Raw genomic sequence first — 72089 nt, forward strand, 5'->3', positions numbered from 1 at the left:
TCTTGTCACAGATACAAATTCACCCTTTCCAGAATAGATTCGCTGTTTCTATCTTTCTAACAAAAACCTCTCCTTGAGATTTGCTCTTCTGCTACTTTGAACAGGTTTCTGAGATCTGCAGCACTTTAAAGCATGAGCTCCAGCTTGTGCAGAATTTTGTCCTGCTGGGCAACAAAAGTTCCCTTGATACTTACATTTCCTGGATGGTTTGCATACTCATTTCTAATCCAATCTTTTAAACCCAGCTGTGTTTCACAACTCTCATCAGGGAAATTCTCTCCTCCTAGGAACTACCTAGGTTTTCACTTCAATTAAGCTAATTGACAACAACCTAATTTCCTCTTGTTAGCTGGAAGTGCAAACATTTTATAAGTAGATCCAGAATTTTATAACAAAAGTTCTAGTGACAAAAATATTTTGTCACTAAGCACCCGAAGCAGAGATGGAATTTCAGTGCTGACAAAACTTGAAGTGAAATGTTAATATGTGTCTGTATGAACCCTGCTTCTCCCCTTCTCTAGAAGAGTTTATTTCAAAGGTCCCTTCTCCCTCTCTCAGAGGCCCATTAACAGTCCATACTTCACCCATCTGTAAGCACATTTCTCCGGGGTCTTACTCCTTGCTGTGATCACCTCTATCACATCTCACTATCATAGTTCCCTGATTTTAATGAGCTACTGGTAGCCTTGGAAGCTGCTTGGCTTAAGGAGACCCAGTAAGTCCTTATACACATCACTCAGGGACTCTTTTGTGTGTGTCTATGTCTATGTCTTTGTCTATGTCTATGTATTTATTTGTTTTTGCAGAAGGCTCTGTAATTCCTTTCCTTCTTGCTCTTTCTCTCCATCTTCTCCTCCCTTAAGTTCAGAAACATATGGGCCTTGGAGATCTGCTGCTACTAGATTTGAATGTCATGGTCTCTAGGGTTACATACAGCAAAACACACAGCATGTTCAGTAACCTACATAGTTTAATGAGGATGCTGCTTGGGAGCTAGCAGGAAAGATGCTACAGATGCTGGATGACACAAAAAGATCAATGAGAGGTCAGGAGAAAGCAAGAGAAGTAGGTCAAAATACAGATGTCCCATGACTCTTGGAGGAATCACAATGCTGAATGTTTACTGCTGACCTGGAAGAGCAGGTGAATAACGAGGTGAATAAAGAGGTGGAATAGTCACGGAGAATGCAAAATTATGTAGGCCAATCTAATCACGGAAATCTAACTGAGGAAATGAAGAATTTCAGAAGGATTTAACACAGCTAATAAAATGGAAAGCAATAGCAAAAGAGTCTCACTGAAGACAAATGCAAACTTGTGCACAAAAGAAATAAAAATAAAAACTAATCATACTCAGAAATGGGTTTTGACTTCAAACACTCAGGGAACATGCTTTCAGTTGATTCATTTGTATGCAGCAGTGTAGACATATGCAAGGCTGTATTAAGAAAATAATTCTTATAATTTATAAAAACTGCTATAAAAATTGGAATACTGTTCTCAGTTATTTCATTTTATGTCTAAAGGTCACAGCTATAATCTATAGAACATCAAAAAAATAGAAACAAGAAAAGACTCATAAGGGAGAAGTGATAACTAGTAGTTGGAAAAGGAGAATGGCTTGACACTTACAGGAAACAAGTCATACAGACCAGGCAGATATTGTTACCCACCTCTCCACATAACCCAGAGATGAAATAGAAGTTACAGACTGACGACTTGAAAGAGAGCTACTGAACTTCAGAAGTGCCGCGATCAGGAGGCAAGGGCAGTTACAGATTTCATTACATCTGAAAATGAGATACTAAGGTTTAGGTCCACAACGCACATTTTGTCCATCTCCTATAGACAAATAGGTAAACGTTATCCCATAACAGAAGAAAGTTTGGAATTTGGTAATCTGTGTTGCAAGCTCATTAAAACAACAAAGTGAAGAGCAGGCTTGATTCTACCTTGAGTATCCCAAATGCAGGAAGCGGAGTAGCACAGCGGAAGCGTTCTGGGCCCACAACCCAGAGGTCAATGGATTGACACCATCCTCTGCTAAGGCCCCTTCCCCCCCCAGGTCCCTCTCCCAGAGTGGTGGGGGGCTCTCACTTTGGACAATTCTACCAGCACTCCCCACAGTGCTGTGCTCCAGGACCCTGGCCAGGGGTGGGGGTGGCTCTTTCTGCTCCTCAGCCCCTTGCCTGTGCTGCTCATGCACCTTCTCTTTATCAGGGTAGAGGAATAGCGTAGTGGTTATCACATCTGCTTCACATGCTGAAAGTCCTGCATTCAAGCCCCAGAGGAACCTTGAACCAGGAAGTCTTTGGGAGGTTGGACTAGATGACCTCCAGAGGTCCTTTCCAACCTTACTGATCCTCTGAAGCCATTTTCTGGTGATTTTTCATCTTCATTTTTCTCCTGCATCATTTCCAAATTTGAAATTTAAGCCTAATGTAAGAATGAAAGTTCCTTTCATTCTTAATTTTATCTTACTTAAATGATGCTGTATCTTATTATCATATGAATATTTTCCTATGTAAATTTAAATATTTTTGCCAATCCTTTTGAAGGTCTGAGAAAAAGTGAAAGAAATAGTCTTTCAATGAGTGATCATTGTTTCAAGGCCCTTTATCTACTAAGTTCTTTCTATATATCTGATTTCAGTTGCATTATTCTAGTAATTTTTTCAAGGAGAATTACCTACCTACTCAGATATAGTACCTATCAGTGCATACACGTATAGACATGTAAATCTGTCTCATCAGAGCCATATCAGCTTCTGAGTTATGACCTTGCATCAGTGCAGTGAAGGGGAGGAAAAGGAAAGATAGAAAATTCTGAAACTTTTTGTGGAATTTCTATTGGGGAATCTTTTAAGTCTGATGTATATTTCTTATTCTCCTAGGCAGCACTTGCATTTGTTCATTGCTTGAAAATATTTAGTTTTCAGTTCTTTTTGATTTATCTTTTTGTATTAGAAGTATTTCCATAAACTGTAGGTGGTAGGATTACCTATTTACTATTTTATGCCAAGTAGCCTTCTTCTCTAATGAAATACTGTGTAGCATGGCAAATACACTTCTGTCATTTTTAAGACACCTGTGCTAGGTGTAGGATTCTGAAGCACAGTTTTTTAACTATACACATGTACTAGATACATTAAAAAGGCATTAAAACATCAAACACATGGAAGATGGGAAAAGGTCGTGTTTATATCAGCTATTCAATGTTTACATAATAAAAATTCACTCATTAGTATCTGTGAAACATTTAGATTCAGTGATGAAAAGCCCCTGAGAATACTAATTGTCTCTTCAGAGCAATATGCAATAAATACCCAGGGGTTCAGATGCTAAAGAGCTAAACAAGAAGAAACAAATATCTGGTATCATTTCATTAAGTACCTACTATCTATTCTATTCACTGACTAAGACTGAGAAATAGCAGCAAAGGATAATGTAATTAAAATCTATCATAGATGCAGCAGGTCATGAGTCAGACTTCATCTTTTGTGGGAAATTTCAGAATGCTGAAAATAGCTGTTCATTTTAAAACTATCTGAATACTCAAATTTCCAGTGAATGAGAAAATTGAGAGACAAGCAAAGGCTTTAAATATATTTGGAAATACATTGACTCCAAGAACCTGAATGCAAAGGGGACCCCTGGATGTCTCATAGCTTGGGAGCTGGAGCTGTTAGGTTTCTGCTTGCACAGTAGAAATCCCATTAGCTCCAGTTTAAGCCAAAGCTTTGGGGAATATGTGTTTGTGTGGGAGAAAAGAGGGGCTTCATGGTTTCCTGAAGAACAGAGACTGAAACCCTGAGGCTGGCATGAAGAAATGAAGAAATTACAGACATATGAAGATCTGAGTACCTAATCACTGAGACAATTCCCACTGTACAGTAGTCAGGGATTTTTGATTCCAGACTCTTTGAAGCCTGTCAGAGAAGAGGGCCAGAGACCTTTCTAACTATAGTTTCACTTAATTTCATTCAGTTTGATAGTGTTGTATAAACCATGTCAGTTTTGAAAAATCAGCAGTTTCTGATACTACCCTGTTAATTATATCCTGGAAAATTACCAACCCTCTCTAATCATATCGCATGTGCACCTAGAGATTGTTGTACAAACAACCCCAAAGGCACTTCCTAAATTCAGAGCACTTAATCTTAATGCTCTTTTACAGTGACTTTAGATTTTTTGTTTGTGTGTGCAGATGTTTGTGCTTTTAGTTTCCTTTCTTAAAAAAACAACCTGAAAAAAGATCTCCCCTGCCTTTCTTTCAACCTATTCAGGTTGAACCATCTTCCTTATTTCCCCTCCTGATTTATCATCCTAATTATGCTTTCATCTTCCAGCCGGTTCCATTCTGTGCCCCTTGAGTGATTTATCTCAGTTTGGTTAGTCCTCCCTTCAACACTCTCTTCCAGTTTGCACATATACATGTTCTTTTCCTTCTTGTTACTGGTTCACCGTTCCCGGCTGCTTGACCAGACTGGTAACAGACTTTTGTGCAATGGTGAAAAACAATGATGGTGTTAGTTACTTACTGAGTTAGAGTCCTGACTGAAATGCAAGCACAGACCCCATTCTCTCTCTCTCCCTCTCTCTCTCTCTCTCTCTTTTTTTAAGGATTCTATTTGTTTTCTGGTATTAATTTACTTGTAAATTAACTTGTAAATTTACATTAAAGTTTTCTCAGAAATCATCACTTAAAAATATAGTAGCCCACTAAAACAACAATGAGTTTAACCTCAAGCTAATGAGCAGTTAATATCACTATCCAGTCTTCTGAGAAAAACAGAGTATGAAAGAGTGAGTTTTAGACTGCCGGAAAATGGAAATGAACATTTTATTTTTTTGCTCTGAAGACTGTTACGAGATTTTTAATTAGCACAAACTCTGGATCCCAGAGTTCTGCATTTATTGAGAAAAGGTTGTCTCCTAGCACCTCACTGGGATATTTGTTCAACAGAGACTCAGAATTTGCTGAATGCCAGACACTCATTCCTGAGGCATAGGAGTTTTCTTTGGACTTCTTCCAGTCACATAACAAACTAGCTATTCTTCATTTACACTTTGTGCTGAGATTGCAGCTTAGGGCTGAATCCTTAGTGTGCAAGCAATTCTATCAACGTGAAGTTTTGTGAGACTGGATAAAGATCCAGATGAAGCTCTGGATAAAACTAGTCTCCTTCAAAACACGTGCATTTTCAGAGTTTTTTTGAGGAGCCTGCTCTTTGTACCATCACTATCTTTCTATATACAGCTAGAAAGGATGGATGAAATTGCAATAATAAGTCATTTAGTAAATAAGTAATTATGCTACTTTTACTTTACTGTAAATGCTATCCTTGCAAGCCAACTTTTCTCAAAGAGTAAAATATTGTTACTTGGGATGGGGTGTGTGTGGTGGGGGAGTTTAACAGAACTGAGCTGTTTATGTTTAATCCAGAGACTAATAATAGATATAACATTAATACAAAAAAACAGGTTGTAGATAAAAATGTTATTTTCTTTTTAACCCTAAAGGCGAGTTACTTTGTGTAGCTCAAAATATGACTGAAGGGTACTTTCTTATTGAATTACTGCATTTTTTTCACTCATGTTTGTTTTTACCCTGACTTCTTGTTATGTCTATGCAGCTCAAAATGCCTTCTAGCACAACAAGGTTTCATATACACTGACGTATTAGACATCAATACAAACTGTTGCAATCCAGTAACGATTTCAACTGAAAGTCAGAATTTAAGAATTTCTGAGACACAACAGCTTTTTAAACAGTCTGTTAGATTCAGTGTGACAGCTCCTGATATCTTTCAGTGAAAAGTCAGTCATATAGATATTAACCACCTTCAGGATTTCCAGGAGTTTGACTTGGACCACAGCAGTCTTGTCCAGCCAACCCCCAACTGCCTGGAGCTCAGGTTAGAGCCAAGACTGGGGCATGACAAAGTGAAGAATCGGAGTAATCAAAAGTCCTACCACTGCAAGGTCTGGATTACAGGTGTACTTACAAGTTGAGAACAAGCAGGAAGATGATCCACGCTGAAGGATAAGGTGGGAGCATGCTCCAAAACCAATGAAACTAGAGAGATTAGGGAGATATTGAGATCAAAAGGAGGAGGACATCCTGCAACAGCATCAAGGATAGCAACAAAAAATCAGCTTGGGCAGACAGCAAACATTTTCGGAAGGAATTACCAGACCTCAGAAACAAGACTTTGGAAGGGTAACGAGGAGGTCAGCTTTTGGTTCTTGTGTAGTCAGAGGCCATTTAATATCTGACGCATTTAGGAGAATCCAAATACACTGGTTTGTGCTCCTGTATTTATACACACAACAGGACTGACTGCATGAACTGAGCACTATGGGGTTACAGCTGACATACTGATTTGGTAACATTTAATAAAGACATGATTAGACACAAGCTGTAGCAATCTACAAAAGAAAAACTCATTGCTCTACCTTGCTTAATACTCTAACAGACAAAAGAAATACTTCTATCACTTCCCCAGTTTTAGTATGCACAATTTTTAAGTGTCCAGACTCAGGAAACAATAAATGGCTAAAATGGCCATTTATACCAATGAGACTAGAAGTTGGGCATGATCTATAGCCCACCAAAAGTGACAAATACCTCCATATCAGGCCACTTGTATCTAAATAACTTCAGGAAGTACCTCCATGTGGCTACATACTAATTTAAAATGCACAGTGCTTAAATGTAGACGAGCTGCATTGGAACCATGGACTGCTCACAAGATCGGTGACAAAAGAGGATAGGTTTAAAGAGGTGCCATCTCTGATATTGGTTAACGCTCACTTGAGAAGATTTCTAGTGCCTGCGTCTAGAACAGAGCTCTGGTTCAATTTTTCAAGTCCAGCTGGTGGTGGTTCTGTCAACAGGCTTTATTCTAATATACATAACCATTTCCTGTTAATTCACATTTCTCATTTCTTCTATCTTCTAGTGAAGATAATTTTTTATTCAATCACTTGACAAACACTGATAATAAAATAAATGTGAGTATTTTCAGACTTTGGAAATGTGTATTTTATTTTAATGTCCAGCTAGCTTGTAGATTCTTGAAGTTTTTTTAAAATCATCATGTCAGAATATGTATGAACAATTGGATTTCTATGCCTAGATAACACTTTTAGGGGATTAGGTAGATTCTTCTTATATTTTTTTCTTTGCAACCCAAGACATCTGGAGGTCTTTATCACTGAAACTTTTATTTCCATTTTTCTCACATTAGTCTCAGACACTTTTTATGATTAATGTCTTACTTTAACATTAGTTATTGAAAAATGTAAGTATTTTAAAATAATAAGCTATTAAAAATGATAAATCATGTTGGTTTCAGAATAGTAAAGAGAAAGTATACCACAACTGGCACTGAATTTATAAGAGTAATCTTCTGATGTACTTAAAGCCTTAACTTTTGTTATATTCTTTTGGAGCTGTTAAAATTAAGCATCAAGCTGGAAGTACTGAATAACTTCTATAAAATACATGAAATAATAGACAATTAGTGGATCACAATTTCAGAGTGAGAAACAGGGTGATAACACAGTCATAAAAAACTACATTTTGAATCTCCTTAACTTTTATTCAAAGTTGGCCTCCTAATGAAAATTTTTAGATGCTAACTTTTTAATTTTAATTTTATAGGTTTTTTTTTTCCTTTTTTCTGTGTTTTTTTTTTCCTTCTATAATGCAGGTAGGTCCTTGTGCCCAATTAAGTGTGTGAGTAATTCGATGCCGGTACCAGAACCTCTTCAGAAGTTTCTCTGAGAGAGTTTCAATTTCAGTTGAGAGCACACACAGCTCATCACTGCTCAGTATCAAATTCATTATTCATTTTATCTTTATTTTTAACAAAATTTCTCCGCCAGATGATGAAAATAACACAGAATGGTAATCAGAGTCTGACTGATATCTCAGTACAATAACTCGAAGATCTCATCCTAGTGACAAAAAGTCTCAGAAGTAGAAAGTCTAATAAAACCCTTTTTAATATCTCTAAAATAACAAGAACAAAATTCTGTTAAAAGCACTTTTTTGTGGAAATACTGACATTGCGTACAGATATTTCTGAACATCAGTTAATAACTTTTTTTCAGATATGTCATTGCCTTTTTCCTAGAAACTGCCAAGTTCCTTTGGATCCTTTCCAGTTCTTTTTGACCTGCAGGGTGAGGAGTACAGAGCACACAGAGCAGTTTTTATAGCATAGTAGCAGAGGGAATAAATGCTGATATTGGCTGGATGAATGCCATAGAGATAGACACAAAGGCTCCTTGAAATTTTGTATGTATACATAGTTTCCAAGACTGTTTGTACAATGGGATAACATCCAGGAGATGCATATAAATAAGGATTTGTACAGATTTTACAATTTTAAGTGCTTACCTAGTAATACTGAATATGTTTAATGACTCAGATCAGAGTAGAGCAGAGGAAGATGACCAAAGTCGGGGATGAACACAGCCCCGAAGTGAAGAGGAGAGCTGAAAAGCCAAAAGGCCACTTGTTGGGAGAGGGAGGAGTAACTATTAACTCTCTGCTTCCATAAAAAACCTAGTCCTTGAGTCTGGAAAAACAAACTAAACAAGTTTCTTTGAGGAGGAAAATTATTGAGAAAGGTTGGAATGTCTTATAGCAGCATCTAAAGTCAGCTAAAGGCAAGTTTTTGTCACTCTGAATGAGAGAAGGAAATACATGAGTAATACTAGTCTTCAGTAGGCAACTTATGCAGCTATATGAGAGTCCACCATGACATAGTCCCAGTTACTATCTCTTCCCGTAACTTCCTGCCTGGTCTTGGTCACGTCATTTTTTTATTCCTTCTATGTCATCAGTGCAAATGTAGTCCCAATTCACATTAGAGTATCCAGCACTGATATAGAAGAGAAGTCAAGTACTGCTGTTTGGTAAGGATATGTTTTGGATTTAATCATATTACAGAAAAATGGCCTTTAGGTGAGATGTAACTGATCATTCTTTACATCAGAAGGCATGACAGAAGCTATGGCTAGAGCCCTACTGATTGTAATCGTAAAGAAAAATGTTGTTCAGGTAGAGAAAGAATTGCTACTCACCTGCTGCAACCTCTGCTATGTATAATAACAAAGTTCCAGGCAACAGATTACATCAGGAAACACTGCTGCTGAAGGCTAACGGAAAACCTTATGAATCTGCATTTTCATGTTTGTGCTTATCAGATCACCTGAATTTAAATTCTTAAGGATGACTTTAGAAACAAGGTAGACATGCATCTTCCAGAAATTATTTAGGTTTAGCCATCCTACCTGCTCAGGGATCATAAGTTGAATGTATTAGTTAATATTTGAAATCCCTTCCAGACCTATTTTCTAAAGATTTTCTGATTTTTTTTCAGTGGTATGCAGTTCAAATGCTGAGGAAGACATACACCTAAGCTCATTGGAGGCTTCCATAAAGATAAAAATGCACTGGCAGCCACAGGGATACGGCAGTGTGATACTGCTCCAGAATAACTTTTTCACAACAAAGCAGTCTCCCTCATAAACAGCACTATGTAATGATATCCAGTCTGTCGAACTGCATGCAGAATGAATGGGATTCCTCATGACATTAATACAAGCATACAAAGTAAAAAAGAAAGTGAGGATGAAGTCCCAGTGGATTGCAAGGATGTAAAGGAATCCTAATGGAAGGTGGAAATTGATGGCTCTGAAAATCTCCAGTCAGGAGAGCAGTGAATTACAAAATAACTACCCTGTCATGCCAAAAAGTTCAGTACTCCACAGAACAGACTGATAACCTCCACAGTCACAGGCTCCACTCTCGTTTTGAAGAACATAATAAAAACATGTACTTAGTTGTCATGGATATTTATGTTAGATGGCAAGAGAGTGCACATGACAAACACTTCTGCTGCTCAAGGCTTGTCTGTGCACAATAAATCACAAAATGTATGACTTTTTTCACTGCAGCACTATATGTGGACACTTATATTCCAAAATCCAAATGTTCCTGCGTGACCTCCTTCTCCAGTTAATGGAAGAGCCCTGAATTTATACAATATATTTATTTCAAATGTATACTTTATACATTTCAAGTAATCGTTCTCTCTTCATTTAAGAACTCCAGAAGGTTCCTAGGAGAATTTAGCAAAACAGTTGCTCATTACTTGTCTATTGCTTACCAGATATATAGTGTTATATAGTATTATAAATACTTTATTCAGGTGACCATAGTTGCCATGCCTTCTGAAACATCACTTAGAAATGACATTTGTCTTGCTTTGCAAAAAAACTGAACGAAAAACTGTGCAAAACTACTGAATCACAGTGGCAGAATGCCCAACACAAGGAAGCTGAGTGAAAAATTACACAAAGATAAGAGCAAGATAGGGAACTGATAATATGTGCTTTCAGGAAGGTTATGGTATGAGTGACGTACTTGAAAGGAAGTTAAAGAGCAGATAGTGAAGACAGAAGTCAAGCTAAATGAAATGAAAGAGAAAAAATGCATGAAAGCGTTAGTGAAAATGAAATATTAACAGGAGAACAAGTAAAATTACTTTCTCTGTTGGAAAATTCCTTCCAGGTCCTTTACACTAGGGCTTAAAGACCTTGCTGCTGGCATGAATAAAGAAGCTAACTCTTTTCTAGCTGTCTCAAATTCATTGCTAATGCAGCAGTGTATATGCAACAACACTGCTCGTCTGAAAAATGCCTTTTATATAACAATCTGCCATCCAACGTAGGAGGATAAATGATGTCAAATGACTGTTCATATAACCCAACTAGCAAGCTCCAAGATGTTCAGATGAAAACCACAAGAAACAGTCTACAAAAACTGATTTGAACATGGGATCCATCCTCTAACTACAAATAGCAAGCACATTTATAAGAAAACAGTGCATTACAGACACTTCTCATATATACAAAAAAAAAAAAAAACAGGGAACATCTGCTAAATAAATTTTTGCTACTCAGTTGTAGAAGTGATGAAGATGAGATCTACAAGGCTACAGACTTTTTTCAAGGCTGGAGAGAAACACAGATGATGTTGAGCAGGAAGTTTTCCTGTTCTGCAAGCTGACAAGGTCATCAATATCAAATTTCAAATGTCTTAGCATGAAACTATTTTTACTGAGCTAATATATTTTTAATAAGACCTGCATCAGTGCAATGGTCCATGGATTATATGTCTTCCCATCTGCCAAAATCTGAATATGGGTCAAAACATAGCATTGGAAATGTAAGAAAAATGAAACAGCAAGGATTTTTAAGTTACAGAAGGCTTATCTCAGTAGCCTGAACATGACTTTCTCTGCTTTTGGAGATGTTCTCACATTTCCCGTCCAACATGTCAATGACAAGAGAAAAACAGGAAGCGAAGATAGAAGTAAACAGTTTAAATGTTCCCTGTTTGCATTCTCCCTGAGGGATAACTTGAAATCTATCCTCTTAAGATAGGCAGAAAAAAGATTCACTCCTCAGAAGAGTCTTTTTAATGGATTTTAATGGATTCACTAGACAGAATAGATTCTGCTTCTGCTCTGGCCAAGGGACCTCCTAGCAAGATCTCCTAATTTATGCAGACCTGTCCTCCTTGGGTGGAGGCAACACAGAGTCCATCCTGAGTCATCCAGTACAACTGCTGATTTTCCATATTGTTTAAGGGAAGAAAGAATCTGGAGGCATTTGATTCACTTTTCCAATGTGGCAATCTCTGGTTGGGCAGGATGAAGGGTGAAGAAGAGAGATGGGAAAAGTAAAATACCAGGAAAGCAATTAGGGTTTATTCCAAGCCTGGAAGCCAAAAAGGCTAACACTTCCCTGGTCCTGTCAAGTGTCCTTGTTTCTCCCCTACCTGCTGGACTGTCTGCTACCTAACCTAACATATTCTTTGGAGGAAGCAGGGCCATCCTTCCTTCTGAACAGAGCTAGTGGTATGAGTGCTTCGTAGAGCTCTTTGAGGGACACAAATGACAACCAGAGCCAGAACTAGGGTGAGTCTTTATGACTACAGGTAAATTAATTAAGAAAAGAAGAGAAGGATTATGCGAGAGGCAGGAAAGCCTGTTATTTCTCTCTCAGCAGGCTGTCAACCAAAATGAGAAACAACAACAGGTTTGAAGCAGAACGTTATGGGAAATGTTGTGTTTCACCCTGGCCTCTTACAAGGCCTCCTAACCTCACGTATGCTGCTTTCAAGCAAACAAGAAATGTTTTCCCTTTTCTTTTTCAAATTATGATGCATCAGAGACAACTTTTAGTTAAATACGGTGCTCCGCATCCTTAGAATCACACTTATTTCAGCTGCAAATTGAGGATAGACTTACATGTAGATTCATTAAGATTTTTTCCCTCATGTAATTCAAACTGGATCAGTTCTACAGAAGTTCACATACAGTTTACACCAATCGTTGAGTAAGGTCCTTTCAAAACTCCTCACTACGTATCACATACATAAATATTTTAAACACACACACACACACACACACACACTTTTTCTGCCACCCTCTCATCTGCATCCCAGGACTTTGTAGTGGATATGAAAAAGCTTTGCAACAGCAGCTGGCTGAACTGACAGCATTATAGATAGAAAGCAGCCATGAAAGCTTGTCAGTAGTAGTATTTAGTGCAAAGCCTCAGTGTCAAGGGTATGAGACTAAGAGATCCTGGCGCCTATGCAGCTGTCAACCTTCAAACGTGAAAATGTAGATTTCAATTCTAAGACATAAGCACCAAGCTAGGAAACATTATTCCATTGCATAATAAAATCTATACTTGCTATATTTAGAAGCATCAGTGATTGTAATGCTTGGAGAATAATGATTTATAAACCACAGTCAACATATATACTAGTTCAGATTTTGATTTTAAGACATAAGCACCCAACTAGAAGATTATATTATTCATATACGTAATAAAATAGCTTCTCTGTTTAGAGAATGCTGCTAATGGCAGTGAGACACAGAATGATGTGAGTTTGTTCTTGTAGAGAAGGCATTTCTCAGTGCTTCTGAAAACATGCTTTGATCACATATAAACTCATCAGCTATGCTCTTTTTCTTGGGTCTGTTCTGAACATGTTCTTATTTTCCTTTTCTTTATCTTCTTAGAGAAAGTGAATTCCACGTCCATACAGTCCTGGCTCTTATTGTTCCTTGAGCTCATTCTTAGTAAGTGTATTATTAAGTTAATAAGGTTTAACGTTGATCCTTTTTCTGAACAAATCAAGCTACGTGCTCAATTTTCTCTGTTTTATGCTTACTCAAAAACCTCAGCACTATAAATTAATGTATTATCTCTTTGACACACCCCTCTAGCATTTATGATATGAAAAGTAGCAACCCTGACCAAGAAATAAGCATCTCCAGTTCCTTTCCATCTAGACTTTTCTTTTCTTTCTTTTTTTTTAAGTCAGCAAAGAAAAATAGGATCATTAAGTTATATTTTCTTACCCCTGCAATAAGCATTTATATGGATAATATCTATGAATTCTAATGGGAATGACATATTGTGCAGAATGACATCACAATTCAAAAAAACATATCCAACAGAGAGTCTGCTCAGAAGATTGACTAATTTGTGTTGAATAAATACATTAAAAAGTGGTGCAGAATGAAAGCTTTTCAGCCTTAGAAATATTTTTTAGCAAGAAACCTTTTTTAGTTCACCATATAAAATATCTAAATAATGCAGAACTTTTATTATAAACATTAAGTAAATTTGCTTATGTTTTAAATAATGGTTCAAAAAAAAAGCTGGAAATTCGTCTTTTCCTTGAATAAATATTGTCTACTTCAGACTGCCTTTATGATTCTTCATTTGGGGATAGTTTGGGGCTAATTGGGGGTAGTTCTTCATTTGAAAGATTTTCCTTTAAGCACCATTTCTATTATCAGCTGCTACCTGCTATTTTGTTAATCTAAGCATTTTGTTAGGAGGGGTGAGGCAAAAAAAAGAAAAAGAACAAAGTAAATATTGCTCTTCAAAGGAAGATGAGTAAACATTCCAGAAGAGATTAAAATGGACAAGAAGGGAAGAAGAAATAATGGCAATTTAAACTCTTAGTAAAACCTGAAAGTTGGTTTGAATATATAGTTAACATAGATGTACAGCTTACAATAACGAAGGTATAAAACTTCACCATTCTCATGAGGGTTCAAATCCTCCTATGTCAGAGAAGACCCTGTCTATAACAAATAGGAGAAGCTAAGAAGATATTTTTCTGGAGTATGCTATTCTATCACTGACTGTTGTTGGATTTCTCTCAAATTCCTCTGTGGTGTGTCAGAGTGACATGCAGTACACAGGACTAGGTGGGCCACTAGCTGTCCTTGTACAATAAAAATACCTACTTTTCTAGGTACTACGGAGCTGGTCTGATCAGCACAAATGGAATGAAAATGAAGAATAGGAAATATTGTTTTGTAGTGAAAAGATGGAAACATTTCAAGGGTTATTGCTGAAGGGCTTTTTTCTTTCCAAAATTAGAAAGTAAATCTATGCAAGAAATATAAGGCATTTAATTCCCACCAAGTTCAACAGAACCTGTGATGTGGGAGCTGATGCTTCTCTCAAAATGTCGAGATTACTGACATTTCCCACTGCGTTTCTAATTCAGCAGGTGTTATGACTTCACCCAAAGGCATGACTGCTCTTGTGAGGACAAATCTACATAGCTCAACACCCTACCTCAGCCCTCTGGTGGATGCCAAATGAGCAAAATAGTTGCACAATAAGAATATACTTATTCCTCTTCAGAATATTTTCTCAATGTCCAGTGATTTCTGACTTAGAAAATTCCTAAGCCAAAAAACTAAATTTGTATTTATTGCCTCTGTGCTTTTCCTTCTATTAATTTGTCTAGTTGCTTTATCCACAGATTCATGTGGCAAGTTGTTCCACAGCTATCCAGGGTGAATTTGTATTTTCTTTTGCGTGCCTGGGACCTAGTATCTACTAGTTTTGCTACAGAAATAAGGGACAAGGCAATGCTCTGGGAGTGGAAAACCTCAAAACAGTACCGACTTATGTACAGTATTTCTATTGCTCAAAATCTCCTTTTTCCAAAAAATCCACCTCTTGGGCATATTGGTTTTCTATGGCTTTAGGAATGAAGTAGCTGAAGTAAATGGACATGTTTCTGGTGTTCTGGTAAAAATACACCTTTACTTCAAGGAATATATGAAGAGAATGATACAGAAATAATACAGTATATCAATAATTAGAAACAGTAAGAAAGTATCTATATGAATTATTTTGAACTGAGTCAAAAGTATTAGAGAGGGAAGGAATTGAGACAGAATATTTTCAAGCTTCATATTTGTTCCTCCACAATACACTCTTTTTCAGGAACTTGAAGGATCATTTCCCTCCATCAGTCATCTTTCTGATTTTGGTCACTTCTATCAGACCAGTGAGCACTCCTTTTCTATAACCCTCTAGATCCTCCTATTAGATAACCCATTGCTCCATGCCATCATGAGCATGAATTACCTCCAGGTTATCTCAACCTTGTTCCAACTTTGAGTACCCGAAATAATAGACAGTCACCAAGGTGATTCACCTGTAGTTAAACCTCTCTTATTGCCCCTCAGAAGTTTAACCTGCTACGGAGATTAAAAACCAGCTTAGTAGGCAGTTAGGCACCCATTCAGAGTGAAGACTGTAGTCTGACAGTGATATGTGAAGAGTCCCAAATAACATCTAAGACAATTTTCTAGATGAAGATTTTGAAAATCATCACAAGGAGTAAGCACTTAGGTATTTTCTGAGCACTGCATTGACCTCTGTATTTGCTCCTGATCTCTGTATCTCTGTAGTATCTCCTGTATTTCAGAAGCAAGAAAAGCTGTCAAAGCAGTATATAAACAAGGCACAATTTGCATTGACTTAAGTAAGAGAATTGTTTCTAATGATCTTTTAATTCAATGTTTATTTCATAATATGTGAAAGTAATATGAAAGAGAATTCAGGCATACTGCTGAAGTACGAAAAGGCTTCTGAGACTTACTGAAAATAAAATAAAACGAAAGCATGCCGCTGCTAAGTTTATGAATAGACTGCTGAGCTAAAAAAAATAAATAGTATTAAGAATGTCTGGGCTTGTGAGTATGAGGAATGAGAGGATTTGTTCAACAGCTCAGCAGAGATTATCTGAACCAAAGAAGTAAAATAAAATATGACAGCATACCTGGTAAGCAAAATAAGGTTGCATTTTTGGGCATGTCTTCTAAAACCTATAATCTGTGTTGACCATCTGCCAAATGTGGTTCATTCACTTTCTCCTCCTCTCCTGGAGTGTCTTCCTTAGACAGAGTTTCCTTTTAAGTTTATGTATTATTATATGCCAATATTAGCGGTCAACAGTTTCAGGAGTGACCACAATATAAATAGGACAAGAGGGATAAGTCTTTCTTTCCTCGTGCAGATCTTACATGATGGAAGTAGCATGCAATTTGTACAGGAAAGATCCAGCAGAAGTAGGACTACCTGGGACATCAGATTGCCTTCAGGACAAACCTAGTGTTTGTTGTCCAACTGCAATATAAGTGAATGGATAGATTTTTTTTTTCACCTTTCCAAAACGATCTGAACCTTTAGTGAAGGGAACTAATGTTCTTCTAGAATGGTCATGGAATGGAAGAGCTTGAGATTAAAGTTTAGTAGACTGGAAATGAGTAAGTAAATTGTCCTCCATAACAGCCTTTCAGCACTAAACCTCAGGAAAGTAAAAACTGTATTTGAAAAGAGACTAATAAGTGCATCTTGAAAACCTCCTGCTTTACCTTCTATGGCATGGTCAAAGGGAGAAATATAACTGTAAAAATTACTAGATCCAAAGTATATCTGAAGTAAACTGGAGGGAATGAGAATCTCTGTAGTACCTTCAATAAATAATAGGGCCGTTCATAGCTGTGATTTTGAAATTAACCCAAAAATGCAAGTAAGTCAGTGAACAAGAACAGAAGATGTAGTAAACGGAAGGTACACTCTGATGTAAGGGCTCATTTCAATATAAAAAGCTAAATGTTAGTGATAATATCCTCATTTACGGTATGAGAGCTAGCTCTGGACCAGCTATCACAAGTTATTTCTAATATTCAGTCAAGGCTTGTCTACAAGATACAAAATGTGAAGAGAAAAAGACTGCAGAGAATATTGCCTCATGAGAAACAGAGCTGCCTCGTGTAATCACTCCGCACCGAATAGCCCACAATGACTTCATCAAAGCAAACAACTGGCTTTTACTTCACTTCAGTTCATTGCTTCCTTCATTAGGAGAATTCATCAATCAGTCAGCATTTTGGATGGATGTCTCCATTCCTTTGAGTCTTTAGTATTATAGTGGTGTTCCATCTTTCTCCTGAATGATTTGGAACTATAAATCAGGGCATACACCCTAATTTGAAGGGCATCCAGGGCTAGTAGTCTGCACAGAGAAGGGCCTTTGAGATAGTAGTAGCTGAATTTGCACATCTGAAAGAAATCCTAATATAGATGGGTACGTATTTAATTCATACACCCCAGCAGTAAAATAACTATCTAGCTACGCAAGGCTAAAAGTTAGCATTAGAGCAACACCTTCTGATGCTTATCAGGCTGGAAAAATATAGTAATTTACTGAGAAACATGGACAAAGTCAGTCCTGCCTTGCAAAGTGAAATTTTTTCTGGGGCATTATATGCACTTAAAATTTAATTTTATATGCCCTCTACATTTGCTTTGCCATTAATGCTATCATGAAATGAAATTCAGGCATATTTGAAGTTAAAACAGTACTAATGATAGTTAAAAGTGCTGTGAGACATATTCATTACACAGAGATGTCTCATTGCTGCAGGTAGTTTTATATTAGGTTTGCACTGACAGAAATGAGTTGCTAAGGCTTTCAGTAATATAAAAAAAAAGTGGCTTACTCAGATTTATACTGAAGGAAAAAGAAATCCTTGCTAAAGTTTCTTCGTAGAATGCATACTTCACTGAAGTTTTTTACTGGAGATAAGTGCCTTCCTAAAACATGTACTGATTAAAATTGACATGTATTGACAAAGTAAACTTATTTGTGGTTTGATCAAAGCCATTTAACGCTCCAATCCTCATAAATGCAGCTCCATAATTTCAATTTTTCCTTTTGTTTAATCTATCACAGACAAATTGCAAATACACAGCATGGGAGAGGATAGGACACAAGGAACTGTTGTTAGGAGGGACAGAGCAGCCAGAAAAGAAGCCAGTCTTAGCAGAATTATCACTTCAAGCACATAGTTCTGTTGCTTTGATATCTGATTTTGTAAAAGCTTCATAGCCTGTGTTTATAATGGTGATAATGCATCTGTAGCTTTTCATATCCTTTTACATCACAAGATGGTATAAGACAACAGGAATTGAGAAGCCTTCTCTTAAATAATTTTTGAGTTCTTTAATGGTCTATTCTTTCTCTGGGTTTCAGAAGCCACCATCACCCTGCTATAATATTAATGGTGAAAAGGTTGCATTGGTGAAAAACACTGGGTCCTTACATGTTCTATAGAGTTTACCAGAACATTTATTGGATTCTTTACCTGAGCCACTTGTCTTTGCTTCACTTGTGAACGCTTATGTGAGATATCTCTTAGACTTTAGGGACTGTCAGTGAGCTCATCATTTGCCTTCCCTTAATACCCATGTAGAGCAAGACACACTTTTAAAGTTATTCATCTGACCTAGGTAGGACATCCACTTTTAGAGGAGGTGAATTTCACTGCAAAATGTCTCTCAGTGGAGAGATAAGGCCTATATAGGAATTCTGGGATAACTAGCTTAGATGTGGATAGATATACTGTACAAATCTACACGTGTTAAGATGAAGCTCACCTTTTTTGTTCAGGGTACATAAGAATAAAAAATTAACTAGGAGTCATTAACGCTTCTGTTTCCCATCCATGTCCATATTCATAGTGAGAAGCCTCAATATCCCTTCAAGGTATGGATCATCATAATAAAAATAATTTATATAATAATTTATTTCACAAGTAGATAATGCTTTCTTTGCTCTTCTCTAGGCTTTCCAAGAGTCAAAAGGTTTAACACAACCCATGCTCATTCAATCTATACTAGAAGTTTCTCTGATGAAAAATTCAAAGTCTTTTCCTAACATCAGTTTGATTTATGATACATCCATATAGCAAAAATGCAACGAAAATAATACAAGATAGTAAGCTAATGTGCCAAAAGTGTGCATAAAAGCAGAGAAGAAGCAGTTTCCAAGATAACCTTCCATACTGAAACCAGTCTACTATACCCTCTTATGCTCATTTTTGTTATAAAGAAGTTCATTGTTGCATCCTTATGTGTGCACTTTGGCAGTGCCAGAGCTTCTTAATGGTGTAACCTCATTTTTGATGATATCAGTAATACAGCAGTATAGAAACAGGATATGCATGGCATTTTTCTAATTAATATTTTTGTTTTTCACCTCATGCTCCTAGTAATAGGTCAACAATTATTTAAAGAATAAAGGGATGTTATTATTTAAGTTTAAGGATGATCAATGTCAAGCTAAAATCTGAAAAGAAAATTTATATTTTTTACCCAAATGATCATATAGACTTTGAGCTTCAATGCACTTCAATCAGTCTAGAAAAGGACTTTCAAAAACAAAATCCACTGAAATAAGTTTTATTCAAAAGCTCAACATCATTTACTTATTTTTACTGTATTTCCACGTCGATCTGACATATCAATGTGTTCATATGGAGTAAATGCTTCTTAAAGATTAGAGCAGTTTATTCACTGCTGATTCCAATGTGCAATCTTTTTTTTAATTCACCTCAACAATTACCTTACAAACAGGAGCAGCTTTGTTTATGTTTAATTATTCTAGAAACTGAAATATATATTTTTGTAGACTCATCACAGAATTTTTCCTTCTCCAGAGTAATCTTAAGGTTTTTTTCTGATGCTAGAAATTCTCTTGATGAAGTCTCTATGAGTCTTAGCCTCATAAATAGTCTTTCAGTAGTAAATAATATTCTCTTTGCTTTATTATTATTTTTTTAGGGAAAGATATATTCAGTATTCATAGTGAAATGGGAAATTCCCTTGTGTATTATTCTGAAATTATAGATGTCTCTGAGGCTAAAGAGAGAGATAAAGACTGAAGATAGGATACTAACTGAAGAAAATGTAGTCCTGAGGCAATGCAGGGCAAGCGCTTAGGTGTGCTGCACAGAAAGTGTGAGTGCTTATAGGAGCATGAAGAAAGGTGTTGAAGGCATTTAGTATAGCACACATCCATGCCAAATGACCAAAAGCTAGAGGCATGTTGAAAAGCTGGGGTCCAGTGACTTCCGCCTACAGGTGGGGAAGGTTGGTGATGCTAAGCCTGTAGGAAACAATAGTCAGACAAAAACATTAAATTTTGAAACTTTTCCAGAGCATAGAGCAATTGCTGGAATTTGCTTTTGATGACAGGCTGGAAAGAATGTCAACAGGGCCTCATAAACATGAACATATTGTAAAGGAAAAAAAAAAAGAAAAGAAAAGATGAAAATACAGGGAATGTCTCTTATCTTTAAAGTAAAGATTTCACAGCAAAGAACTGCAGATCAAGATCCTGTTCAATTTACTAGTGCTTCCTGAGATAAAAATGATGTTGTGCAATTGCCAAAATAACCAACCAGGTATGTAACATTCTTTATTTTTGTTGTGAGACTGTATGTCTGCTAACATAGGAAATTCAATTACTCATTTAGTGTTCCCATAATTAGAGCTGAGAAGTAAGGGTTTCTTTGTACCAAATACTGTTAACAACATCAGAAAGCTCATACATTCTGTTAACATATCAAATAAAAGACAATCTAAGAGGGTAACATATTGTCACCTTCTTATATTCTTATATTCTTATATTCTTATATTCTTATTACTTTGTGTGTGCATAGTCAATTTATAGTGTTTCTGCAATGTGTTTTTGGGTGCATAGCTAACAGAAGGAATATTTGAAAATTACGAATCTAACAATTCTACCAACTGCCCAGTTCTGTAAACTCTTTCCCATGTGAATCGTCATTCTGGATCCAAGGAGATAAAAAAGACTATTCCTATGAATATATGGTAAAAAAAAAAAAAAAGACTATTCCTATGAATATGTGGTTTCACAATTTGTTGTAATAGTATTTTCATCTATGCAATAAATGTATTATTTGGTGTTTTCTTAAACAGCCTTGTGACTTCTTTGTTTCCTGCTTTGCAATACACTCAAGTATTGATTTATTCAGAAGAACAGCAGTCAATGAGACTCTACAGATTTTTTTTTTTTTGAAAATAGTAGCATCTCTGAAACAGACACTTCACACATTTCTTTGACATGAGGCACTGAGCCATTGGGGATGCTAGCATGTGAGTTGCCTTTGGAGAGTCCAAAGGAATGTGTGAAACTAAATAATAAAAATGTGAGCTCAGAAAATACTTGTTTTGCTAGCAGGTCTGAACCCCAGCTCAGCCATCAGCTCAGGAGTGCTTTCATATTTGGGAAAATGTTTTTTTAAAAACATTTTTAAAGAGAATGAAAAATCCTGGGAAAGAAAGGAGAAGTAGAAAGAAGGAGAGAAAGAGTGAGAGCTCTTGTCCTTGAAATAATGTGATTTGTCAGGATTATAATCATGTATACTCTGCACTGGTGAAGACAGAGTTAGGGGATACTTTCACAGCTCAAAAGTGGAAAAAAAAATTCCAAGATCAGTCTGCATTTATGAAAGTTGATAAAAAGACAAATAAAATCTGCTGGTAGCTCACAGCACATTGAAAGGGGGAAGAATTAGCTTTTTTTGCACTTTTCTCTTTTGAAGGCAATTCTATCTAGAACTTCTACAGAGAAGAAGCATCTGGATTTCCTTTTCTGGGTGTCACATGGCAGAAGTTGCAATTAAAAGTGAAAGAACAAATTTCCTCGATTTCTCTACCCTTAGAAATTTAAGTATTTCTTTTTGTTTTTCTTTTTATTTGTTTGTTTGGATTTTTTTTTGCATTAGTTCATGTTTTTTTCCTTTACCCTTTTCCTTCTGTAGCTCCATAGCAACTCAGTAATAACCATCTCTTATTTCGCAAGCTAAGTAGAGACAAACTCATGGCACAGCTGGCAAAATAGCTTAAAAATTTGATCCTACTGCAACCAAAAGATATAGCAAGCAGCAAAGAAGATTGCTTTCATGGGGCTTGCCTTTAGTAAGCACTATTTCACAGGGGTGTTTGAGGTCTATAAGTTGTAAATGGGATATGTACTTTACGGTCCTCCTTTTGAGCACAGCTGATAGTTAACTCTGAAGTATAAACAAGAGAAGGGCTGACTTAGGCAAAGCAGTTTAAAAAGCCTCTCATTATCACTAAGTGCTTTCTATTCCCTTTCAAAAGGAGCTCTTTCTGGGCTTGCATATGCTATACATCCCCAGAAGGTTGGAAGATCAGAGAGAGGCTTCTCAATATGTTCAAATGCCACCTCATTGTTCTTCAGACCATTCCATCCATATTTGAATACAAAGCATGGCCAGAGGTTAATTACTGCATCCTATCAGCGATTCATCTTTAAATTCTTCTGAAGAAGGGTCCGTTTGTATAGATCAATTGTATATCCCATGTTTCTCCCACCAGTGTGCCATAATGTGTTTCGGTTTATTCTTTAGTCTAGGAATCTACAATAAGCTACTGTTTTCCCATTTACCTATGACATTTCATCAGTTGAAAACGCCTCTATCGGAGCTTTTTTCCTGAGAGCAATACCACATGGTGTGTCCCATGCACAGAAATCAACATTTAAAAGCCCTTGCTTCATTATTTTGCCTTATTTCCTGTCCTGATTGAGCAAGAAGGGCAAAGGGCAGGGAGCCTGAAAGCATGCGATTATGGCAGACCTCGAACTGCAGCAATGAAGAAGCTGTTCGGAGAACATTACTAAAGAATGAATATTTATGATTTCTTATCCCATAACCTATTTCAAAGTATAAAACCCATAGCACAATAATGCTCAGGGCCTGGCAAAACCCACAAAGCAATAAAATCATTTATTCTGTGAAAGGGGAGATTTGTGAGAAGGTAATTGAAGGCATATTTTGACCATGTCTTTGATATTGCCTCTGACTTAACTCTAAATCTAATAGCTGTACTATGTCTGCAACTATCTCTGTGGTAAAGAACCAACCAAGCTGGGTGGATGTAGATAAGAGCAGAATCTATCCTATAATGGGAAGTTTGGGAAATAAATTCATTTCTTGGGAGAAAGAAGAATATAGAATATCACCTTTACGTTTTCATCAATACTCTCTTGAATTCTAGGTAAGAATAGTTTAGTTTACCAAAAAAAGAGATTAAAAAAAAAATTGAACGTTTCCATTTTGGTAAAAGTCCCAAGAACTTATATTTCAATGATCTTTTTGTTGCAAAGTGTTCCTTTTCATCCCTAGGGCCACTTTTCATGTAGGCATTAGGTAATAATCATTCACAGCAGTCCTTGGCAAGGAGAACTATTCAGAATTCCTGTCCTGGTTGGTAACCACTTCCTTCATGAATATACTGGTTTCAGGGGCTGCTTACTCTAGAGAGATTGTTGTGCATCCTGCTCTGAAATGTCAAGCTCTCTCCCTACAACTCCAAGTATGGTACCACAATACATGTGGCCTTTTTTGGATGCCATGTTCAAGTGCTTTATAGCATTCACCTTTCCTAGGTGTAAAAATTAAGGAATTGCTCCTCATCTAGCCCAGAGCTAGTACTGCTGCAATGGTCTATAAGCCAGTCATACTATGTTCACAAAACTCATCTTCGCTGCTTTTTCCCTAAATTGATAATCCACTATGGAACTGCTAGAGAGCCCTTAACATCACTCTTCCAACTGGGGTAGCTACCTTGTGCTGTTTCTTGTCCTCCCAGGTGCAAAAGCCAAGGCAGAGACGAGTCATAGTCTTTGAAGATTTAGGGAGGAGACTTGGAGGACATCCCTTCTCTAAGCACCCGTATACATCGAGGATGACACCGCACGTTTGAATCTTGGCAGCCTGAAGTTTTGCTCTTTGTGCTTGGAAGATTTATTTCACCGACGTTCTTCTAGGAAAGAGAGGGAGGAATGTACTGACTAGCAAATCTAAGATTGGTAACAGTCTGCTTTCTCCACTTTTTCAGATGAATCAGCTTTTATCTCTGAGTCTTTGTGTGTGAGAGACAGTGTGTGTGTGCACATGCACGCATCTGTGATTGAAAAATGTGCTTCCAAAACACAGACAAGGAGATACATAGGGAACGTACACACTTCTTTATTTTCAGAAGTAGAAATAACTTCTAGATTAATATTCTTTCTCTTCTTTGCCGCACTGCATGACAACACTGCATGTTGTCCTGGCTCTGCTCCTCACCACCCATGAACCAAGAGATTAAATTCATTGGCTTTGGTCTCCCAATGAATCTGTATGAGTTATCAGGCAGCTCCAGCTACCCCTTCTGCATTATTTTTCATTGTAGCTTTGGCTTGCTAGCTCAACAGTAAATCTTCAGTTGATTTCTCCCCACATCCCCTCTTTGCTTGCAGCGTAAGACAGGAGGAACCTCCAGCCCCATCAAACAGAAACTACTTTCAATTTGAAAAATGGTCAAGGCATGAGCACCCTTGTAGACTCTGAGGTGTTGTATTGTAGTGGTGACTGGCTCGGCCAGGATACCAGTAAGACATTGCAGATTTCTGGCTTGCTCATGCAGGTGAAAAGAAAATAGATGGTTCTAACAAAAAGTCTGTTTTATTGATCTTCCTTGACAGTAATTAACTGTGAAATGTCTCAGATTCCTGTAATAATGTCCATTAATTCTGTTTGCAGTTACAGATAGACACATCTCCCCTACATTTCAAAGATCAGAAATTCCAGAACAATAAAGATGTTTCTTGCACATTTCAAAAAAGATCTCAATGCATTTTTGGAAAAACATTTCAAACAGTTAAACCCACTTATATCCAAAGTGAATTAAAACATGGTTCGAAACCAGACCATTTTATGTAGATATGCCCCAGTTCTCAAAATGCTGCGGTCATCCCCACATGGATGTCACAGCATCTTGGATCAGTTTTGTTTGTGCACAACACTGTCCTGAGGCATTCATAAAAATGAAATTTACTCACAGGTATACCTCTCTAAATCAAATTTCTATGGTATCTCAGATCAATACCCCAGTGAAAAAGAAGTAACCTTTGCTGGCTACACCTAGCTAAAAATATGCAGAGAGCAATACAGGAAAGGTCACTTTCTAGTTGTCATAACTACTTATGAAACAACAGCTGTTGAGGGACCATCATCACTGGGTTAGATTTAGCTCAGTTGGTTAGAGTGGTGCTGCTAACGCCAAGGTTGCAGGTTCTGTCCCCATAGCTTGGTTGGACAAGACGATCTCCAGAGGTCCCTTCCAACTTTACCATTCTATGATCTATGATCACCATATTACAGTGGCCAAACACATTTACTGCAGAAATCCCTGGTAAAGTCTGTATGAGTATTTGGAGCATTACCTGATAGGTTTATTACAGTCTCTACTGTGTCAATGCTAAAAAAATGTGCTACTTGACAGAGATTTTATAAAGCTTTTTAGGAAATGAAAATGCCTAACCCAGTCACTAAATGGAAAGTTTAGTCATGAAGTCATTCAAGCATGAATACTAGTCATATAAGACCTCTGAAAATGTGTATTTGCTATATATAATTCCTGGCAGCAAGAAGAACGCCCTTCTGTACGGGTGCCTTCATTTATTTGGAGTGGTGGGCATGACCTCCTTCAGAGGCTCAGCTTGTCCTTCAAAATATACTTAAACAGAAGCAAACAGCCCCAGTAGAAAATAGCTGTGCTTCAAGGTAGTAGAGCTATGGAAGTAACAAACTCTTCTGGCTTTTAAATATTTCATTGGAAATAAAAATGACTCAGAAGATCTAATCCTTTATACTGTAATGTCCAGCTCCTAAATCTCCTTCTCCCTTTGCCATAGGAAATCTTTTCTAAATAGAATCAGTCAAGAAATAAAACTGTTCCTGTCTCTGGAGACATTCCATTTCATAGTATCTGGCAGATGAAGAAAGAGTTCAAGGAGAACAGCAACCTCTTGTAGGAGCCTTTACCAGTTCCAGACACATCTCTAAATTCACAATGCCTTCTACAGTGTCAAGAAAAGAGATTTCTGCCTGCAATCTCCTCCTTTGGCAACAAAGGTCAAAAGAAAGATGCCCAGAAGTTTAGCTAGTGCTGCCTGTATTTTTTTATTTAAATTCTTTCCTGGTTCAGAGAGTATATATATCTTTCATAAACCTACATATTTTAGCAGAAAGTGATGGTCATATACATAAGATTGTTTTGATTTATCAGTCTGCATTAAGATGGCATAAGATGACATGAGGATAAAAACAACTAGTAATTTAACAAACAACCCAGAGCGTGCGTTCTAAATTGTTCACTTGTAGGGTTTTGTGAAAGTGATGGCTAGCACTATCTTCTTGCATTATGGATGTTATATTATATAGACTAAATGTTCACAGATTCAGAGAGTAAAGCGTCACTTTTTAAAATTCTTATCACAGTTAAGCAAATATAAACATCACTATGCAGTATATTTGCATATGTTAACAGCAAATAGCTTGGATCTAGTAGTTAAGCTTAGGTCATAACAAAAAGTTACAGGCATATCTCACATACAGCTCTTTTCTGAAGAGTCATTTGCAAAATCAGTTGAAACTAATCTACGTCTGCACCAGCATTTGAAAGGAGTAGATCCACCTTCTAGGTACCAGCTCTTTGTTCCTACATCCTCCTCTGTGCAGGCTCTAATACATAAATGGGTATGAGATGAGCCCAGTAAGCGACCTGGAAGTTAATCGTAACTTCCTGACAGAACAGTATTTCAGCTGGATCAGGTCAAATACAATTGCATGAGCACTAATGCAACCATGAAGTATGATTTGATGATGTAGATTGGGTTTTAAGGGGCGTGGGCAGCCTTTGGCAGCAGTGTAAACTTAGATCAGCTTAAACTCCTTGTAAAACTTCGTCATAAAGAAATTCAATGCCAAAACTACACTCAAAAGGAGAGCAATTGCATGTAAAATGAATGGTTTCAGATGACTAAGAAAATGCTTTTTTGTTTTGATTCATCTTTAATTAGATGAGAGACAAATATTGCATCACATGCTGTGAGGGCTGAATATCAGGCAATCAGCAATATAAAGTTCAATGTTATTTACATTTGTTTTCTCTCCCACTCACTCCCCAATGCATTCTGCTCTTCCTACTCATTAAATAGTCACATACAGATTTTTTTTTTCAGTTTATTAAAATGTGAAGGAAAATTCCACATCTAGTCCTCACACGAACCTATACAAAATGTTATGATTTATCCAATTCAGGAGCACAGGATATCCCTCAATATTGTTATTCACCAGCACTCATTGTGCTGCAGCAATCCATTAACATAAGAGAAAATAGGTATTCATCCATTGTTATCCCCAAGATGCACGATGTGTCTTCGGCTCCCACTGCAGCAGGCTATTTGAGACATAAAATACTTACTTAAGATGAACATAAAATAATTCTTTTTGCCTTGGGATGCAGACAGAGTTCCTGAAAGCTTCATATAGTGTCTCAAAACCAAACCACTTAGGCACAAGTTCCTTAAATGGGAATAAAATTATTTCACATCTCCTAAGGTATATTTTTACAGGGACATAAAACAAAGATGGTAAAACAGCTTCCACTAGACCAATGCTAGTCTGACACAGAATCTCTAGGCATGTTTTGGATATGGATAGCAACCCTGTAACGTTATTAGAGAGAGCATTACTACGAATTGTTCCATAGAGGAGATTAGTAAAAACAGCTTGGAAAATATTTTTGTAGACACGATAATTGTCAGATATCTTCACTGCATAGTTACTGAAACAAGAAAAAGGGTACTATTTAGATTGAATTTTATTAAATAATAAGATGCTTCAGAAGCTGTTGTAGAAAATAATCTTGGATTGAGTTGTGATGGGTTATTTACGTTTAAATTAAATAGAAGAATAAAAACTGTCTGTAGCTAAGACTATTTTAACTGAGAAAATACTGGTATATTAAAGAAAGTTCATAGTAAAATCAAGTGGATGAAGGCTCACAGATCACCCTGAAAATGAAGCATCTTCATATCAAAGGAGTTAACATGATCAGCAATCTGTACTTCCCAGTGAAAAAAAGCCTTGTGTAAGGAACAATCTGATCTACTGGAGGAAAGAGTCTGGTATAAGAAGGAGACTTATAAAGAGAAAAAATAAGAAGAGAATAGAAAAGGCAAAAATATCTGTGTGTTGAAATTAAAGGAATGCAACAATTACTGTGGTGATGACCATCAAGCTATCTTTACACTTCTGAAACGAACTGGAGAGCAAAACTGTCCAGCTATATAAATAAGCTAACAAAGAAAAGAAAGAAGAAGGGGAGCCAGTGTCTGTGCTAAAGAGGTAGATGATAAGATGATACTAGTGTGTCCCAAAACTAAATATAATCTGGTTAGCTTTTCAAGACCAACAAGGATGTTGAAAACTGATGCAAAAGGAAACCAGATAATGAGAATGCATGTATAAAACTGGAAATTGTCACAACTGCAATGGAGGAAGAATTTACAGAACATAGATCCAGAAGTGAGATAATTTTCTCAGAATTGATACTGAAACTGTAAATTCAAAAGAAAATATTTTAGCAAGTCTTTCTGTAAAACTGAAGATAATTAATGAGGTGCCTATATACAGGAAAGTGATGTGAGAAATTTGAGGTATTGGAGCCTAACATCCAACACAGCAAGCTTCAGAACAGGTTTGGAAGGAAGGGATGACTGAGGTGGCTGAGCTGAAATTCAATATGCCCTGTGAAGGAGAGTTCACCTCAGTTTGATCTGGCAGTGTTCTGTGATGTCTTCTGTCACAGAAAATGCAGTAGATCATCCATATTTAAGTATTTTCCTGTTCTTCCGTTAATATGTAAATATTAGTTAAGCTGGAAAACATGGAAGAAAAAACATAACAGAACATGACAGTATTTAATATTCTAAATTTTTTGTTCTTCACTTATGTTATAGTCCTTTAAAGCAGTGAATAGGTGAGTTACAGCCCATGGAAGGAAGAGGAGCTTGTTCCTTCTTTTGGAGTTAAGAAACATGCCTGAAGGTAAGAAACTTTGAGAGTCTGCAACTTGCAGCAAACAAAAAAGAGCGTGAGAGATACAATATGCAAGTCTGGGAGCCGGAGCTCAAGCAAAGAAAATCAGAGATTACTTTAAGGATGAGAGAGGGAAGGCAGATCTCAGAGGTGACAGAAAGAGATTACAGTGGACCAGAGGTGACAGAGCACTTTGCTACAAGCTGAAGTCATTGAGCTAACTAGACTAAGCCCAGAAGCAAAGGTCTTCTTATGAGGACAAAGTGAGCAGGAGAATTTTATTGATTGCTCTTTTTTTGTCTGCTCTGTCTTACCTAGCCATATTGAGTTTTCTCTGTTTTGGAAGTTAATTATTTATATTCTAATTAAACCTGACTTTTTGAATTTAAAAGTTTTGTGGCCTTCCTGACAGAACAATAAGGCCTTGTCTACTTCATTTTGAAGTTGTAGCTGACTCAGGGTGCTGTCAAACTGAGGAAGAGAATGGCATTAAAGGAAATTAAAATGGGTAAGGCTGAAGGGAAGAATATTTGGGGGAAAAAGGGTGACAAGTGGTGTTTACCAAGAGCCATTTTTTTCATTAATGACTATGATATAAGTAGTGGAGTCCAAGCTCATGAAATCTGGGCAGGGCACAACACAGAAAGCAGCACAAATACAGACAGTATTGAGATATCATACAAAGAGAAACACACAATTAAAAGAGTAGACAAATAATGCAATGAAATAGTGTAAAATTAACCAACAATATCAGTTGTAAACTCACATGGAAAAACAGTAAGTTGGGAGCTCTCCAGGTAGAAACAATAGAGGAGAAGACTGATATGTGTGTGATTGAACTCAGAATAACTGAATCGCTAACATATTGTGGGCAGAATAAAAGCAAAGGGGATTCTATGACATTTTAGAAGGGAGATTTCTCATACAGTAGTAAAATTGGTGATACTTGATCCATTGTAGAAGGGATTATTAAGTCCTCGCCTAGAATACTGAATACAAGTCTGATCTCTTGCATTCAGAAAAGCTGAGGTCAAACCGGAAGAGGCATGAAGGAAGGCTATGGGGCTGGGATTCTACACTTTGTGAGAATAATCTAAATAAGTCTAGCAAATCGAAGCCTGAGAGGCAATTGATTGTTTTCTGTAAACACATCAGGCATGTATATGACAAGCTTTTTTTAAAAAAAAAAACAAACAAAAAAAAAAACAGTTAAGCTAAGGGATAAGCTCAAGTCAGAAGTGATAAGTATGTATAACATACATGTAGTATAACACTAGGGAGTGTTCATTAACACATTTAATGAAATAACACATTAACACATTTATGGAAATTAGAAGGCTCCTAACAGACAGAGAAAATAAGTTCTCTAACATCATCCACTGAGAAGATTGGAGGCAAATAGATTAAATAATTTTAGGCAGAACCAAAAATGATTTTTAGATGGGACTTCTGCCTGTAATAGCAGAAGACTAGAGTCCTGACCAAGAAAGTGTTTTCTCATCCCATTTGCCTGTGTTCCTGGGGAGGTTAAAGATCAGCAGTTAAGGTGAATGGGTTTTGTATGTCAAAATTGTGTTGGAAGAAACACTTACAAATTAAGAATGATTATATGAAGGCTCTGCAAAAAATGGAATTTATCTTCTGTTGAACTGTTTTGACATCCTTCCAGTCTGACTCCGGAAGGAAACATAGAATTATACTGTAGATGCTAAAATTTATATCCACTTGATGGTCTGAGGAGAGCAAAAGTGCTATCAAAAAAATGGATGTTGTATACTACATGCATGACAGGCTGAGAAAGCGAAGGGACCTCATGAAACAGATGGTTGTCATGTTGCTTAATCAATGGCTAGAAAGCCCTGAGACGACATGAAGATGGAACTGTAAGAGAAACTATCCTGAATGACCGAGACTGATATTTAGTATCTAAACAAGAGATTAGTAACTATCTAGGACATGTCTGAATTTCATCAGACTTTCAAAAATGCCTTGTAATTTCTACTTACATCATCATGGCCTCACAGTATTTGATAAATGCGTGTGTGTTATCATCTTCAGGCTGTCAAAGCTGAGACTGCAGCATCAAATAGCACCACAAGCTTCACCTAAATTATCAATTGCACAGCAAACCATGATTTATTCCTTAATTTCCATTTTAATGATACTGGAAATGGCAATATTTACACCCTTGTTGGCACTGCACCTCATTTTGGAGCCACTGAGACTGATAAATAGCATTTTATGTCTATTACCAAGAACATAGGTTGTTTACAATTTGCTTAATCTTGATAGTTTAGATTTACGTAAGCCTGATAGAGAATAAATTCTGTCTAAGATCTAATATCTGTTTTCTTTAATAATACTGTCTGCAGAGTTGCATTTGGTTAAAAACCCTAAATAATAAGATTGGAAAAATTAGATGAAATCTTCTAGGATCAATCCTGCTGTTTGCTGCAATATTTGAAACAATATTGAATCCTTCATAGGGAGGTTAATATGCAAAGCAGAGGAGAACAACTATCCTTCATTGTTAGCGTACAATTCTGAATGTGTTTTAACTGCCTTGTGGAGATTGATAGACTGAGAGCATATGGGGTCACAGAATGAAAGACTAAATCTTCTGGATTTTTTGATTAGTAATATTGATTTTAATCTAAGTTTTCAATAAGACAAATCTGGAATTCCTTACACTTGGTTAACACTACCAGGTATTTGGTGGTTAAAGGAAGTGAGAGTCTATTCTGTCAGGATAAGTCAACAGGTTGTGCAACTATCATTCTTTCAGTCACAGTTAAAGATCTGACTTTGTTATGAATGAAAATATTGTTATTATTAAATAATCACCTAAAATATTTATAACTTTATATAGAGACTAAAATGGCCATTTGCTAAAGAAATTGATATTAAGCCAGTATTTTTTTTATCCACTTGATAAATGTAAATATTACTTAGCCAGGAAATAAAAAGCATCATATGCATTCTTGATTTCCACTCCAGACAGAGCTATTCTGAGTCCCTGAAACTTCTTATCTGGCTGGAACTGTCTATTAAATCCAGAAGTGACCACATCTGGGATCTGACTAGAAAAGAAATGATATTTTGCAGAAAGACAATTCTGAGTATGTTCTTTGCTTTTTTATGGCAACAGAAGAAAAGATCAAAAAGTAATTTAATAAGAATATTTATACTGAGTACAACTAAAGGTCTATTCAGATAGTAGTTAGTCTTTGGCAATGGCCAGAGATGCTTGGGAAAGCATAAGAGCAAGGTCAACGTGTAGTAGGATACCTCTAGGATACCTTCTTAATTTGCAGCAGTTTCTGACCACTGTTAGAAAGGAAAGGAAGTTTTCCATAATCTCACATTTTAGGAGTAGGAAAAGAGAAATTAAGATTATTATTTCTGCATCTAAACCTCTCATGCTTCACTTCTGCCAATAATTCTCAGCCAAAGGATTTTCTGCAAGGTCATTCATAGAGCCACAGGAACAGGAAAGCCAGTTTAATCTAATCACAGTTCTGGTTTTGATACATTTGCATTTTGGTTCAGTCAATTTGAGAAGAAAAAACAGCAGTGCCACTGCAAATGGTGAATTTGTATTGTGTGTTCTGCAAATTTAAGTAGTGCTAGATGGACCAACAAACTTTATAGATAACACAGTATAAACAGTAATTAAATTCACATGGCTTTAAATGAGTTGTTACACAAAATACAAGATTTTGTGTATAGTTATAAGGCAGACATATGGAAGAATTTCCCTTTTTCTGCATTAAAGTATTGCTATTAAGAGAATAATACACATTCACATAAAAATGTGCACCTTTAACACACCTTAGAAAAAAACTAAATTAATCTTCACATACTCTTACAAGGTAAGCAATATAATAGATAAGCAAATAAAATATTTTATCAAATTCTATTCCTTGAGAGTTCACTAATAAATAAATAAACTTGAATCATAGCTCTCTTTTTCCATTTTTTCTTCTAGTATTTACCTTTTAAGATTTTATACAAGATTCCTGACTTTATGAGATGCCTTTTCATTATTCTAGTCCTGCTTTGATGTATCTAGAATTTTAACAAATATTTAACATGGAGTTATCATCATGGAATAACTAGTTTCAGAGACTCCCCTAAATTCTGTCAAATTGCAAGTAGATATCAGGGGAATAAAGATTCGCTTAAAGGTGTCAGATCAATCTTACCAAGAGTATATATTAGGTTAGTGAAGTGAAGACAGGAGTTTGAGACATGGACAAATGAATTCAGTTGTGGGCTACTAAACACAATATGAATTTTGTCTTGAAAATTCCCTAAGCACAGGTCAGTGGACCTTGGAGGCTATCTAGAAAAGTGTTACTATATGCCTCTCCTGTTCTTCTGCTCCTCCCTGGTGATCTGCTGTGAGCCTTTTTAAGAGACCAAACATCAGACAAGGTGGGTCTTTGCTCTGATTTAATACAGCCATTCTTCTGGTAACTTCTTATATTAAAAGACAAATGATGTGTCAGAAGTTGTTATTGGTTAAAAAAGGAGATTCGGTGACACAGGCTCTTCCAAGGGTGATACCTGTCAAACAGAGGACTGAAGCTAACACAGCCACTCATGCAATTTCCAGAGCTGCTTTACTGCTCCTTCTGCTTTGGGTTTGCAAATTAACATACTAATAGAAACTAAATGAAATAATTCTTCTTAATTTGAGAAGCAGTCATCAGTAACTCACACCTCTGGTGGTGGAGGAAAACCCTCTTTGAAGTACCTTCCTTGTGTTAGTTTGAAAATAATTATCTGCAGTTATAAATCACTTTAAAAATAAGTAGCTGAGCACCATGCTGAAATTCATTATTCACATAACAGAAAAAAAGAGGTGAAGCCTCTTTTTCCTAATCACCTCCATTACTAATGATTCAATAGTTTAAAGGTTAACAAAAATGGAATTGAAACTCTTGTGAGTTAATGTTCTTACTTTTTTGTTTAATTGTGCTCTTCTAAATTAGAATACCTAAAAGCTGTCCTTAGACTGGTCATCTCTCACTGAGTGACACTTCTCCGTGTGAATTGAGCTTCACAGTCACTTTTCCTTTTCCTCTATTTTCTTCTTAGAAAATGGACCACACATAACTAGCTCTCCTCAGAAACAGTCAGTTACCAGTATTACTCAGAAAAAAAAAAAAAAAGATCAAGTTCAATTTGTATTTAAAAAAATCCCTAACTTAAAATCACAACAGAAAAAAGACATTCAAGCACTCGTTTATCCATGTAATGTTTTAACAACGGGATCTTTAAACCTATTAGGAAATTTGAATTTTCAAATAAAGGTAATTCTAATAGAATATTAGAACTTGTATATCTTTAACTAGAGCTGGCAAGCAAAACCTTCAAGTTAATTATTAAAAAGTCAATAACACATAACAATATCTATATTGCTCTATGGTTCAAACTTTAGAACATTTGGAAAGGAGATAATGATATGGTAAATAAAAGTAAAAATATGTCCAGTATCCAGAATCAATATACAATATATAAGCAATTCAAAAATGGCACCAGTAATAACTCTATGTAGGTTTATATGTTGAAAGCACTGTACAGACATTCATTAATCATCGTAACTCCTAACAGGCAAGAGGGCAAATGCAGTTATCGCCATCTGACAGATAACATGAGAAAATAAAGTCACAGCTTGATCGAGACTTCATGATGAGCCACAGGCAGAGCAGGTATCAGGCTAAGGTCCAGGTGATCCATGTGCCCTATAATGCCCCACAGTGAGCCCACAAAATAGAGAAATTAGCAATCAGACAGCAACAGAGAACCCTAAAGGTAAGGGATGCCACCTACGCTGGTAACTGTACTTTCTCATATTACAGACCTGCTCATATTTCATACCTGGTGTATCAGCATACCCTGTGGGACATCTCAAAATGGAACTTGCCCAGCAAAGTGTTTTGGAAAGCCCCTGAGCTGGAGTCCTTCAGAGCACACGCTCGGTGTCAGGTTTGACGATTTTTTTCTTCAGTCAATAGATCGTCTGCTATTTTCTCACGCAGAATAAACATGTGCTTTATCAGCAGGGCTGACCAGTCCTAAGCAACTATGCCATGCAAATTTTATCTATCCTCTTAAATCATAGCATGCTAACAAAGATGAGACCACCGAATTAATGGGCTGCCAAAGAGCACCGGCTGCCAGGACTTGGGCAGCTAAAATCAGATGCACTTTTTTTGGCTCAGTGATACTGCTTTCTCTTTCAGTGATATTGCTTCAGTGCCTCAGTGATCCTGGCTACTCCCAAGTTGATAGTTGCAGAGTTTTGCGTGGAAGGAGCTAATGCTATGCTATGCCCTGTCATCACTATGGCTTTGGGATTTCCACCACTGAGCTTTATGGATAGTAAATTTGTGAAAAAGAAAAGGCAAGACAGTTTCTCCTCTGCAAAGGACATCAAAGGGAAAATTCTCACTTTGTGTGAAACTAGGAAAAAATTGCCAGCTATCTCAAGGGCTTTGATGTAGGAAAGAAGCACGTTTACAGACTAATATGCTGCTTTCACAGTCCACCTAAATTCTGTATGAGGAATACTCTGCCTTCCTGGCCTGACTAACCTGCTAGTAGTAAGGGAGAGAGGGATAGCAAGAGAGAATAGGTATATATAAAAATAAAAATTGTAATCATTTGTTATTTTAGTAATCCTACAAATGTTATCATCTCTTCTGTCATTGTAAGCAAAATAGGATTTGTTTGGGGGTTTCTTTTTTATGACTGTTTTTCAAGCATCACTTTGGATCCTGTATAGGTTTCGCAGACACTTGTTTTGTCTAAACACATTGTGTGGATGTATCATTGTATTGTGTGTTGGTATAAAAGAATATAAAGTTTGAAGTATCAATACTGAGCATTTAGCGTTATGGCTCCTGCTTTGCTCAGTGTTATCTAGTTGCTCTGAGATGTTCGACCTTGGCAGGTTTACCACAAAAGTTTATCACTGTAAGTATGCAACAGTATTTTAAACTCCTCTGTTTTCCATATATTCAAATTTATAGCATTTGTAAAATACTGTAATTCAACTGAAAATAGGGCTTTATTACTCAGAGCAGACAGAATTTTCCTCCTATGAAAGAAAATAATTTTTATAATTCTTTGAGCATCTGATTTTTTTTTTTTAATTTTTAATGGTCCAAATGGTAACTTTGATATTTCAGGGAGAACACTACTTTAGAGAGCTTACAGTAATATTTTGAGCAACATACTTTTTAGGTCATACATTAGAAATTGTTCTGCATGTGCTTTAAAATTTTACGGTAACCTATCTTTTCCTTTGCTTATAAGCTAGTGGTGAGTATTAGCACCATGGACAGACTGTTTCTTGTAATATATGACAGAACATTATATGCAGAGAGAGCTGTATAACCAGACCTTGAAACCTGGCCAAACTCCATATGAAAACTTCAATGACTGGTCACATTGCAGTCAATAGTTCTTACCCTTGACAAATATTATTGTTCAATTTTGTTCTACTAAGAAATCCTGAACTACAATTTAGTATATATAAATTCATAAGGTGGTCCAAGCCCATAGGGCTTGTTCATTTAGAACTCAGTAAAGAAATCAGATGAAATTCTCTTTTTACTTACACTAGAAGTATTCCTTTCAATATTGCTATTCAATATTATACAAATAAAGTATATTGCTTACAATCAGGAGTCAGATTCACTAGCATGGTGAACTAAGTTTGATGTAGAGTGTAGTGAAAAAAGGCTGATGCAAGCAGTGACAATACTATGGAAAACCTGAGAAGCTCTGAGACACTTTTTTTTTTTAACATTATACCCATTTAACATTATATACAGAAAGCAGAAGAGATGCTCAGGAGACACAGTTCTCATTGCTCTTGCATACAGGCTTGCTGAGGAAGCTCAGCAGTCTGCTGCGAACACCCAGAGGTGGCCCTGGGATTTGGCAGAGTTTTGACTAATGCTTTGCACTAAAGCATGGCCTGGGTAAGGGAGCAGTCTCCAGAACAGAAAAGATGGCAATATGAACTGCTAGTTTTCACTTAGGGGTGCAGGCTAGACAGTCAAGAAGGCAGAAGGGAGCCAGATGGGGATGGTTAGGGCTGTGCATTTCTGTCAGCCTTGTCTCTGTGACCAAGAAGGTGCATGGGAACCTCATACACTTCAGCATTCCTCTGAGAGATCAAGTCTGCTGAAGCCTGGGATGCATGAAAAAAGGTTCTCGTCCTATTTGGGACCAAGGCAAAGGCTGTGATTCCTTATGAATGCAAAGAGTGCTTCTTTTGTGTGAGCTACCTGTCAGCACCCAGCTCCTTCCCCACCAGGATGCGACGTGACTGCCAGAGGAAGCAAGAGCAGGGCAACTGGGGAGGCAGGTCTGCCTCAATGCAGTGTCGTCTCCGCAGAACAAATGGTCTCTGAATCAGTTCAGATTATGTCATTATGCCAAATACCCCTACCCGACACGGGGCAAGGCAGAGGGGACGGGGCAGGGTGAGCAGTGACAGGCTAAGCAGAAGTGCTGCACAGAGCACAGGTGAGGCAGGGCCAGGCATTGATGGACTGGGGCCGAGCCAGGGCTGGACACTTTCCTCTTTCCAGCCCTTGGCCATCTAGCAAGGCAAACACACACAGGTTAAAAATCAAATCTATCATGTGATAGATTATGACTCACAATTATTCCCTTTTCTGCGTATATTTCTATTTCACAGAACTGTTTGGTGTATTTTCAACAATTACACTTTGCACCAAATCTTCTGCCCACAGTAAAATCCTTCTGAGATCAGTTTTGGGGACTGAAGCCACCCATCCATTTTCTTTCAGCTTACAGCTTTCTGCTGGCTGGAACAGGCCTGCGTACCTCCGGGTGTTTCGGGCTGCGGAGTCCAGGTTTGAGCGCTGTGCTGATGGGACAGGCAGATGGCCGACATCTGCAGACAGCCAGCGTGCGGTGCGCTGCGAGGAGGGCGGCAGCCTTCCTTTCCACTGTCCTGTGGATCGAGTGGCTGCAGAAAATAACAGAAACCGGATGCAATGCAAATTTAAAAAGGAGCCAGAAACATCCAGGATCATTTACCTACTAGTTTTAAGACTGGGAAGGGTGAGCGAAGGATATACATCCTTGTAGCCCTAAACAGTTACTGCTTCCTTATACACATCAGAGTGTGCATATCAAAAGACACAAAATTACCATGAACATATTTTCCTTTTCAATTCTTTACATTAACGCAAATTTCTTAAACATCGAAAACTGTCATCTTCAATGATTTGAGGAAATGCATTACAAAAATTAACCTGGCTGTGAGAGAAACTCATTCCCATTAATATTTTTTTTCTGACTGTTAGCAACTGCAGCTTATCAAGAATACCAAAATTGTAAACCTATGATGGTAACCCTAGCGAGGCCATATGGAGCATGGACAGATGTCCAACGGACACCTCCTCAGATACCAAACACTTCTGCTCGTTCCATCATTATCATTCAGGGAATATGATATAGAAAGAATCAGTGGAAATTAGCTTTTCCTTTTCCAAGAGTAATTGTTTACTTAATAGTAGCTGAGTTTTCTGCTTCTTCAAATAATAAAATTCCTGAAGTGACCAGATAACTTGCTTCTTATCATGCTCCAGAACACAGTGAGTGTTCCCATGAGGCCTAACAAATTCTAATTTAAAATCAAAAAACTCTCTCTTGTTTACCCATAATTTACATTTTAAAGTGTGTGACAAAGCTAGAAAGTCCCAGAGGTCAATGCCTTCTCTCCTGCCAATGTGGATATATTCTCATACATCTTTCAGGTCTCTAGTTTTTTTTTACAGTTACACTGAATATCCCAAAGCAAAAAAGAAAAAAATCTCACTGTGTCTGTGCCCCTTACAAACAACCTTGTCTCTTGCATAGGATTTTTGGTTATCAGTAACATGATGCAGACATACCAGACTTTGGATGAGCTGTCCTCTGCCCACCTCCTTTCCGTGGAGAAATTCTTTCACAGGAAAGGGAGCTCTGCTAAGGTGGTCTGTGCAGTTACCAGGACAAAAAATGAAAATAGTATCTACTTTCTCTCTTCTGTATTTTTCCAGAATAACAAGAATAAAATTAGCTTATTAGAATAATAAGAATATGTGAGTTTCATTTCCTCATTTCTTCCTCCATAGTATTATCATGAATGGTACCAGTTTGATAATGATGGAGACAGGAGAACAGCTATGGCATGGGTAACAGGCATGTGTCCAAGCCATACGGTTTAGGGAGGAAATGCAGGAACTACATTCCTAAAGTAGTTGAGTATATTGCCCATTCTGTCTTTTTCCTCTCTGTTTAGGCCTCCTGCAAACCCTGCCAATTAGTTCCACTCTGAAGACTCTGAAGGAAATTTAAAAAAAAAAACTTTCAGTCACAGAAATTTAAAGAATGATGAAGTAAGAAGCTCACAAGGTGTGTGTGTGTGTGTGAGGGGGGAGTTATCAGAGAAAGACTGATCTTAGGGGTGCTGCAGGGAACAGTAATTGGTCTTGTTCAATATTTTCATCACTGGTTGGGAGTCCTACAGAAGATGCTTACTGATACAGTGTATTCATACTGCACATCACTGGGGAACGGATCAACAACAGTGAAGGAAGGAATGCTCATCTGGAATGATCTGAATCATTTAGCAAAACATACCTGCAAAATTAAATATTTTTGAATACAGAAAACGGTTGGAGATGAGGTATACAACTTTGTGCTTTATGTTTGCTTTTAATTTATGCAAATAACCATTGCACTGAAAAATCTGTTTCTTTCAACTAGAAATTCTTCACGAACTTAGCCCAATTTCTCCAAATATAGCCAAACAAATGTGTTTGAGGGAAGGGTGTTATTACCATTCCTTTTTATTCACTAGCTTAGGCGCTTATTCACTGCATGAGAAACCAGGGATCAAGTCTTTCTGCCTGAAGGGATCTGAACTCACATCTGCCACACACCAATAAAGTGCTACCAGTCTGTTAGAGCTGCTGTGCTCAGCGTAAACTATTTAAAATTCATTGAACTATCATGTGAAGGAGTGAATCATTTCACTCCCTAGCTTGATCTCCTGGGCACTGTCATAGGATGTGGGACATTTTCATTCTCATTGCTGCTCCAGTGAGTCTTTTAATATTAATGTGAAATAGAATATGACCAGCAAGAGAGACACAGGGAACCTCATGATGGGATGATGGGATTTATACCAGCATGGTATTTAGGGAAGTTTCCTGAGATATATTGGTTCAAATTTTCTCAAGTAGAGCACAGAAATGAACATGAGTCTTTGACCTTCTTGAGGATTTCACTAAGCCCTAGAAATTGGATAAAAGGAGATCAATGACTAAACCATCACTAATTGTAGCTCTTCATTTCCTTTGTTGATCTTAAATTGCCTGAAAATCAAATATTCTGTTCATGTTCAATGTAATGCTTCGTTAAATACGTACCAATTTTTCATTTTTTCTAGTTTGGTAATGAAATAACAAGCCAAAATATAAAAATTGTTTGATCTAAATGAATTTATTTTATTATTTTGTTCAGCTGGTGAACAGAAAATCAACTACTCACAGAGCTTTAATTACATGCATTTTAGGGGAAAAGGATCCTTAGCACTGTATTCAGTTGTCACCTAAAAACTTTATCAAGCCTTTAATGTGCATTTGCTGAAGTCTGAATGATTGTATTGGTGGTGACTGAAAGCTTATTATGTGATTTTAATTACTGAGAGGGCAATCAATCTCTGTTCCCTACAGCTATTACTGTGCAAGGTTCTGTTTAGTGCCCATTTTACTTATCTTCTTTTTTGGGTAAAGGAAAATTAAATGGATTAGGTTTTTCCTCTAGTGGTATAAACTGATCTCTAAAACATATATTTCATTTTAGAGTTTGATTCTAGTCTTACTTAAGCAAGAAGAACATCTGAGAGTAGTACATTTCCCAATATCAGTAGAGGGAATAACATTTGGCCATAGCTTTATATTTGATTGTTGGAAGCTTTGTTTTGTATATGCAAGTTTTTCTGGCTGGGTGGGTAAGTGGATGGTTGATTTTCCTGTATAAAGTAGTCTAATAACAAAAAGAAGTTGCCCTATTTTGCTTCTTGAGAGATGGAGAGATAAAAACATTTTCCAATTTTAGACTCTAGAGAATTTTTCCCTTTGGTTATTTATTTGTTTAAAGCTGAAGATCTCAACAGGAGAAGGATGGGAAGGCTGGAAGCCCTCAAAAGCCTACATGACAAAGTGATACTTGTTTTCCCATTGTAAAGCATTCATCTCTTGCAAAATGAAAATAGTTTTTTATTTTTCTTTAGTCATTCTGCTATAAGTAAGGCTTAAATAAGAGCCCTAGATAACACAGGTTGCTCTTTGCATAATACTTTTGTTACCACTTATTCTGTCATGCCCCTGTTCTGCAAACAGTTTAGCAAGTGCCTAACCGAATTCAGTGTGACCAGTTTTGCTTAAATTCCAAACTTTAGTAATTCTTGGCTAAATTAAAGGTCATTATGAGTCTTACAACTCTCTTTGCAGCATTCCCTCACAGTCCTGGAATAATATATCTGAACCTCCCATCCAAGGTGATTACTGGTAAGTATTTGACATGTTCATTTTTCTTAAGATCGGGTAGACTTGCACCTACAAACTAATTCATTTAATCCAAGCTAGTTTCACTGTTCACACTACAGCTAATGAAGGAGAGTCAGTCAAAAAGGAAAGTCTTTTCTCTTAGGTACTTTCTCTTGGCTATGATTATAAAGAGGATCCAGGCGATTTGCTTAGACCTTTAAACAGCTAATACTAGCTGAGCTGAATTCCATATGGTATTTAAATGAAATAAGCCTATTTCTAATCAGTATTAGGGTTTGGAAGTCACTGTTGATTTTCAGGCTTCACTGTCTAGCCATTTATATATTTTCTATGTCATTGTTCATGAAAATGTTTCACTAGTATCTAGCATGGCTGCATTTAAACTAATGATATACTCCACAGAATATTTGATTTTATGTGGGGAAGCACCTAACAATTCTTACTATTGTTGCATATTCTTTATATCCAGTGGATCACTCCTGCATTAATGAATGAATAAATGACAGAATGAACTTCAGTATGTTTAATTTTTCTAAAGCAGAGAATCTCTAGTGTCAATTCTACAGGGTGCAATTAAGTTAGTTCTTTATAAAATGAATAAATAAAATCTGTTGAAAGATAAAAATAGATCAGAGGTCACTTTGGGTTAGGAGTCTCAGTGACATATAATCATCTTAACTTCATCTCTCACTATAGAGAATACTGTGACAAGCAGGACACTGCAAAGACCTATTAAAGGTTTTGTGAAGCTTTGAAGTATTAAGGAAGTCAGTCTTGGCATGAACCACTCTTTGTCGGTACTATTCCCTTTTCAAAGAATGACTACTTAAAAACCCTTCTACAGCAAAAGTTGCAGTTATAGTGGTTCATTTATTGTGAGCAGCAGAACAGAAAGAATGATAAGGAATTGAGATAAATGTGCAGAAAACTATTCTGCAGATGCTGATCTTTCTGTATTAATGGACAATTTCTTTGAGGATATTATATATACTGTGCTGGCATCTCATTTTTCATTTGTACTTTTATCAGCTGTAACTTCACAGTTCTTCCTGTTTCATCTCATTGACTCTTCATTCTCAACTGTTCAAATCTAGCTTATTTGAGAGTGAGAGGAGGAGAGATGTAAGACAGCTCAGAAAAAATCAGCCTGCAAGAAAGCGCAGCAGCATAATATGAAAATATGATCGAATTGTCACCATGATTAATATTTTTGGCCTTCCTCCCATCATCTTCTCATAAAAATTCCTCTTCATCTGTGGTCTTAGAACCAGCAATATCACTTCTCTTGACCTACTTTACACCTCTAAGTCTTTCACTTTTTTTGCCACGTCCTTCTGAAGTTCAGTTTTATTCTTTTCACTCGTACTCCCCACCTTTCCCTTTTCATTATCCACAGAAAACCACTTTCTCTCTTTCTGAGAGAAAAAGGTGGCTTGGGTCACCACTTGTCATTACCAAAGATCCTCTGCTCAAAGATCCTGTATGACCATTTCCCTCACTTACAAACAAAAATATACCACCCTCCCCAGGGCCCTGTTCCTGCAAAAAGCTGAACCTGTAGCTTTCAGTCCATCCTGAGTGACTGTGTTTTCACTAACTAAAATACATCCAAGATAAAAAAAAAAAAAAGAATTAGAACAAAATTTTTAATCTAATTTCTCTATTTTTATCTAATTACTCTACATTTACTTTTGTAAATGAGGAAGATAGATAGAAATTGAAAAAAAAAATGTTGTCAAGTTTAGGTAATCTGGAGATCCAGTCTGTCAGTACCACAGAAATCAGATTTCATAAGAGCAAAGTTCAGACCTACTCTGAACACAGTACAAAAATGTAGACTAATCTGAATGGACTGCAGAAATTTTTTCTAACACTTTTTTTTTTAATGCTGATTGGTTGTAATATTTATACTAAAAAGATAAATCATAATTTTGACAATGAGTAATCATAGCTGGTTGCTGCATTCCAAATTAGAGAGTGGAGAAATGCCGTTCTAAGGATTTCTTTTTCTAATTTACTACTTTTTATTATACTGTTATTTCAAAATTTAAAGTATGAAACTTGCCAATTTGCCAGTTTGTTCTCACTGTTTAAATCCATCAGTTACTGTACCCTAACATAAATTCTGATCAAGTGTGTCATAGCAAAGCTAAAACTTTGCATGATCAATCATATCTACTCATATTCGTAACTTGTAGGTTAGTAATTCATCTCCTGAAATAATGCAATCTACAGATATGTAGAAGTATTAATCAGAATTCAATATTACTACTAATCACTACAGTATTTAAAAAGGATAAGAAAAAAATACAGAACAGCGTGAGTAAAGGAGAAAAACAAAGCTAAAAATAAACGTTTCTCAGTGTTCTCTGCTTCACATAGTCAATTTTTGCTTTGTCTCTAAGGGACACTTCCTGACAAATCTTTAGTCTAGCAATTGCTACGGTTACATTCTACAGCTGAATCAGCTATGGCACCAATTCATCGCAACTGCACGTATATTACGTATTTTATTTGCTTGCTAAAGTAGCTAAAAGAAATTTAAATTAAAAGGATAATCTACAGATATTCGAAAGGATACAAAAATTGTTGGTGCTTCCCAGCAGCTAGCTCATTATTTAAACAGGATAGTATAGAAAGCTGTGTATTAAATTTTGAGTGCTCAGCGCTAGATATTCAGGTTATTCTGTCTGCAAGAAATGCTACCAACTGTAATGAATAAGGCTGACATTGCATACTAGTTAGTGGAAGACGGCAGGAAGTGTTTTCCCTCTTTTTGTCTTTTTTTTTTTTTATTTATTTTGCTAGAAGCCCAGCCAAAATAAGTTTCTTAGATCTCCCTATATTAAAGAGCTTTTACTTACTCCAGAAGAACAAATAACTGGACGAGTTCCATAATGTAATATTTTCCTTGTGTTCCAGGAAGATATTCTGTTCTGTGAAATCGTGAAACAATCCATCCTTCCCTCTCCATTCTTCCACAGTTGAGTTGGTACAGCAAACCCTCAGCTCTGGAGCACTGCCTCAGCTGGCATACTCGGACAGGGTAGGAGCCAGCAGAAGTTGACCCTGTTACCTCCAGTGCCATTTCTATCTTCAATCTTAAATTCAGGAAGGGAAAATTAAGGCTAGGATCCTACTTGAATAGTTTATGTTTCCACTTTCAGCATAGCCTCAGGTAGGCCTCACTAAGGGGATGCAGAGGGACTATTATTCAATCTTGTTCAGATAACTCTAAATTTTTGCCCAGTTAATGGAAAAAAAAATGTACAGATAGGAGAAGACCCACTCTGCCTAAAAAAAGACTCTCTACTCTCCTTTGAGTTGTAGGACTGAAGAGGACAGGTCAAGTTTGGAAACTACTTCTTCCACTGAAAGTACAGATGATTAAAATGGAAATGTTAGAAGCCTTCATCCACCCAGTATCCAGTCTAAAGGGCTTTTTTATGCAGTGGACTGGAAAAGAGCAAGAGGGATGATAGTGTTAGCGCATGACATCCACACTGCTGGAATACTCCCCAGGGACAGAGTGCCTTTAGTCTTTAGTCAGTCGGAGGAGAGCAGTGCCACATCACTGATTCCACCTGAATACCTTAAGCCATGTGCTATGGAGGGTGAAAACAACGTTTGCCGGCATCCCTGGAGAGGAGTTAGTAGGCAATGAGGAACACATCATGGAATCAGAAAGCAGACAAGAGGGAGTCAGACTCCTTCCTGGGAAAATTCAAAACAAAGGTTTCCTATTCCCAGAATGCATATTAATTCCATATAATGGCATCATTGGATTAAAGAAAAGTAGGAATAACCTTGAGAAAAAGAAGTAAAATCCTATTTCTTCCCCAATGGGCATTAAACTACCTAAACTAAACTACTAAACTACCTGAGCTACCTATTATCCGACCTCCCGCTTGCCCTGTCATTAACATATTCCTAGGTACACAGTGACTTGGAAGAGAAGTACTTCCATCTAGGATATTCATGGCATACGTCTCAGATAGACAAAGGACGTATCCACGTCAACATTTCGGTTTGGATCAGAAGTGCACTTTTGAAGAAATATCCCAAATATCCCTACTTACTGTGTTTTGGTTCATGTTGAAGAGTGTCTTGGAATGCATTAACTGGATTTTCTTCAGACAAAAATCAATTATGAGGTGTTTTCCAGGAACTCAGCTAATGTGCTCAAACTGCCTATATGTGTTCAGTTTATAGCACTAGACAAGAGCTCATCTGGAGTAAAATCTGCTGACATGTGTAGTAAAGACGTAAGGCCTCCAGCACCCGCTGTTTTGATCTGCAAATCCGTTCCTATCAAGGCTGCGCTATTGGCCAGTGAAGAGACAGCCTGAGAAGGCTGAGTCCTATTTCCTGATGTAAAGCTCTATGCAGTAGACTGTTATACAGAAGATCATCATCACTAATGCAAAGAGGTACAAGGTCAAAAGACTTCAAAAGATTTCAAATGTTAAGTCAACTCTTGCCTTAATTCACTGTTTTTCTTCCACTCTTAAATTTCTATTTCCTAGTTGTAGCTTTTTCAACAGAAATGGCTAAAAACACTGATTATGATAGCTGAATTTGAGATGAAAAGATCTGTTAAGGGTGGGAAAAAGAAACTTCAACATGCAAAACCTGCCTGGCAAAGATAGCTCTGAGAACTGCAGATGAGTATTTGGTACATCAAGGTCAAGCAGAGGACATAAGTTATTAATGGCTTGCTCCAGAATAGCATTGGTGCCATGGGCCAAATAGATCTGAAGAGATACTTATTTCATTTATCAGGTACCTCATCTCCATTTAGGTAGGCAGCTACGTTTCTTTCTGAATGCGCACATGTCCACATTTCAATTACTTAGCACTTTCCATTCAAGGTCTCTTCAAATTATTTAAGGCCAATGTTCTTGTGGTTGCTGTAGGTCTTTGCATCAAAATTTTCTGTGGCATCTACAATCTTTTGGAATATATAGAGAGAAATGATAATAGTTAACATTTTCTGATTAAACTACAATTCATGAACAGTTAAAATAATATTTCTTTAGATAAGTGGATGTATTTTTTACCCAGAATACAGAACTGAAAACTAGTTTTGTGACAATAGTATTCAGCTTTCTCTCTCATTTAGGTAGCTGAAATTATCATGTACTCAGCTTTCCTGTACAGATTAATAATAATCCTGATATAATACTACAGAAATATTCACCACTACATTGTTAAGGGAGACCAGTAGATAGATAAAAGCTAAATAGAAAAAAAAAAAAAAAAAAACACTATGCGGGTAGAGAGAAAGAGGCCAAATAGATTTCAGAAGAACTAAAAGGTATTATTCAGGAAGATTTTGAGCTGCTTTTATTCAGCATGACAAGACAGTAGAGAATGGTGAGACTCGACTGCCCTTGAATTACAGACCAAGGTTCTACCATCATGCATTGAGAGGAGACTGCAGCAGGTAATCTTATGGCACTAGGGTTAAAAAAGCTGATTCAGGCATCATTCTTCTGCATTATCAGTAGCCTTAAAATGGTCCAATACTGCATGTTTCTCCTCACACCCCTTTACTTTCTTCACAAAGGAGAGCTACTTGTGGGGGGAAAATGATATACTGATATATTGGAAGCTGAAAAGAAGTAAATTTGAGGCTCAGAAAGAAGAATCGCAATGTTGTTGTAGCAACAGACATGCCCATTTGTTTCCAAATGGAACCCCACATGAAATATAAGTATGAAATTAAAGCCAGGAATTATAACTGCACAGAATATGTTAATACTCCAGCCTGCAGATAGCAAAGCCGTGTGTGAATGCATACCAGCTGCAAGTCAAATGACACAGAAAATCAAGTGATGTCTCAAGACATGCAAAGTTTGAAAGCTCAGACAAACTCTCATAAATTCTGCAGTCTCATACATGTTTATCACCTGGCTGTTGTGAAAAAAAACACCCGTTAGATCATTTTATTTCTGTGAAAGTTTTCATACCTGCTATACTTTCCTACCCTGGCAAACTAAACTCAGCAGCTCAGCAGAGTGCCATTACTCCCCACCCCTTGCTTCTTTATTATGCTGTTCATTGGTCCTCATAAAGGTTCCTCCTTTCAGGGGGGGTTTCTAGCTCTACTGTTGTTAACACATGAAAATGATCTCTATGATCTCTAATGTCATACCTCTTTACAGTTAGGTCATCTTCCACCTAGAATATGTTTTAATACACCCTTATCTGTTTTAAACAGATCCCCTTTTTAATATCATGCAGTAAATATTCCTAATAGGTCTATGTGACTTTTTCATTGAATAATAACATTCAGCAAGAGAGAAATATCTGAGATATTGAATAGTTTGTGGTTAGTTGGGTTTCTAGATGTGCATTTGAGTTCCTTCAGGTCAAGGAATGACTGGAATTTCAGCCTACTCACTGGAGGACAAGTGCTCTAACCACCGAGTAGTTGAGTAAAATATATTGCCTCTGTAATGAGGCAATGTAAATTCAATTTTGTCTCTGTTGCTTATTTGAGAAGTGCTTGGAAAACAAACTTTTTTGGGGGACTGATATAATGTGCTATTGTATATATATGCAGTATGTATCCTAATGTATTTTTATTATTTTGGAAAGAATTGGAATTGAAATCTTTACTTTCTCTTGTTCATTTCAAAGCCAAAACAAAAAAAATAATTTAGATAAATAACGTTGACTAGGACTATGGTTGTAATACAACAGAATAAGAATTTCTACAGAGGGACTAGAAACACTAATCACTGGTATAGGTCCAGTGGAGTCCAAAGTAGGTACATTTTGGGGAATTTAATCTGTGAGGATTTGAAGAAAGTGCATTTCAGAGGGCATATGAACTGAAATGAGGTGATTGCAGGATTACATGAATTCTTCACATTGTCTGAGAAAGAATAGAACCAGTATGCAATCTGTAGTCAGATCATTTGCAAAAAGTAGTATAGATGTAAGGAAGACCTGAGACTAAGATCTAAATGTTTTCAATATGTCGATGATTTTATTAGTTATGCTAATTCATGTTATGTTAGAATAACCAGATCACAGACTTTGATGTTTTCAGTATGTCTGAAGACATAATCTTGAAACAGTACTTTAGCCAGAGGGAATTACTACTTCCCTTATGTTATACATGGATGTCTGATTATTTATCACAAAAGATATATTTTTTAAAACTTCTTAAAAAATATGCCATATAAGTCATTTATTTTATCAGCTATTACAAACTACAAGATCCTCTTCTGAGAAATCACTGTCTATTCAGGTGTCCCATATGCTATAACTGCCTACTAACTCTCATGGCACTCCCATATGAAACTTTTAGAAAGCAATTCTTCTGCTGAGATTTTTGTATGAAACAGATGATCACACAGATAACAAGTACTAGAAAATAATTCTCAGTTCATCTTCACTCTATGGACGTAATTCCTCTTTCTAAGCCTCTTCTGATTTCTTTTTATTCTCCAGCTTTAACTGACACTTGAGCAGTGTGATTAACTGTATCAATGTATATGTTTAAAGCTCAGTGAAGTCATGGGGCCCTTCTTCTAGCTGAAATGGCCATTGGATCAGAATTCACATAGCTCAGCGTAAAATCGCCAAGGGGTCCTTTACATATGTACAGCCTCCTACTTCATAATATGCCAAGAGAAGTGAAGAATAGCACTTACAGGGTAAAGTTCACGCACCTCACGAAGGAGATTAAATACTCCTTTGTGTACATCTAATCCATCACAAATGCTGTGGAGCATGCATCCTTACAACATTTTTCATTAGCAACCTTTTCCCTGCTGTTGCAGAGGTTTCTTGAGTACACCAAAGTAGAGATGGAGAATCAGTGAAGATCTTAATGCTTCTGGAAAAGGCTCTGGAGCTAGCTGATGGACTGACACCTATAGGAATTGTATTTAATAAGCAAAAAAGTGTTTCTGTTCCTTCTTTTTTTTCAAACTGTTCCTTATTCACATGGCATTTAATTGTAAGCTTTTGCATCTGCAAGTGCATCTTGCTCTCTGTCAGCTATAAAGGAGGTCAGAACTGCTTCCCTCAAAGAACAGGCGATCTAAATAAATAAAATAGAGGCAAAGTGCCTGGCCAGAAATCACCAGAAGGTTGGTGGCAGAGCTTGGTTGCCTCAACCTCAGTCCATTCCCTGATAACCCTACACTGTTTGGCCTCCGGACGTTAGTGCCCCCAGATCCTCATCACCTTAAAAGCAAACGCCATCCACCTAACAAATCACCAAAGTGCCCGCTGCTCTGCCTTTAGTGCCTTTACGTACACTTCCCTCTAGTGTTAGAAGGGAGCAACTGAACAAGCTTCCTGGAGCAATTAGCTTCCCCCCTTTCTTTTTTTAAAACACCGAGTGTGAACTCTAATTTTCTCTCTTCTGCATAATAACATTAAAATAAATAGGACCTTAAGTATCACAGCAAAGTAAGATTCTATCATTCACTATCTTTCCTGGCCTATTTCAAGCACTAAAAAAACACAAAGTGAAGGTAAAAGGTTAAGGAACACAACATATGCATTAAATTCTGTCAGGAATTTGTGCAGTACAGGTGTGTATTAATACAAGACCTGACTTTCAACCATCATCAAAGATAGCACTGCTGATATGAGTATTTCTAAAGAAGAGTATCTTCGTGTCTGAACATCGGGTAAGGATGAGCTGACAAGCAAAGCCTTTAGCACAATAACCTTAGCAGAAAAATTTAGAGGACGCATTTTGCAAGGCTCTTGTTCTAATCAAGGTCAATGAAGTCACTGAGTTTGTTAAGTCATATCCTGACTTGAAATTTGAAATGGTCCCCAAGAAGTGAAATGCTTCAGGATAGCTATTCTAACCTACAAATGTGAAGTGAAAAAAAAACGCTAACCAAAAACTGGACTTAAAAATAAATCTGAATGTTGCAAATAGAGCATTTGTGCTAACAGAGTCTCTACCTGCATATAGAAAGATCTTCTGCTGATTTTGCAAAATTCATTCAACGACAAGACCAAAAATTTCTCAATTTAAAAATATTATTTTTGCACTGGAACTATTAGGTATGTGATTTGATGGATCACTTCCTGAGACCATTTCTACTAGGGAGACATACTGAAATTAACTAACATGGCATTAGCTATTCTAAACATTGTCTTTATGAAACTTGTTCCATTTTTTTATTTGTTAATCCAAAAAAGTGTCTAATGTTCTAATTAAACTCTTTAAAAAGTCTTCATAGCTGCCTTAAAAGCAGTTAGAAAACAAAAATACAAAGGTTCCTGCAATTCCTCACAGTAAGGTCAATATACAATTTCCAGTATTCTACTACCTTTATTATCTATCTTTTTAACTCCTATTTTCATTCCCCACTGTCTTAAATCCCCACAGACAAGTGTGCTGATGTAAATTAATGCAAACTGTTACTATTCTGACTAGATAGCGTTTACTCCATTCACCTCACATAAATGTCCAAAGAAGATTAAAGATACAGGAGATTTAGCTTCATTATTTAGAGGATTTTGTTATGATTCAGGAACATAAAGAGAACATTTGATTAATACCATTGCAGAGGAATCTTTTGGGATCTGTTTAATTAATAAGGCTCTCTGCCTTATGTTCTCTCTGCATGAGAGCACTGCTTGCAGTTTTAAGATTTTGGGAAATCACATATATATATACAATTTGATTCATAGTTCTAACCAGGAATGAAACATGCAGAATTAGGTTCCAAATTTTGGTGATTTGTCTAACTTGAAAATTTGCAAATTTGAAATAGGTAAGAACTGGATCTGAATCTTCTGAAGAAAGGCAAGGCAGCATTTCTTGGACTGCTAACTTGGTTATTGAAAAAAAGAAATGATGTTTCAGAGAAATTGAAGCTATTTGTGGTTTAGGTTTGAATTAGCAAACAGTTTTGGTCATGAAAAGGAAGAAAAAGAGTTTAAATTTTCATTTTAAGATTTCTAAATTAAAGATTTTGGCACCACCACATGCCATGGTTTAATTTCTAAAACAAGGTACAAAACATCTAAACCAAAAGGAAATCTTCTTGAATTTCTACCACTTTTCTGGGCTTTTGTTTTGACCTAAAAGCTAAAATGCAATCCAGGGCTATATTCACACAACTCCTCATTTCCCTATCTTTCTACTCCTTAAGTATCACTTTAGATTTTACCATTAATTTGTACCTCCAGATAGATAACTGTGGGGTTTTTCAGTCTGTGTGAGGTATAAAATAAGAAAGTCTCTTGAATTCTACAACTACAGAAAGCTACTTGGAGAAGGAAGGCAGAGCTAGAGAGAAACCAAACATATATTTATACATTTATATGTGTGTTTACACATGAAAGTGAAAGGATACTTTAGTCTACTTGACTAAAGGATACAGTGGCATCAGCTGGAGGGATATGGAGCTCACTTCTCAACCACCTGTATGAATTCTGCCTACAAAAATGTTACTACCATTGCATAATTTTCTTTCTCTCTTTATGTGAATTTTGTGACATTTTACTCCAGGAGCAGTTATTTTCAGAGAGATATTACTTAGAGGAAAATGCTCAGCAGTGTGACCTAAGGCAAAACTTACTACTGCGCCTCTAAGTGTGTGCTACACATTAACAGCCTACAAAGCAAACTCCCCTGTTGATAATTCTCCTGCAGAGCTGAATTCTCTAATTTGCACAGGTTTAGTGGTTAAGAAGAAAACTTTGGGTGTGATTCATCTGTTTTAACTGAGGTCCTCTAACAGTTAGATGTCCCAGTCTGGCTACTCATTCTTGGCTCTGTAGAGTCAACAGAGAGAAATAAGAGCCTCCAGCAAATGATTCATGTGACCTGTCTTGCTTACGAGGATGAGATAAAATGGCCTTCTGGAGGTAATTATTTCTCTCCACTGACTGTAAAAGGAGCCAAGGGTGAAAAATGCAGATGTACACTTCTAACTTTTAGATGACTAATTGAGGGTAAATGAATCCTAACATTAGTCCACCAAAGACAGTGGCTGTCACCACAGCCAGATGAGAGGTTGGTCAGAAAGACAATGTCTCTTTCCTATTGCGTGCCAATAAGTTTGTACTGAAGCAGTCAGTCTAACTGGAGGATAGAATCACAGTAATCCTCGTAAATCCCAAATAAACTAACACTTGTTCAACTGGCATTGTGTTTTTTGATGGCAAGGGTCAGTTTCTGGAGAAAAGTTGATAGTTTTTACCTGTGAGATTTGAGGAAAGGGGTTAAAATACTTTTTTGTTTATTTATTTAAATAAGCTAAAAATGTTTGAATAGAAACAAAGATAGGGGAGATCACTTGCAAAACATTGTACTTGTGATGGTAGTTATAAAACTTACAGTAAAAATTTTATTTTCTGTTCATCCAAAAAGGGTAACAGAAAACTTTGCCTGTTAATATACTTACCATCCAGAACCATTGCAGATCTTCTTTTCCACCTAACTAATTAATCATAAAAGTTTTGGCCCTCTCTCCAGTTACCTGAGTTCTATGTGATGTACTAAGAATTTACAATTTGCAACCACTGCACATCGTTGGGATCATCAAAACTCTGAAATATGCTTGATGCAACTCAGACAAATTGATTTTTAATCAGTTTCTATTCTTTCTTTTCTTTCTATTCAATAAAATATTCTATTTTATTCCATTCAGGAGAGATCCAGAGAAGCTAGAGGTCGGTATGTTTTTAATCAAACTTGTTCAAATCATTTTTGCTTGCAACTGCATTTTGCTTAAGATATTATTATGCTAAAAGTAAGGGATGCTTCTAGCATAAAAGTAGGTCAATATATAAAGACATTCTCTCAGTGACATTTTCATGACTTAAAGCAGTAGAACATCCTAAGCTACTTGTATTTTGAATTCCAGTATGGAATTTATCAAGTAAAGATATGAAATTAATATAAGGTCTTCCAGCGTTCAGAAGCGGTAAGTTCTCTCGTTTAAATCTGTCAATGAAAACTTCAGTTCTAGGTATTATTCTGAAAGTTCATCCTAAAAGTTCAAAGTTAGCAGTAGAAATACTCAACTATCTTATTTCTCTTCTCCTCTCAAGGAAAGTTCTTGTACCTTTGCACTGCACTGAATGATACTATCTCTATAACACTGAACATTTGAAAATGACAACTTTAAATCTGCAAAGACTATCAGAAACACATCTGTGGGGCAGTTTATGGGTAGGCTAATATCATTAATATAGACTAAAATGAGCATTAGAGAAAGAAATACAAATGTTCCCAGCTGTTCAATATGTTTTTTAAGCCTGTATTGACCTTAATATTACACATACTTAAAAATTAGGTTCCAGTGGAGAACCAGTTAAATTAACCACTTAGTAAAAAAATGTGAGTTTTGTTTCACCTTTTATTTTCTGTTTGTTAAAAGTTTGCAATGCCATCTTTTATCAACAACCATGGTTTATTTAGAAGCATTACTAAGACACTAGATTTTGAATTTGTTGACTGAAATTATTCATTTTAATTATGCATTATTCTACCCAAGCCTGTTGGTATTGTTCCTGCTCTCTGCCTGTGACACAAACTTTTTGATTGATGAATAATGAATAATGAATGACAGGCAGCAGTCCAAGATTTTAATCCCTTGCAGAAAAATAATACAGAATAGTTCTAGGAATCCACAAACATTTGCATACAATAGACCCTAGTCATGGTGACATTTCTGCACAATGGGTCCCACAAAAAGCCACAAACTTAAGGTAGCTCCAGGTATTGTGGGAAAAATGCAGTCTCAGCTGTTTCTCACAGAAACCAAGTTTCATAAGTTTTTCAGAGAGTGTTATTCTGCTTGAGCATCTCATCAGCCATTTGAGTCTTTTTTGGATGAGTGAATATGATGAATGAAAATATAGTAGAATATGACTATTCATATTCTGTCAAAAATCTCAATAAAAAAGAGATTTTCTTTTACAATAGGTGAAAACTAAGACCTCGAGAAACAATTTCTAATGTCATTTCACTTGGCCCTTGGACAGGAGAAAACCACAGGCCACTTAGAGACTGATGAAGGGCAGTCAGAGTGAGGAAATGTTTGGAAAATGTGTTTGTTAAAGGCTGATTGTTTGAACTGACGATCGTTACTACTTTCACGGGGTGAGGAATTTCTTTGAGAAATATACACTGACTAACATACCACTGCCTCATACAATGGCCTCCCCAAACTGAGAAAGTTTAACAACAAAATGAATACATGGAAAACAGGTGGCAAACCTCAAAATTCTTCTTTGAGTTCCTTCACTGCTGTGGAATTGGAAAGGTTTCTGCTGTCTGAATGTTCACGCTCACACTGTATGTGCTCGTTCTCGGGGTGAGAACGTACCTACAGTGCAACTCTGGAGAACACATAGGTAGCTACAGTTTAATCAACATTACTGATCTGCTTAGGAGGGCAGGGGTTTTCCCAAAGGAAGTCCATGGACAAGTGATTACGGTCCAATCCAGTCATTTTCAGGCATCAGAAAGAGAAATTACTTGTCTGAGAATTTTAATGAAATGCGGATGAATGCAGAAAAATAAATATATTCTTACTCATGCTTCAGAAAAATCTGGTTTTATTCTTGAAGACTCAACCTTTTTTTTTAAAAAAAAAAAATCATTTGAATCCTGCAACACCAGAATCAGATCATAGTAAAGTGAAGCATTCTTTGGAAATGGAAGGAGAGGGTCAATATGTGAACAGTCTGAACAATCTAACATTTGAACAACACCATTTGAGGCTGAAAGACTTCTTGTTTAAAGTTTTCGTTGAGGAAAGTCATGAGCAAAGAATCACAGAAAACAAAGCTGGCGGGAGCCCTGAGTGGTCATTTAATTTTCCTTTGTTGTTCCCAATAGCATGGTCCACAGTATCCCATTGCTCAGAGAGATGTTTAATCTGTTCTTAAAAGCCTCAGTGGTGATTTCACACCCCTCCTTAACTCTCCTGCCTTATTTTGCTTATTATCTGTCCTAAATTTTCTCTGCTCCAGCTTAAGCTTCTCACGCCTTGTCCTGCGTCTGTTATGCATGAGAACTGTTCATTCATTGCTTCTTGCAAAAACCGTTAAGTATCTCCAGGCTCTAGCTATGTCTCTTGAGTTTGCCTCATCTCCAAGCTAGACAAACCTATCTCCTTCATTCTTTCCCCACAAGTCACGTTTTCCTGACTCTTCTGTTGATTTCTTCTGAAATTTCATCTAACACCTACAGTATCCCAAAATGGATGCAATACTTCAGTTGATGAATTGTTTACTATCGAGTAGGATGGAAGGACTGCTTAATGGGCTCTACAACCATACCTCCCATTTATATAGCCTGCTAAAACCCTCTTTCTTCCTGAAGGACAGTTTCTTAACCAGTCTTTTCCTATCTTGATTTTGTGACATTGATTATTCCTACCTAAGTCTAGTATTTTCCACTTTTCCCTGTTGAATAGCTTCCTACTTTTTAAGGCCATTTTTACAGTTTTTGTGATCATTTTGAATTCTCGATCTTCCACAGTGCCTGCAGTTCCTCTTAGCCTCAGGTTGTCTGCAGATTTAATAAACAAACTCTCAATTCCTCCATCTAAGACTTTAATGAAAATATTAAATGGACCCAAGACAGACCTCTGTGGAGCTTTACTCAATATAAAAGCTTTCCAGTCTGACAGTTACCTATTTATAACTGCATTCTGATGACCTCAATCATATTATTTTAGAAAAATTATCAGAGTGTAAGTCTGATCAGTGTAGGAAGGAGTGTTATATAGATACTGGGATGACAATACCAGCATAAAATTTTAGAGATATGAAAGGAAAGATTTAACAAGGAATACAAATTGTTGTTTCTAAAGATCTTCTGTAACTCTTTTTTTACATCTATGAGGTCAGAGCAGTATTTTAGGTCTGGAGTTCTCTTTCGGGAGATAATCCCCTCCTACAGTTAAGAGCAGGGAGGTGTGGATTTGGTGCCATCCAACCAAGGGGCCCCAGTGGTTTGGGATGAAGACCTGCCAAAGCAGAGCTTTAGGGGCCTGGAAAACTTACTAATTAAAACCTGCCCTTCTAAGGGCTTACCCAAGTGTTTTGGGATTGCCACTCTTATACTGAGGTGTAAAGGGCCTTCTGCTAGTTTCAGTGGCACTGGTGTTGTTTGGTGTTTCTGGATCTACATGACTATCCCAAGGCCATACAGCACAACCACGAAAAGATTTGAAGCAGGTTTCAGTGACAGTGTCCCATCCCTGCTCTAACACTAGTTTTCTTTGTCATTATATTTAATAACCAGATAGTTCTGGGAATAGGGTTGTTGTTTCCTATATCTTTATTCTAAAAGTAATCAAACCCAGACCTGCCTGTGACAGACCAGGGTCCTGGTCTGCACGGCACCAAGCATTCCTCCAGAGACAGAAAGCACCATTGCAATTTCACGTGCCTCATTTGTACAGTTGCTCTCCTTTAATGAGATTGGTTTGGTTCCAGATACTTTCCACTATAAGAAATATTGACTAAATAACAAAATGTACATGCATGAAACATAATGGGGGAATAATATCACCACAGTTCGTGCAGCACCAATTAATGTGAACACAGCATCTGCAATGTATTGTTTAATGCTGACTATAGATAGGCACACCTTTGGAAGCACATACTGGTGATTTATCTTGAGGTAATTCTCCTTCTTAATTACCAATATAAAGTACAGTGAGACATATATGAAAATACCTCTCCTGTCCAAATGGACTCCTGGTGGCTAGATGAAGGTTAAAACTCCCGTTGGCTAATTGCCTCAATATAATACTGTTAGCAGATGCACTTATAGTTTTAAAACCCTTTTTATGATGTCTAAGTAATTGCATCAATTTGGCAACCATCTACTTAATTTTAAACAGCTTTAACAGAATGCCTAGAGTTGAAAACAATCCTTGTCAATGCTACATAAATTGGCTCATTTTATCTGCTTTTTTTGTGTGTGTGTGAAAGGGGGCAATTTGAACAATTACTCCACATTGAAAACAGCTTTTGTCACTGCTAAATTGAGTCACTTGAACTGTTATTTACATGTACTATAAAATTTTATTTACTGTCAGAGGATTTTTCTGGCAATTGGATTTACATTGTGACTCTAAGATTTTGTCTAGAGTGAAATGGTTAATTTACTGCCTTTTATTATGCACTCCTAGTTGGCATCAAAGTGATCAAGAACAGACATTTTTTAAATAAAATTAATATCTGCCCACCACTAGTCAGCTAAAGATTGTTGCCACTGTTCATTTCTAGTAGTAAAAGAACATTTTGTGAAACGTAAAAGAGTCATTGATTGAATTTTCACCATTTTCCATCTTGAAGCCCAGCTTCTAGCACTTTGTAGCTATTTCCAGAAAACAGCCTGTACAGTCACTGATTTTGACAGGTTTTTGTTATTGACAGAACTGCCAGGGTAGCTGTGGATTTAGTAATTAATCTCAGATAGAATGCAAAATATCCACTTCTCTTCAGTGACTAGCTCCTATCCATAAAAAAGACACCCTCTATAGCACTGACATTGGTCATGTCACTAATATCCTACCTCTACACAGACGTAAGTGGTTAAGTGGTTGTCAAAAGTGCCAAAAAGACACGTGATGGAGGCTATTTTCCTTGTTCTGCTTTCTGCCACTGACCCCATGGACCAGTGAAAAATTCAGTCTACAAGACCAATTTGTCCTGTGACATCTCGCAAGGTTTACAGACAAAAAGGATCTGTCTGTGCAGTCGTAGGGTGGCTGGCATATACATATATGTCCAAGTTAGGAATGGACATCTATCTGACGAGAAGTTATTTTCTCTGAACTCAGGCCTAGGGTTGAACTGTTAAGTCACAAAGTGAGTGGTCTTAATTAAGACAAGAATTGTAGGAGTTACCTGATGTTTTTAAATACCAGCTAACCCTCCACAGCAGTACAAAATGGTCATATTAGGTTCAGTGAATGAGTTTTGGGGATTTCAGCATTCTTACACTTACTATGATTCAAACTTTTTTGCTAGTTCTGGAAGACAGCAGGAAGAAAGGTTGATTGTGCCTTGGGCTAGTGCGTGCATTTAGTGACCTCTCTTGATCCCATTCAATCTGATTTTCTCTGATAATTCTTCAGTTTATTCTACCTCCATGCTCTGTAACCTATTCTGTCTCTTACAATTTTTCCTCAGTCCTAAGATTGCTCTACCGCCTTTACCTTCAGTGTGCTATGAATTCATTCAATACACATTGCTCTGCTTCCTCTGCTTGCAGTTGTCAGTTTATTGTTTTTTTCTAGCCTGGATATTTCTTGCAGATTCACGTGCTGTTTCATTGATTTTCTGATCACACACACGCTCTTCTCACTTACATTATAGATGTAGCTTGTGGAGAATATTGTCAAGGTTCTTTGCCCTAATCTTCTTGAGGCTGCTGTCTCAGGATTTTGCTGCAAATTAAGTACAGATCTTTGTTTGTTTTCTTTGATGCTGTGGTATGAATGATTCTCTTGTGCTAATGGCAAAACTGTCACAGGCAGAAGAATCTGTTGTGTTTACTCAACAACAGTGGTAGCAAATTGCTATTATTCTGGACAGTTTTACATTACTTTAATGACATTAGTTGTTTCACTACCAGAATCCCAAATGTTGTTCATCTTGCTTCCAAGGATTTCTTTGACCTTCTTTAACTTTTTTTTTCTCTGTTTTTACAACTGTGGTAGCAGAATAGCCAGATGTCATCTCTTCCTTCCAATTTAACTACACGTTTTTCCTCTGTGCTTGCCTTATGCTTACTGCTTAAACATTCTGAGACAGGTATATATAACTTTTAAAAAATAATAACCTACTCTGAACATTTGGGCATTTTCACTGGAAAATGCCCAAATGGATATATAGTGGGTTTTTTTTCCTAAACTGTGTTTGCTACCAGATCAGAGCTCATCCTCCATCTGTATTACACATATAAAAAAAAATTCTCTTTATAGCCCCCCCACTGAAGCTAGGCTACACTGACCACTGAAGCTAGTTGGCATGGTAAGCTAGTTCTTTAAGTCTGAGTCTTTAAAATACTTTGCAGATCTAGAGCCTTTCTACTTTGCTGAAAATCTGATGCACATTTTGGAAGCCTTCCTACACATCATGAATCTGCTGTCATATGCAGACCATCAGGTAGCCCATCTGCACTACTGAAATGCAGGATATTCATGATACATACTCAATAACTATATTCAAGAATATTAAATATATTATTCTTTGAATATCAATATTCAATTCTATAAATGTTGATAGTGAATATTGATATTTAGGAATATCAAATATATTCAAGAAGCACTAGTCTCAGTCAGAGGCCCTGTGTGACCTCACACCCATACTCTGGTATTAAACAGAAGTCCCTCAGCAGAGTTCTCTGAAGGATGATAATCCAGTCTACTTTCAAAATGTGAAAGGTATTTTTATTTCATATTATAAGAAAAGAATATCTTTCAAATATTTTTTAAAAAGGGAATTGCACTGAATTCCCCCTTGAGGTGGACAAAGCCAGCCTTCAGGACTGCCAGGCATAGTCAAACAGCAATAATATTGATTCAAAGCAATTTTTATTTTACTGCTCAGACTACTTTCAACCAGAAAGGCTAAGAAGTTGAAACAATTCCCTTATTTCTTCATCTAATGCCCAAATCACTAAGCGCAAGGTCTCTGAGGAAAATTTTAAAAACACTTCTATACTTCCCTGAAATATTCTGGCTTAAAAGAAACATACTTTGGAGACATTCATCTAGGAAAAAAATGTTCTGCACTGCTCACTTGGTACCTTTGTGATTGGAGCTTTTTCAAGTAGGGAAGCTCACCTTCCTCCTTCAACTGAGTGTTAGAGCCTCTGAAACTCAAGAAACTCCCATAGCCACCCTGATTCTTGCCGCTAGCTCCTTTGTATCATGTCTTAAATTCATAAGAAAGCTCTTACAAATGCTATGCATGTTCCTCTACTCAAATGTAATAATCTGTGTTTATGTTTTGCCTGTTTGGAGGCAGGCAGGGTGAAAGACTGAAAAAGCTTTGGTAGAACCTGATGATAGTCTTCAGCTATAAATACTAGGCAAACATCTCTTTCCATGCTCCTAATGCTTCTGCAACACTTACACTATCAACACGAGGTACAATGGTCTGATATGAGAAAGATGGACAGGATCCAGGCATCACCTGCTGTCCTGGCTATGGTGTAGAATGAAGGTTCTGTACAAATAGAAAGTGATCGTATCAGTAAAATACAGAATCATGACATACCTGAACCATTGGGAATGTTCAGGCATCCTTGACATTAGGCACTTCGGAGTGCTGAGTTTTGTAGTTTAACGCTATTAGAATATCACTTTGTTGTGCATCATTACATTTAATTTGAATGAGATTTTTTTGTGTATATGTGAGATGCAGTGGTTATTTAAAGATCTCTAAATCTTTAGTGAAGTAGTTTTTTTATTTTTGCAGCAGGTGCATCAGCTTTGGTCCTGGTAATTAAACATGGAGTGCCTGTTAGCCTTATAAGGCTGTATTTCAAAAACAGCAGCCATTTGAGAGATGTGAAACTAAAGTAATTGATTATTGAATGGCCTCTGTGTGAACATTTCCTTTTGTAGCACCTATAGTTGAAAACCACTTTAGTCAAATAGGTAACTGAAGGATGTTCTGGATAATTCAAATAGGGACTGAAAAGACCAAAGAAGTTACAGGAATAGAAGTCCTCTCTATGTCCTTGTCATAGCCTCCTTAAATGGTAAATGCTTTTACATCTGCATGAATGGATTTTAATTAAATGTATTCATAAATAGCATACTGAGATGACACATCTTGTTGCAAATACAATCTGTCAGCAAACAGCGTCTGGAAAAGATGTTGCTCTGTCAGCTAAAGCAGATAGAGGAAGCCTCAGCTCATTCCCTTGTGAAGATGAGAAGAGTGCAAACTCGGCTAACTGAAGGCAATCCATACAGTCTCTTATTTCTCCAGGATACATTGAAGGACTAAATCTCTGATCTTAGAGCCAGGCTAACTGTACTGGATTCCATTAACAAATTTCTAATACCCTATGTTAAAAATATCTATCAGTCCATCTATTAACCCATGTTAAATCCATCTATCAGCAGCCATGAGCTGAAGTAGAAATCTTATCTTCCCTTCATCATTTTCCTAAGAATGTCTTCGTGGCAAAAACAAGAATGATGCAGTTATTAGTCAACAATGAAATAATGTGGACATCTGGTACAGGCCTACTTGCATTTTAATATCTAGGACACCTGTTAAGAATAAGATCATTTTGAATAATAAATTTGAACAAATGAAGGGATGATACACAAGAAGAACTGGCTGGGTGCCAGTACCATCACTGACTGCCACACTGTAGATACGTGGCCACCTGCCATATACGGTGAGGGTGTTTCTAAGCAGGGCCAAAAGCAGCTTACTTTCAATATTCACTTTTTCCTATCATTCTTGCTCACAATTATTGTTCTTTTGACTGGCTGCTTTAAATCATCTCAAAAATGTAATGCCAATCACTGCAGTTCATTCTCTGTTAAGCACGCATACTCCACAGAGATTTCCTCTCAGATTACATACCTGAGACAAAGTCAGTTTATATGTGAGCAGGTGGTAGGTGTTCACCTTGCTACTTGATTTGATCTACAGTGCACATTGTCACTGTAACGCTTGGAGTCTGAGACTCTTGAGCTCTACTGTCTGATAAGAATTGCATTTACTATGACTGCATGGATACAGAAGGGAAAAGAGAGATACGGCAGTTTTCTGTGAAAGATACCAAGCCATGAATAATTGCACAAGGTTTATGGAGCTTATTTTTGCAACAAAACAACTGTGGCTTTTGGTAGGTGCACTTAATTAGCAAGAAGTGACATCACCAGTATGTACATTTTTCAGGAGAGAATATTTATTTATTAGGTACGCTAAGTGTTTTGTGTAATACTAAATCTGAGGCAAAGCTGTCCAAACTCAACATCGTATTCCTCCATTTGTGAAGACTAGGGAAGGCCCTTTCTGAAGTCTGGCTACCTTTCCAACACAGTCAGTTTATCAACAATTCTTTCTCTTGTTAAAATTAAATAGTTACTTTCTCCTGAACCCTCTTGGACTTTTCTAAACTGTCAGCTTCTCTGAATGTCTTTCCTAACAAAAGATAATGCAAACATTTTTGTAAACTTGAATACATTAGACATCCAAGATTTGAAAATATTGTCATATCTTTTTGAAAGCATATAGAGATTAATCAAAATTGAAGCCAAATATATAGAGGTGGTATGGCAGATCATGTTCTGTCATCAGTGTCAGGAGTGCGATAAAATATAATTCCAGAAACTATGATCTTTTAAATGAAAACGATTTCTAAACATTTATAAAGTTTCACGCTTAGCCCTCATTGTCTTTTATTATCCAGCTGAAATGCTGCTATGTACACTTAATATTACCTTGAGTCTTAAATATTTCCAGGTGATTTTTCTCTGGCTCAGAATAAGTATATTCTTTAAAAAAGAAATGGAAAAAAGCAAAATTTGGAACTCTGAGCATTATTATATGGCCAAGGTTGCTCTTAGTCCATCCTTGCAGTGTAACACAGTGCTACTTAGTAGTAAAGTGCAAGAATATGTTCTGTAACTTTGATAGACAGTATTGCTTGGGCACTGCGTTGCAGAGCTACTGACCATATGAAACTCTGCTGAATTCAACTTCAAATTCATTATTTATAAAAATTGTGCCACAGATCAGGTATTCTTATTTCCAGATATCTAGGCATATTCCTGGGGAAATGGTATCCTTTCATACACTTTGTTCATTTGTGGAGCTGCCAATTAGGTTTCTGGTTCCTATTAAGGATTGATATATGTATGTTCTGATGAAAAAGATTTCAATAAATACAGCTTGGATTAAGAGGGTCCTTTTTACAAATTTACATATCACCGGTAGCCATAGCCTTGAGTTCATATTCGTGTTATGCTTCATTAAAGGCACAGAAAATCATGATTGGACAAAAGTGCTTTGAGCACTAAGATTAACAGAAAGATACAGCCCACCAAAGCTGGTGTGAAGAAAAGCTCAGTCTCTCAGCTGTAGTCATCAGTGAAGGCACCTCATTTTCCCAATGCATATAAAACTACACAAATTGCCCACAAGATGCTGTCACTTCCTTTTTGCATGTGGAGAAGATGGGCCGAGTGAACATTAACTGGATTACAGCCCACCCCAAGTTAATATCCAATCAAAATTCATCTTAAAATCAGGCATCTATCCTTTTAAATGTAATTAAAACTGCAGAGAAAATATGCTAACTTCCCCTAAATACACAATGGAGAGTACAAGACATCTCTGAACACCTCCAGAGAGCAATTTAGGGATGCAAAATTAAGCACTAACATCTCTCAACTGAGTGTATATAAAGAATCAGAGTGCTGCTTGTCCCCACATGGTTGAACAGGCAGTCATCTAGAGCCAACCACTAGCAAATCCTAGGCACGGTCTCTCAGCACTATTCTCAGTAGTGCTACAAAATGCAGCAATGCTGTCGCCTCTCTTCCTGCAAAGCAGCCTACCAGCTTGAGAGCCTTTCCTAGCAAACGGGAACTTTTCAAGAGAGCTCCTGAAAGAGTTCGTGCCTGAACTTCCTGATTCTAGGAGAATGCTCTAACATAGGGACATGAGGCATTCGGGGTAGAAATACTCCTTCTTCTCCCTGTTCAGTCTGGACCACTATAAAGCCACAAACATGACTCTTGAGCTGGGGAAACAGCAGCTTGAAAGAGTGTGATTTTAATCCGGAAGGTCTTATTTAGAAGAGTCATGTGATGTCCTGTACTCCCTGGTCTGCTTTTGTCCTTCAGAGATCTACTGCAAGATGCATAAACGCCTTACGTGTGGGTATGACTCTGACCTGCCAGAGTATGCATGAAGTAACTTTATACATCCAATTAATTCTGTCTGATCTATGGAGAATGTGACTTTCTTGGACTCATAACAACATTACTTCATTGACTGTATGTTTGCAGTAGTAGAGTCTGCATGTCTAAATAAGACCTCTAACATTTTTAATAAGCTCCACTGCAGATGAGCAAAGAAACAATTCCAAATGATAAAAAATTAACAACAAATAATATTCAAATAATAATTTAGAAAAGATGTCTTATTCATTGACAATGAACAAGAAAAAGAAGAGGAAAATTTTGACCTCAAATGTTTTATTAAAACTCAGCAATCTCTAGAAAATCCACATATCATCTCAAATATTATGGTCTTTGAGCTTGGCTGTATTTCACTTTACAGCAACTTTAGACTAGAAAAAAGATTAATTAATTATAGAATATTAATACCTGTGAGGAATGAAAATCTATTTAAGGTAGTTCCATAGACAGTGGGGCCCTATTTTTAAAGAGACTAAAGTATACATGTAAATGAGTTAATTAGGCTACTCAGATGTGTAAAGCTCTGCATTCGTTTAAGTCTTTGTGGTATCAGAATACCGGTGTTTCTCAGATCAGTTTAATCTCAGATACCTGTGTATACACATATAAGAAGCATATCTCCTTTTAACCATTTAAGAAACAAATATAAACATGTCAAAGTCCCCAGGGCATGAACTTAAAAATGTAATTGCTGCTTTCGCTTCAGGATGCTTCTTTTGGCTTTTAAAATAAAAGTGCTCAGATGGTGGCTTAGATATAAACTTTAATGGAATTGGGGAACTTTCATCCATCCCAATGGCCATATCCTGCTGTGCTGACTGCAAACATGGTTTCTGCCTAGGACCAATAGGATAGATTTAGCCTCCAAAGAACTGACTCCAAAAAGCTGAACGTTGGCCCTCCGCTGTGGTGCTGCGCAGTGAGTAAGAGGACAATGAGCTGACGGCACTAGAGAAACTCTGGCTTCATAAGCAGTATTAGATGAGGTAAAGGCCCTCTCTCTAGCTACCCGACTTGAAAATTTACTATATTAGTGGTGTATGGGAATTCTATCTTTCCTGTCCTGAAGGTTGTAGTTCTCATGCTGAGAGGACTGCCTGGTTATAAATGGGCACAGGAAGGAAACTAGCCCTTTATTCATTTTTTCTAGGCTGTTGTAGGACTTTTTTTTCCTTTGCCTCATAGCAGAAAGGTATTCACCTCTTTCAGAGGTTATTTTGATTTTATTTTCTTTTTTACATATCGCACTGCAGCAGAGGGACTCCAGGTTTTGCAGAGAATGTAGTCTGTTTAACCTGGAAGCTATAAGGCTTCTCTGGAAATATTTCCTTAATGCAGCAGAGTTTGACTTGGTTTGTTAGAAGATCTGCTGCAAAGGGAATTCAAAAAAAAAAGCCACTTTGATAAAGCAGTCAGTTGCTTTCTTACAACCACTGCCATTAAACAGAGAAAAAAAAAACAGCTGCGGCTAATAGGTAGGAGCACAGATAGATAACCATCCATTACTAAAAACTAAAGTAGCAAAATAAAACTTCCCATATAAATCCTGAGTTTAAAAGGAATCTGCTGCTTTTCACAGAAAAGTGGGTATATTTTGACTTCAGAATTAACATATACGTTTACGAGTCTGCCAGACAGCAAAAACTTATAGAGGGACTGATTTCTTCATTGTATTGATGACTTGATGACTTTACTAGTGGCTTAATGTCTCGCGAACATCATTTATCCTCATAATTCTTTGAAGATATTAGATTAGTTTACAGAACTAATGTTAGTTCTGAGATTTTTACTGCACACCTTTTCAAAATGAGATCTGTCACCTCTTGTAAGATTAACTTAGTGTCATTTAAAGTTTTCAGAGAAAGAGACAAAGTTATTTTCTCAGTTACAAGACTTAAAAATATTATATTGCATCTGTTGGTACCTCACTGCCAGCTCACTTAGGCCAGTGATTTTCTTTGCAATATAATGTCAGTCATGGCCAAGAGATGTCTATAATTGTTCTTCTGGCAGCTTGCAGAGAGAAGGAAATCTACCTCCTGGCCATCAGCAATGGTCAGAGCAACTCCTACAGCCATCTAGTGTGGCATTAGGAGGCCTGAGCGGACTGGAAACTGTCCTAGGCATTACTGACTGATGGCAACTGATGAAAGGAAGGCTGTAACTTGTCATCATTTGAGCCTTTAATGGTGTTTTCAGAGTGGAAAGTTTGGTTTTTGAAGTTCAGAAACAGATGCTTTATATGGCTCTTCCTTCCTTGATTTCATAGTGAAAAACAGTGGAAGTGACTTAGATTTTGCAAAAATGACAATGGTATATATTGCATTTGCTTTGTTGAAGCTTAAGTTGTTGGAAACTTAGGAAGAAGCAAGTCCTAGATGCTAAGTTCAATTATTTTATAAAATATCCTGCCATAATTTTACATAAAGATATACAAACTAATACTAAATAGCAGTTAAACATGAGATTCCTCCTTGACACACATTGATTGGTGCTGATTGGTGTACAGACTCCTGAAAAAAGGGGCATGAGGATACTTCAATGAAAGTGAAAATTTCAGTAATATTTCTGCCATTGAGAGCCTAGCTGCTTTATCTCATAGCCCGATCACCAGATATACCCACCAGGAGAATTTTTTTTCTTCTAGTTAATTAGCTGTAGAAAACAGGAAACATATTTTTTAATATCTATGAAAGAATAACTGAAAACGTTTCCCAGATGGAAGCTTCTCAAATTCTCTAATGTCTCTTAGTTATTGGCAACTTGTCCATTTTTCATTTTAGAACAATTTCACATCATTCCACCCACAGCAAAGAATTGATCTCATTTTGACACACATTATTAAAGATGTTGTGGATGAAATTCTGGCATTATTGATTTCAGCAGGCATTTTGCCAGTGATTTAAGCAGAGTCAGGACCTGACTGTCTATAATGCCTGGAGCTTTACAGTAAAATTAAAGATGTTCACTCCTCTCACCAGAGACAAATCTGCTCCTTTATTCAAAATTCTAGTTTCTGGACAACGCGGTACCTTTTGAGATAAAGTTCCCTGTGATAAAAAGAAAGTGATACACATGTTTTTAAGGGCCCTACAACAATTTATTAGTGGAACTTACCTTACAAGGTTTCACTGAACTTCACAAAATTACTGAAAATAGTCACATAATTAATATGAAAATCCATAATCATTTCAATTTGGGTTAAATAAGAAAAGTTTGGAAGAATCTAAACCTTCAGACTGTAGATTATAAAGAATATTGGCAAAGGTAATTTGACCACAGTATAATGTTAGTTTTAACTGCATCTTCTTGAGAATCTGAGCAACTGGAAGGATTGTAAGATACTGAAAAAGGTATTAGAATTCAAATCTATTAAAATTATTCATCTACATCCCTTTCATTCTTACCTTTTTGAGGTTTAATATTCTTCACTGATCTCTTGAAACATATATGTTGGAAATGTACTTTTGAAACATGCACTAGTATCTTAAAATGTGATAATGAGATAGTTGCCTTTATTATTCCTAATCACATATTTTCCATTTTTATTCTGATGGAAATAAAAGGAGATGCAAAACTCCTGGCCTGTAGGAGAGATTGCCAAGAAAAGATAGTTGAAGAACTAAGCAACAAAAGAGGATACTTTTAGTACAGCTGAATTTCCTCTCTCCTCCAGTTTCTTAATAGAGCAGTGTTTCCTAGGAGCAGACTTGTAGAGGGAGGCACTGATGACAGATTCCCATGACTAGATAACTTTCATTACTATATAAATAAATTAGTTTTTTATGGATAAATTAGTATTTGCTTATATCATGTTAACTTCTGCCAGCATGGCTGAGGTTCTTTATTATGCTAGGTACTATATGAGTGAATAACAGAGTGCTAATGTTATCGCAAGCTGCAAGGCTGAATGTCTGTTTGGAATGGTCACCAAGACACATCAATCAGTACTAGAATTCCTCTTTATCTCAATTATCATCTTACATATAGTCTCCTGGCTAGACTGACTGTTGTGTGTCTTAGAACAGATAAATCACCCCACTCACTCCATCTGTGCAGGCAAACAGTTGTTGCTACACCATACACTCAAAGGGTCTGACTGGACATTACTGTGCATGTAATATAACTGTCCTGTGCACACATAGTCTACGTGTCTGAGATGATGGAGATCCCTCGAGAAATATTGCACCTATGGCTTCCAAAATCCTCATGTAGTTCTAACAGCTATTCATGGAATTACAGCTGTCAAAAGGTAGTCAAGGAAAGCAAACAAAACAAAATAGATGAGATGCTAGGGTAGGAAGCTGAAATTTAAAGAAAAGCAACAAAGTTTAAAAGAAAAATTAATCTTTGTCCAACTTGTTTCAGATTAAAGGATGTCAATTTTAGCATGATACAATGAGAAGAGGGAGGGCTGTTAACTTGAATACATCTGTGTTTATAATCTGAAAAATGACAATAAAAAAGACACTCAATAGTTTCTATTTCTGTTTATCCAAAATATGCTGAAAGTATTCTAAATAAATGATTAACTGCTTTCTCTAAAAAAGGATGAGCAGAGACGATATCGATCCACTCCAAACCTGTGGGCAGTTTCATTCTATCGCACTTGAAGCACCAGCAGAATCTGCCTGATACCTGCTCTACAAAGTCTGCCTCACAAACAATTACAACCCACACCAAACTTTTGCATGTTACTATCACTCTGCAAATAAAGCCAGCTCTTCTGAAAGCTCTTCTTTTTCCTTTTCTTTGGGTGTTGTATGATCCTAGTTAAGGTCACAAGAAGGTACAACTATTATTTTATTCAGGCATTTGCTAAAAGCCACTGTTATTATATTATCTATAAAAATTGGTCTAATATTTTCAAGAAATTGTGAGGAATTAACAAAAAGTTCCTTATTTTCACTAATTTATCCAAATCAGTTAAAGTAGAAATAGACTTTCCATAGAATACAAAGAGTTCAGATTTTCCTGCTTCTCCCAAATTTTAAATAGTGGAGTATGGAGTGCTGGTTCTGTTCTTTTCATCAAAGAGGAAGCGTTCCAGCAAACTTACTGGTCTGTCCAATAACCACTGAGTGACAATGGACATTGCATACACTCCAATAAATTGTCAGACAGAGTCCAGTAAAATCTACAGAAGTAAGTAGCCCCAAGCCTTACCAGAAATTTATGTTGTTCCAAATAGATTTATCTTGTTGGGGTACCTGAAATTTAGCTCAAGGTATTTCTTAAGCACAAAGGCAATGGTAAATCTCACCATTAATCTCAGGGGAGAATGATGAAGGTACATCAGCTGGCGGCAAATACAACAAGTGAATGATTCTGTATAGCCTATTTATCTTTCTGCCACCCAGCTCTCCTGGCCTGCAAATATATAGCCAGAGTATTTGTCCTTAATGCTGATTGTACCATCAGGAGCAGGATGAAGTTTTCTTTACATAACTACTGAATCTTAACACCTAAGTATACATCTAAATATCTTACTGTATTTTTTTCCTGCTGAAAGGAGCACACGGCATATATCACATCACTTACCGATTTTGGCATAGTGCATTAGGAGAGTCTCTTCAGATTAAGTTTTGCTTTACGTTTTTTGAAATATTGAGCTTCTGATAGAGAGCTGAAAAGACTTTTTACAAGCAAGAAATTAGCAGTCTGTTAACTTACAAACCAAATTTCATTTCATTATGACTGTAAAGATAATATTTGTTGAATTTCTTTGATCCTCTTGTGTGTAAATATAGCCCCAGCTAGAGCAAATCAATGGTAAAATATATTTTTGATACATATCCCCTTGCTACCCCAAAGCTATCTGTTTCAGGAATATCTAGGCTAGCAGTTTAATAAACACAATATGACACAAATCTCTCTAATTGCCAATGAAAATAAATTTATTCAACTGACAAAAAAAGAGATCTGCTTGGCTACATCAACCCCATGTTATACACATATTAAAGGAGCATCATATGTTGAAAAATATGGAATCAAGTGTATAATATCTGTGGTACTGTCAGATAACAATCCAAAAGGTATAAAAAATAGTTTATGCTATGTTGCTGAAACCGTTAAAATCAGATGATTAGCTGAGTATAAAAAGCACATGCAATGTGCGTGTGTACATGTTTTGGTTTCATATTCTGCAGTCAGATTCTGGAGTGTTGTTCCCTTGAAATAGGCCTACCAAGGACCCTGGCAAATGTTATTCCACACATAAAGATTATTAATGTTTCTATGTGGGTTCTATGTGGGTTTGGGGAATTCATGAATAAGACCTATCTACCTGCAGATAGGTAGTCCTTTTCTCACCCATCCAGTTTCTAACAGAAGTCTTTGCACAGAGACAGTACACTAGTGCATGGAAGGGTCTGAAGGTCTTTATTGTAGACCATGAACACATTTGCTTAAACTGATTTTGAAATTCACAGAACTTTTGTGAATATGTACAAACTAATAGAAGTTTATGCACTAAAGGATTTCACAAGCCTTCTCAAACATCTGGTCGGGCAACTGCCAAGAACTCCTTGAAAACTCTTAAAGTTTATGTGCATTCCTCACACCCTGCTATAGGTCACTGAGTTTGCCTGCACATTGTTGGTCAAAATAAGACACATCTGCCTCTTGGACTCTCATACCAGTAATTTTCAAATCAGACAGTGCAGCTAATACTAAAACATGTCCATCACTCTTAACCCCCCAGAGCAGTGTGTTGGAGAGTTGAGTTTCCCAGCTTCCTACTTCAAAAGATTGTAACATCTGCACGAAGGAATGCCTTGACATTTGAAAGTGACTTTAAAAACAGCTTTATCTCATGGCAGGCTAAGGTGAAAGCAACCAAAATATATATCTGCTAAATACAAAGCAGATAACAAGAATTGCAAAATATGAAACCACAAATGTTCAGAAATGAAAAGAAATGAGCCTATATCTGTAACAGCTATCTTATACTTTCATAAGCACTTAGCAAGTTAACAAGTTCCAATGTTTTTCACCATAAAAACTCTCCACATTCATCCATGAAATGCTCAAACTTCAGGCTGAAACTCCTTAATATATTATATTTTATATTCAAATAAAAAGTGCATCAACCAGCATAACATATATATATATATATTTGTATATATCCATGTATTTATATATGTGTACATATATAGAGACCGTGAGCCTACAGCCTTAGACTGGGAACAGACAGCATAGTAACCAGTCACTTGGAACAATAGTGCATTTAGAGTAAGCTGTCCCCAAACTCTTTCTTGGAGGGACAGGGGGACAATGGCCTGCTTTTGGTCAGTCCTTTCTTCTTCTCCTTTTTGTTAGTTTTCTCAAGCAGACTTTGCTTGATGTCATTATCTTCAGAGAATG

This window comes from Rhea pennata, chromosome 1 (assembly GCF_028389875.1).
Source record: "Rhea pennata isolate bPtePen1 chromosome 1, bPtePen1.pri, whole genome shotgun sequence".
NCBI classification, from domain to species: domain Eukaryota; kingdom Metazoa; phylum Chordata; class Aves; order Rheiformes; family Rheidae; genus Rhea; species Rhea pennata.